General features: G+C 37.3%; 1 protein-coding gene across 1 annotated transcript; it reads left to right on the top strand.

Annotated features, from left to right (window-relative positions):
* Positions 1-14,923: 14,923 nt before the first annotated feature.
* On the top strand, positions 14,924-51,702 carry GNAT3 (G protein subunit alpha transducin 3; the record flags this gene model as incomplete). Its single annotated transcript, XM_079785395.1, has 8 exons — positions 14,924-15,041; positions 20,128-20,170; positions 25,829-25,970; positions 32,091-32,248; positions 38,312-38,440; positions 47,952-48,081; positions 48,269-48,422; positions 51,512-51,702. The coding sequence occupies 8 exons, from the start codon at positions 14,924-14,926 to the stop codon at positions 51,700-51,702; spliced, it is 1,065 nt and encodes a 354-aa protein (XP_079641521.1).
* Positions 51,703-72,089: the final 20,387 nt, after the last annotated feature.

Consider the following 72,089-nt stretch of genomic DNA (forward strand, 5'->3'; position numbering starts at 1 on the left):
AAGTGAAAGAAGCCATTCTGAAAAGGCTACCTATGTTTTTTCAAATCCATAAAATATACATCACCAAGAGGCAATCTAAGAATTTTGGGTGATGATGGCATGTCAACATAGGTTCATTAATTGTCTCGGAGGTATCATTCTGGTGTGGAGGCTATACATGTGTAGGGAAGAGAGTATATGAGAAACCTCTGTAGCTTCCTCTCTGTTTTGCAGTAACCCTAAAACTGATCTAAAAAAATAAAGTCTACTTTAAAAAAGTGAATAGACTGAGTGTTTCCACAGATGTAGTAATGAAGTGAAAGTGAGTAAGGAGGATGCCCTGGATGCCTGAGTCAAGATGGTGCTGTGTAGCACACACAAAAAATGCAGCGAGAGTTACAGGTTTGCTGGAGGTTGTGGTGGTGGCACTGGTGTTGTTGATAGTGGTGATCTGTTTTGGCTTGAGGCATGTTACTTGGTGTGGTTCCCTGGGGAGCCAACTCTGAAACAGATTATTGGAAAGGAAGCTTATCAAGGAGTGTTCCTAGAATCAACATCTGTGGGGGAAGCAAAAGCAGCCGAATTAGGCAGATGAATTTGGACTTCGGTACAGTAATAATGCCTCAGCCAACCCCACAGGGAGCTCTGAAGCTGGGATGGCCCTCAGATTTGTCCTGCCTTGAGACACCAGCCATCGAATGCAGACAGATGTGTAACCTTGGGTGAGGTAGACATGTGCGGCTGAGGGAAATTCCTAGGGAGAACTGACAGCTCACAGCTATCAGGCAGGACATTCTAGTAAGTAGGGAGGGTGTGGGTGACCCGGCACAGCGTCTACAATAGGATATCTTTGGAAATCCTAGTAAACATAGCCATTATTCCACCCACAGGATGAAGAGCTGTGCTGGAGATGTAATTATCACTGGCTACCTAGGGAGTGCTGTCAGAACACCTCTTTTTTGGAACAGGATCAGGAAGAATATCTTTTTTTTTTTTTTAACTGCCATATGCAAGGCACTGTTCTAGCATTCTATTGTGTGTTAGTTCATTAATTTGTGACAATAGGTACATTTTAATATCTTAATTTTTAGGGAAGACTTAAGCTCCATGAGATCTGCCTGACTTTCCATTCTCCTATATTTTTCACTAAAAAGCTTTGATAGATTGATCTTTAGAGGTTAGAATAGGTCTGAATTATGAGGCTCTGTCTAGTGGGAGGGTTTGGGGAAAGTGTGCCATTTGAAAAATGGGAAGTTCTGGGAGGCCGCTGAGTTTTTAAGAAAGAATGTGTCAAGAGATAACAGAATAGATAAACTCTCAAAAGAGGGTTTGGTGGTGAAAATAACTATTTCACTCACTTTTTAGTGTAAAAAAATTATCAGGCCAAATAAAATTAAGCCAGTGATTATTCAGTAATGTCAGCTGTACTTTCTAGGCAAATTCCATGGTAAATAATAAAACCTTTTTTTGTGTGTGTGTGTTTTTTTTTTTACGAGAATCGAACCTGGGACCCTTCAGTGCGCAGGCCAACACTCTATCCACTTAGCCAAACTGGCTAAGGCAAGCCTTTTCTATATTCTACCAATGGTCTGTTACTACTCATAATGAGAAATGTTTGGGTGTGCATTATTGTTTTAAAGCTAATAAAAAGGAGAAACAACCTGAATCTTATTTTGCATCTGACCCACATTGAGTCAACACATAACACAATATAAATCCAATACCCTGACTGCACTTACTTAAAAGAAGTTTTCCAATTTACATATAGCACATTCTTTCAAGTTTAAAATGAATACAACCCTGATTTCCTGGGAATATATAAGATTCATGAAAATGATTCACATAGAAATAACTTCAGGGCACAGAGAGATAAAGCAAAGAGTTTGTTTTGAGGAGCATTGAAAAACCATGGGAGATTTTGCCTTCAAAAGCATAGAACTGATGGAAATGTGATGAGGTATGTTGGAGCCATATGGCAAAGAGATAAGGATTTCAAGAGTCCAAATTTAATGGAGATTTTTGAATGGAGCTTGGGAAAATATATTTAGCCATGTTTTGGAGAGTGAATGAGAGAAGTGAGAGCACTCTGTCAGGTGAGGAAACCTATTACCATGGTTAAAATTTCATCATGATTTGAACTCAGGGATGGAGTGTTTTATATTCATAAACCTCACAAATTTGTGCCATCCCAGCCTAGATTTCTTCCTCAAAATTCTAAAATATCTTCCATTTTCAAAATAAAATAATGGTCTCTCTCTTGAGTACTAATCATGTATTTTCAAATGCCTACTATATGTTAGCTCAAGAAAATCTTGCTGTTATATCAACTTACAAAGTGTTAGTCTTATTATTTCTATTTCAAGTGTGTTTTCTTCTTCCCAACTCCTGTCCATTTATATCATTATCTCAATTCAAAATAAAAAAATTATTTACTATTTCATTATATTATCATCACAGTAAATTCTCTGGTAACACTTTTATTTTACAAATGAGCTTAGTGAGGTTCAGAAAGATTGAATATATGATTAAATTTACAAAACAGCATGCAGGCAGGATTTGAGCCCAAGGCTCTCTGTCTCCACAAATGTGCTTTCACTGCACCAAATATTTATTCCATGTTCCTCTTTTCATCAAGAAACTATTACCTGCCCTGGCTGCTGTGGCTCAGCTATTTGGGCGTCATCCAGTGCACTGAAGGGTTACAGGTTTGATTCCCAGTCAGGGCATACGCAAGAATTTCAGGCTCAATACCCAGGAGGGGGCCATACAGGAGGCAGCAAATCAATGTTGCACTCTCACATCCCCTCCCTCAATGTTTCTCTCTCTCCCCCTCCCTTCTTCTCCCTCTCTCTCTCAAAAAAAAAATTATTACCTTTTCCTAGGTATTGTTTCTTGTATTTGTACATTATTTTGAAATTACTTTCCCACATTTTGTATCCTAATACTCATCCTTATTTGCTAATGTTTCAATTACTATGCTGGAATCCTGATTTAGTTTTCTACTTCTATTCCCCTTTCTTCCAAGCCAGCTCACAAATCACTGTTAGTTTTTCTATTCTCAAAACACTGCTTCTACTTGGCTACTTCCTTACTCAAAAAAAAAAAATATTTCTTGGCTTCTTCCAACCTTTACAATAAACTCCTTACCTTGGAAAACAATGCCCTTCACAATCTGTTTCAATCTGTTTTTCTAAATGTGTCTCACTGCTCCCAAATACACACAGTCCTCAAGTCAAACTGATCTATTCATGGTAAGTCACACACTGAACTCACCGGTATCTGTGGAAATTCCTGCCTCTGGTTCTCACACATGCGGTTTCCTTCATCTGGAAAAATCATAAATGCTACCCTGTAGTGAATGCCTGTGATCCTCCAGCCACCATGCATTTTTTTACAGACATGATTTCTAATCTTCAAAAGAACTTTCTAAGTCTCTATTGCACAAGGAAAATAATAAGTCTTTCAATGTTAAGAAATTTGTACAAGATGACACAATTACTGAAAGAATGGTATGGCTGCCTGATGTGGCTGCCTACAAATTCCGTGGCCTTTTAATATTCTGTACTGAGCTCTGGATGCCTTTTCTTTTATCTACTTGAAATTTTAACTATAACTCAAAGTCTAGCTGAAAGCCTAACTTTCTCTTTTGAATTCATTAAATCTTGTTTGTGTTTGTATGTGTGTGAAACAATTAATTCGACATTGACCATAATCCTTTTCAGACACAATTTTTTTTTCATGTGCACTTGTATTATTGACTTAACTATATTTTGTATTCATCAGGTGTGTCATCCTTTAGTATAACCATAGTTCAGAATTTTACTAGAGATGTAAATAGGGTTGAATAGACAAAAATATTATTTAAGGATTTTTCTAGGGGAAAATAATTCAATGGAGACATGAAATTATTATTTAGCAAGCATCAAAAAAGAAGAAAAATGCACAGTTATGAAAACAGATTAATTTCTCTTCCTGCTATCATCGACCAAGCAGTAATGCCTCTCTGACCCCCAAATGAATAAAAAATAGAAACTATGACAAAAATATGAAAATACTGGAACAAGAGTTAGTGTCAGGAGGGTAATGGCTTTGTGATTACTTGCAGACTTTCATGAGTTTCAGGTAGTGTGTGAAAAGAGAAAAATAGTCAGGTAGAATGGATGATAGAAAGAAGACCAATATTGGTACATACAGTAATGTTGGGAAGTAGAAAATATGACTATAGTATTGATGTTTGTTGCTGAGAGTCATAAATTCACTGAAGACAATGTAAGTCCAAAGGTGATTAATTACCAACTTAGTGCAAAACCCAGAGGATCATCTGAGCTGCATAAAAGGTACTCTCATCTCCTACAGTGAAGATGGAGGTAGAACAAGTGATAATCAGACACAGGAGTTAATTATAAGGTTAGGAAAGTTCCATAGAAAATTGAATTTTCAACTTTGGCAAGACTGCTATACCAAACTCAAGGTCCTTATTAAAAAAAAAAAAAAAAAAAAAAAAAAAAAAAAAGGTGGGAGGAGGCAGCGGGAGAGGACCCAGGCCCAGAGTCAGAATAGTGATGCCTGGATTGCTGCATCAAAAAAATCTTGAATCCTTAGATTTCACTTGGACCCGCTGGGCTGGCAAAAGTGGTACTGTTTTCCCATTTAAAGGCTAGCACTCCCCCTTGCCTGAAGACAATGCAAAGGGCTTTGTTAGATGACATTCAACCTAGTGAGAATCTATGACCATTGCTCCTAGAGATCTGGTCAGTAACTATGATCTATTTATGACATAACCTGGCCAGGAAGTTCCGGACCTGTTATCTGAAGGAAGAGCCTGCAGACCAGAAAAGCAGTAGAAACTAACTAACATGTAGAAGCTGGAAGAGTGTGTACGTGTTTATGATTATACTAGTGGCCCGGTGCACGAAATTCGTGCACTGGAGAGGGTGTCCCTCAGCCCAGCTTGCACCCTCTCTAATATGGGACCCCTCGGGGGATGTCCAACTGCAGGTTTAGGCCCGATACCTGTGGAATTGGGCCTAAACCTGCAGTTGGACATCCCTCTCACAATCCGGGACCACTGGCTCCTAACCGCTCACCTACCTGCCTGATTGCTCCCTAACTGCTCCCTTGCTGGCCTGATTGCCCCCTAACTGCTCCTCTGTGGGCCTGATTGCCCCCAAATACCCTCCCCTGCTGGCCTGATCACCCCCAAGGCTTTTATTAGTATAGATATGACCCTGCACAGAAAATTTTACTAACCCTGCTTTACAATAAGGGCTTGACGATTGAATCATTAGGACCAGACACAAAGATTTCCTTTCTTTGAATAGTGGAGGGAATACTTATCTTGTCTTTAAGTTGCCCGAAAATTAAAATGAGATAATGACTTAGAAAAGTATAAAAGCACCATATAAAGACAACTGTCTTTTTAATGAAGTGGTAAAATGAAAAACACTTTTTATTCTCCCCTTCCTTCCTTTACAGCTTTTATTTAAACTTTGAAATTTATAAAAATTTCACTCCAATTTTCATTTCTTTACATTCAACATTATTTTGTATTGGTTTCAGGTTTTATATTAGTTACAGAATAGTGGTTAGACAATCATATACTTTACAAAGTGTTCCCCGATATTTCTAGTACCCACCTGGCATCATACCATCATTACAACACTATTGACTATATTCCCTATTTAAGTGACAATGGGTTTACAGGTTCCTTTCAGTCTTTCTTTTGTGTTGCTCGTCCTTCCTTTTCTTTCTCACTTCTTCCCTCATTTTCTTTATATAGTATCTCAATTGGCCATCAAAGCTCAGTGAAGGCACTGGGACACGCTTCATCCATTTTACAGACCAGGAAACTGAGGCCAATTCCAGTTGGCTGTGGAACTTGACTCAGCACACAGGAAGCCCTCAGAGCCATGCTCTTTGCGCTTCCTAAGGGGCAGCCACCCAGCAAACAGAACAAACCTTCCAGTCAGGCTTCCGAGCCTCTTTCTCGAGCACCTCTTCATTGCGGATGCTCCATATTCTTTCCTCTCCCCCCATTCTTTACTGCCCCCCTTTCTCCGAAGCAGGTGGAAGGCTTCCCACTCACTGCCTAGGCATGCTCTGCCATGGGGCAGGGTGTCGCGAGCTTGCTTTTGGGTCAAGGCAGGAGCAGGAGTCACCACCTCTGAAGTGTGAAGGCCGCCTGAGCGTGGCCGGTTAGCACTGGGAGCTTCTCTGAATCACATCAGTCAGTCCAGTACCCTGCAGTGCAGCACCCCTCCACTGAGGTGGCACTACCCTTCAACCCCCGCCTCAGGGGTGAGGGTCCTTGCCCCTCTGCCAGGAGTCCTTCCATGCCCCTTGATCCCTGGCTGGGCCCACCCACGTCTTGGGGGCACTGCAGAACCTCTGTCTCTCTGCAGATGAGGCAGATCCCTGCCCTAGGTCTCCGCAAAGCTATGAATCTGTGGCCAGAGGCCTGGTCTGGGTCTCAGCAACCACATGCCTGCAATGTTCCCAGGGACCCCCGGGAGCAGCTGGGCAGGCCCGGCCACGCCCCCCCAGGTTGCCGATCTCCCCAGGGACCCCCGGGAGGGGCTGGGCGGGCCCGGCCATGCCTCCCCAGGTTGACGATCTCCCCAGGGACCCCCGGGAGCGGCTGAGCGGCCCGGCCACGCCCCCCCCAGGTTGCTGATTTCCCCAGGGACCCCGGGAGAGGCTGGGCAACCAGGTCTCGCCTCCCTGGGGCAGCAATCTCCCCAGGGACCCCCGGGAGCGGCTGGGCAGCCCGGCCTCGCCTCCCTGGGGCGGCGATCTTCCCAGCAACCCCCGGAACTAAGAGGACTGGGCGCTGCCATCTTGATCTTTTCAACGGCCGGATAGGCCACCCGGAGTCCCGCCCGCCAGCCTCCCACCGGCCCAATCGTGGGCATAGCGGAGTTGCGGTCAATTTGCATGTTTCTCTATTATAAGGTAGGATTCTAACTAGAGGCCTGGTGCACAAAATTTGTGCATGGGGGGGTGTGTCCCTCAGCCCAGCCTGCACCCTCTCCAATCTGGGACATTCCTCTCACAATCCAGGACTGCTGGCTCCCAACTGTTTGCCTGCCTGCCTGCCTGATTGCCCCTAACTGCTTCTGCCTGCCAGCCTGATCACCCCCTAACCACTCCCCTGCCAGCCTGATTGATGCCTAACTGTTTCCCTGCTGCCTGATTGCCCCTAGCTGCCCTCTCCTGCAGGCCTAGTCATCCCCAAGTGCCCTCCCCTGCAGCCTGGTCACTCCTATCTGTCCTCCCCTGCTGGCCTGGTCACCCCCAACTGCCTTCCCCTGCCGGCCCTATCACCCCTAACTGCCCTCCTCTGCTGGCCTGGTCCCTCCCAACTGCCCCCCCTTGCTGGCCTGATTGCCCACAACTTCCCTCCTCTGCCAGCCATCTTGTGTCCACATGGGGGCAGCCATCTTTGACCACATGGGGGCAGCCATCTTGTGTGTTGGAGCAATGGTCAATTTGCATATTACTCTTTTATTAGATAGGATGGTGCTCGATCAAAGGAAGGTGGAACATAAAGATGAATAAAGGAGAGGTATTATAGGAAAGCTCCTTCCTGTATTACAGGGTGCCAATACCCTGGGAGATTGTGTTAACATGTTTTCTAGGATAGCTCTTAGAAACCTGGCTATAGAATTATTCCCTGACAAATGGTAGACAAAGGCAACAAAAGGCTGAGAGAAGTTGGCATCCTAGATTGAAAAACCAATCAGACTTTAAAAAATGACCACATAGCTTTCCATGTATCAAAATAATAAGAAATGTACTAGTGAGGGGGGATTTCAGTATTATTAAGACAGTTTTTATAGGCAGGGGTTAATGATAGAAAGTGCAGTTAGAGACTGATGCTTCCTCAAAGCAATGGAAATAAGAACGCAAAATAATAGAAACCAAGTGCCAGCATTTAATTATGAGAACCAAAGTAGGTGTAACATTGTAATGATGGTCACTGTAAGAGTGATAGCTAGGAGAGCCTGATGTGCAGAGACATATGGAAATAGTTAATAAAACAAAGTGTTCCTAAAGCCAAAATAAATGAGCGGGCAATATGAGTATTGCTCAACTTAACCAGAAAAGTCAAGTGTAATCATTAGGAGTGTAATGTCAAAAAATATCATGATCCCTTGTCCTATTTTCAGACCTAAGCTATTTCTCAAGCCATAACCCAATTACTGAAAGTTCCTCACAAAGGATAAATTTGTAACTAAGACAAATACATACAGTGAAGGTTTACTAAAGGTATTTTATGAGAGCTGAGTGGACCTTGATACTTGGGAACCAGCAGTAACATCATGGCCCTCATGTTATGGTAGAGACATATGGTTGCCAGGTAATAAATGGTGTCCTGGACCATATCAAGGTCACAGAGGGTTCAGTGGATTCACAGACCCAGACAGTAGTCATTTCTCAAGTCCCCGAGTGTACAATTGGAATGAAAATACATGGCATTTGGCAGAATCCCCACAATCACTCTTTTTATTTGTACAGTGAGTTATCATAGTGAATCACATCAAGTGGAATCTTCTGATATTCCCCAGCTGTTATGATCCTTAAAGGGGATATATGGGTCCAGTTCTTCATTTCAGCCTATACATATGAACAACTCAGCTTGAGATCTCTCATAGGATTGGCTAATTCTCTGTTGCAACTACATTACAATCCAATTTCTCAATTTTTCCTTCTGCCAGTATTTCTTCCTTTAGTCATTTATATGGATTGTTCCAAAGGACTCTTTCCAATAAACTTTCTACATGCATTTTTTTATCTTAACCCTTTGCACTCGCTTGCTTTTTTCTCGAGCTGCTACCGATGCTAACCGTGTCAAGTCACACTCGACATCCGAGTGCAAAAGGTTAAACTCAGTTTCATGGAACTTAATTTAAAACAATAACCTTCTTATTTCTTTCTTCCCTAAACATCCTATCTAATAAAAGGGTAATATGCAAATTAACCATCACTTCGTCACAAATATGGCGGTGCCCATAGCCACAAGATGGCGGCACCCAGTCCTCTCAGCCCCTTGGAGGGTGGCAAATGACAGCAGGCAGCATGAGCAGCCTGGTGGAATGCTTGCTTCATTGCTGCGCCCGGCTTGAGCCGGCCCCCTGGAGCCGGTGTGGACACGGACACGGACAGGGACAGGGGGGCTGGCCCGCAGCCTCTGCAGCAGAGCGCAAGCCCAGAAAGGAGACAGTGGGCCCGCCTCCCGGAGAAGCAGCATGAGTCCCTCCCGGCTCCCGCGCAAGCCGTGCGGCTCCCAGCGGCATGCTGTGGTTCCTGCCAGCTCCCACGGAAACGGCGAGCGGCCTACCATGCACGATATTGTGCGATGGGCTACTAGTCCTATATAATGAAAGGCTAACATGCAAATTGTTCCCTCAGGAGTTTGACCAACCAGGATTTCAACTGCTTGCTATAGCATGCGCTGACCACCAGGGGGCGGCACGGAATGAAGGAAGGCCCTGGCCAGCATCTGGCATCTGGGGGAAGGAAGGCCCTGATTGGCCCTGATTGCCGGCCAGGCCTAGGGACCCTACCCGTGAAAGAATTTCATGCACCAGTCCTCTAGTATTATATAAAATTGTAATCTCTTCTGCTCTCCACCACCCCATACTCTTTATGCCCATTCTGTTTTTGTTTTTTCTTAACATCACCATCTAAATTCTATGAACTTTAAATATTTATCATGTTGCTTGTCTGTGTGAACCCTGTACATACTCATACACTATAGAATTTAAGTATTTGAGAGATGATATCTGACTATTTTATTTACTGTTGAATCTTCAATGCCTGGTACGTAACAATTGTTGAATGTATCAATTGCTGAATAAGTGAATTCATGCAATTCTAGAGGTAATATTTCATACTTGCAATCATTTGGGAAGCAGAATTATGTATTTCCAAGGTGGAGCAAAACGCTGTCAAACATATATTTATTGATCACTCACTATTCACTAATTATTTCAGTAAACACTACTTTCTTCTGTGCAGTCTCAGGGAAGAGCCAGCACACAGTAGAGAAGAACCAGGGAGCACAATTCCTGACCATTTAATGAGGAAGCACAAATTCACTGGCAGAACATTCCTCTTAGGAATTGGGAAAGTAAAGAATCACCCAAAGGGTGGCAGTAGATGTGAAGCACAATGGAGAACATATATATTAGGTTCTTTCTTTTTAAAAAAATATATTTTATTGATTTTTCACAGAGAGGAAGAGAGAGGGATAGAGAGTTAGAAACATCGATGAGAGAGAAACATCGATCAGCTGCCTCTTGCAGAGCCCCTACTGGGGATGTGCCCGCAACTAAGGTACATGCCCTTGACCGGAATCGAACCTGGGACCCTTGAGTCCGCAGGCCGACGCTCCATCCACTGAGCCAAACCGGTTTCAGCTATATTAGGTTCTTTCTTAAAGAATGGGTACTATGGGAAAAGTCAGCTATGGAGGAAGAAGATATTCTTAGTGAAGAAAATAAAAGCACGAGTGAAAGGTAAATTGGGACACCTACTTAGGAAAGAAATAATAGTGGAGCTAAATTAGAGAATGTGTTAGGTGGTCGGCAAACTCATTAGTCAACAGAACCAAATATCAACAGTACAACGATTGAAATTTCTTTTGAGAGCCAAATTTTTTAAACTTAAACTTCTTCTAACGCCACTTCTTCAAAATAGACTCGCCCAGGCCGTGGTATTTTGTGGAAGAGCCACACTCAAAGGGCCAAAGAGCCGCATGTGGCTTGCAAGCTGCAGTTTGCCGACCACGGTGTTAGGAGAAGTAACGGGAAATATATTTGCATTGTTGGGTTCTGCTAACTAGATTAATGAGAGTATGGCAGCAGGACTAAGGCAGGTGTCAGTGAAAAATAAGGAGTTCTGTGTGTGTGTGTGTGTGTGTGTGTGTGTGTGTGTATTTTCATTAAGAAAAGTATAATAATAAAACTTGGGTTTTAGAGAATTTAACCTGGCACATACAGATTAGACTGGGATAGGGCAGAGACCAGAATCATGAAACCAAAGTAGGAGGTGGTTGCAATAATCAGGACTGAAATTACTGAGAAATAAGATTAAGGGAACATGTAGTGGAAATGCTGTATTAAAGGCACATATAAAAAATCTTGAAAGAGACAGAGTTTGGGACAAGAAGAGGCCCCTTGGGAAATAATTCTGACTCTAATCTTCTTTGTCAGTTAGGCTTATAACATTTTTTATTTCCAAAAATCATTATATATAATTATACGCTTATCCATAAAGAAGAGTATATGGCATAAGTAAGGTGGAAATACTCAACTCCAGTAAATAAATATACACATTTGTGTCACCTCTTAAGACATAAGAGCTGCTTAATATTGGCATTGTAAACTTATTGCACTATCTGAATGTGCTCATTTGAAACGGCAAGTTTTGTTGGTCCTATTCCCTCAAGATCAAAAGACTTCTCTCAGAAGTCCCCAAAGACATGAACTATCTGGAGGAAATACCATGCACAGAGCTCCCAGAAGTGCACATGAGAGTACCATTAGCAAAGGAGAGAGCGTTTGCCGCAAATTCCATGGGAATATGCAAGGATAAAAGTCATTGCTAAGGCAGCTAGGACTCAAACTACCCAGGGACCCAATACTTGTAGTAAACAATTCCTATAAGATATGAAAACAAAATAAAAACGAATGCAGATAGCAGCCTGTATTGATCATTTCCAGAAGGAAATTGAGCCTTTGGAGACACTCATTGTAGTCAGCCACATGTCACTTGCTCAGGGGAAATCCAGTTTGATAACTGCAGAAGCCCAGGTAATACCGACAAAAGAGACATCTGCAAAAGCATAGGTTGAAATCTCCATATTAAAAGCAGATGGGAAATAATTGCATGTGACTGCAAGCTAGGTATTGAGTAATACATTTAAAATAGTGATTACTCAACGTTTTCAAAAGCTAATGTCTTCTTCTGAAGGTTCCACAGAGACCTTGACCCAAAATAGCAAGAGGAAAAATTACTCAAGCCACCAGGCTTGTGGGTTTTCAGTGACCTTTAGAGCTGAGGGCTCATTCTCTGTATTTTACTTTAAGTCCATTTTTCTTTCTTGCACAGCCTGGTCTCAAAAGAAGATATTTCAAATCAGGCGATGCTGTGATTTTAAAAAGAAAATCCAACGAGGTTCTTAGAAGTCATTTTCAATAATTATTCTAAAAAAATCACAATGTTCCAACATAATGTCTCCTGCTTTCCGTGGGTGCGTGCGTGGGTTGTGCTTCCAAGTGTGTGTGCGCGCGCATGTGTGCACACCGGGCAATCTATCTCTTTTAGCTGGTTAATATGTGGAACTCTAACATGACAGTGTCTGTGATAGTTGCTTATCTTCTAAAATAAAATTTATGGTCATATGTTTCCCTGAATAAAAAAACATCTCATTTCCTATTGTCATCTTTTATCCATTTTTCCTCACTATGGAACAAGATTTAAAGATAGAAAGGGAATGTGCTGGTGTCATTTTTAAGGCTGATAAAAAAAAGTATAAATGTCAGGCTGACAGTTGTAATTGTATTTATTGACATTATTTCAGACTAACATTGGACTTCTTCATTGAATTTTTTAAATCACTCTAATATTTCTAGGGTATTGCAAGAGACCAATTATGACATTTAACCTTGGGAAGAACCCCTAACCATGCTGTCACCTCAGCATAGCACAACAAGAAGAAGAGACCCTAAGTCTCTATCAATCCATTAGCAAGAAATCATTTATTAACATTTCCTATGGCTAGCACGGTGCAAAATAATCTGGAGGACATTCAAGTTAATAAGATATTGTCACCACTCTAGTGGAATTTATTATTATACTTTCATCATTTTCTTAAGTCCAAAAAGCTGTAATCCTAAGTGAAGCAACATGGACTAAAAACTCCAGCTTATTAGTGAAGCTGTGTCCCAGGCACCCAGGTGAAAGGGCTGATAAAAGAACCTTCCTTTCCTCCCTGGTTCACCCAAACTCCCTCCCCTAAATATAGATGCATCTTGATATTTTTGCAAAGAATTTTTAGTCATTGATGAAAAAAATCACATCATAATTTCATAATGTTAATGATGAAAGATTCTGGGATACACCAAAAAGTGGAAATTCATAATTTTATATGATGAAAAAAATGTACACTTGTACTCCTAAAAATCTTGGTCAGTTTTAGCCAGTAACTCTCTTAGGAGACTTAGTAAAACCTATACCCTTTCAAAACCAGGGTATGTCCCCACCAAAAAGCTATGGGGTATATTTATTTGAGATAAAATTATAGAAAGTATCTAGACAGTTCATAATTGCTATGGAACATCCAAGAATCTGTGTACTCAGGATACTATGGGTATTCAATCTTGATATAAGAACAATAGGCAAAAAGAGATTTATTCCAATGTTTATGTTCTTTTGTGTTGCTATCAGAGTAAACTCTGTTCATGGGTGAGTATAAATAAACTAGACAGTGCAAATCTTGTTCCTCAGGAGCAGGCCCTTTGCATTGTAAAAGCAATGCTGCATGATTTGCACAAATCCTTGCATACCCACCTTTCCACAGCATTGTATTATCATAACATGGCTTTGTAGGGATAAAATTCAGAAAGTTTTGATTATGCTTATGTATCTGCAACTTAATATTTTTTGTGAAAAGTAAACAAAGCAGGAATATGTATTTAATTTGGCAGCCTATTTCCTTCTTGTATGAATATGCAAAAACCCACCTGTTCAAACTTTGTATGTGATCCACAAGAAGAACAGCACTGACATGGTAATGGACTAACTATATTCTAGCATTTTCTGGTTAGGCACACTCACAGATCCCAAAATGTACATTGAATAATTTTCTGCCACAGGTAGCCATGTCTGTTTCTAAGGAAAATATTGATTCACTACCTAACAAGAACTTTATGCTTCAAATAAACAAAAAAATTATACAACATAATCTCTGTCCCCAAGCTTGCAGATCTTCAAGAAGTACATGGTACCTATGGTGGTAGTTGAAAGGCATGGAACATATTTAGATGTATTTACTCTTCTTATTTTTCAGGAAGAACCAAATTACCTACTGTTTCAAAGAACGTTGCTTTTTATTCCCTTGATACCAAATCAATAAAAGTCCTTCCAGAACAACAGCTGTTGCTTAATGGCCCCAAAGAGTCAATGCACTACTGAAATTGAACACAGTTCACTGTCTACACCAAGTGGGTCCTCAATTAAAGTTGATGGATTGACTTTCTCATGAGCAGTAAAAGCTCAATTTATGGAGATGCATCCTGTGAGACTAAAATCAATAATTTAAGAGCACTGTGTGTTGAATTCTATGTGACAATACAATAATATGTATAACTATAAGAACTACATCTTTTCCATCTTTTAAAGTTGTTTTCTTGTTAATCGACTGATGCTGAGATTCTCAATAATGTTGTGTCATCATCTAATCACAATGAGACTATAAATTTGGATGAATGAATATAAATAATCTGATAGTAATATTAAATTATGAAGAATTTGGAGACTCAAATATCTGAAGATAAGATGCAAGCTTGTTGTTTAGTTATCAGAACTTAAAATCATAGTAATAAAGATTGCCTATTAGGGTGAAACATTTTGTTTGAGATGCTCATTGCATATTATCTTTAGTATATAGATTTTGACAACTTTCTACATTATCATATGCCATTGTTTAAGGAAGATGAACTGATTTTTAAAGATGAACCAGAAATAGCCATTTAATTTGATCAGGTGACACCCTTAGATCAGGTGACAGCTCAGAAAGCATCTCCTTAGTCAAAGTAGAATCTTTGAGCATGAGAGAATGGTCTGTTGGGTACTTTAGCAGAGAACTGCTTTTGCATCCTACACTCAAACCAGAGCTGTGCTCTACATCTGGAAAAGTTTGAGCAAATAATCCGACGTGATGGGAAGCGGAATTAGTTCAGAGAGTAAGGAGTCAGCCAAAAGGTCAAAAGAACTGGAGAAAAAGCTTCAGGAAGATGCTGAGCGAGATGCAAGAACTGTAAAGTTGTTGTTATTAGGTAATATTTTACTTCCTTTTGCTTTCAGACCCCTGATGTTTTCTTCAATTGTGTTGTATTTACTTTCCTGAAGTTTAATTTTAAGTGTATTACCTTATGGGATATTTATTATGAAAATGTGGAAACAAATAGACTTTATGTGCACTTTGTATATATTTACTCATTTTTATTTATTATTTTATTAAATTTTTATTAAGTAGTGAGAAAATAGTAGATGACTCAATTTCTCTGTCAATAATATAATTTATTATAATTAAGAGAAAACTCATATACATTTATTATTTTATTGCTTCCCATCATAGCTCAATGTCTGCTTTTTAATACTGAAAACAATCCTTTAATTACAAGTTATAAAGGTTTATGTTATTTTGTTTGAACAGAAATACATTGTTTGATATTCAAGTTAATGTTATTTAATTACTTGTGCTGCTAAAACCAATTAGTCTGAAGTTATTTAAAGAGTAATAATAAGGTACTTAAAATTATATTAATAACATTATTCAGGCTTCTGAACACAAACTGTGATATTGTCTGAAATATACTCCATTTAAATCCTTTTAGGATACTTATATATTTATTCAGGTAAGGAATTAGGTCTCTTCTGTCTTTTCATTCCCTCAACACTCAGCACAATATTTTACCACAGCTATAAATTCAATAAATTTTTGATGAATTGAAAGATAGAAAATAACCTATATGCCACACATTTTTCTAAACATTAAAAGATTCACCTGGTCACTGGAAGAGAAATACATTTTTGAAATAAAAATAAAGACCTATAAAAGGATACAAAACAAGAGCTTTAATTTAATCGTAGTTGTATGTTCCTCCTGATTCTAGTTATACACAAAAGGACTTCCTTTCAGAATTGTGAAATTCCACACCAAATGTCCTCATACTTTATTGAATTTATTGGAGTGACATTGGTTAATAGGTTTCAAGTATACATTTCGATGGTACTTGAATTGCATATTGCATTGTGTGCCCACCACCCAAAGTCAAATCAGCTGCCATCACCATATATGTGGCCACCTTTATCCTTTACTGCCCTTCCAGCCCCTTCCCTCTGGTAACCACCACACTGTTGCCTGTCTATGAGTTCCAGTTTTATATTCCACACATGAGTGAAATGACATGGTTTTTAGCTTTTACTGAATGACCCACTTTGCTTAGCATAATAGTCTCACTTTTTTAAAGTGACCTTTTGCTCCCAGTGGCAAGTGTCTCAGAAGCCAGCTGTGGGATTCCCAGCACTTGTTCCTCAAAGGAAAGGACATATTCTCTCCCTTCACGCACAGGTGCTGTGGCTGCACACTAGTCCACAGCATTGGCAAGTAACCACCTAGAGGTTGGTAACTTAAAGGATGTTGGGGCCAGCTCTTATGAAACCAGCAAACATACTTTCCCTAAAACTCCAAAGTATTCTTAGAGGCTTTGATCAAGAGTGAAAGTAATATGGACATAGAAAAAGCAAAGAAAAGGTGAGAGGGAAAGCCAAACATTCCTACAAACATCTTTAGTGTGTGTTTTTTTTCCTTCAGGTCTAAAACCTTTACTTCTTTATTTTTCTATGTGTTTATATTGTCAATACCATACTATATTTTTTCAATGCTGGCATCTGAGTTTTATTATCCTACCTAATAAAATGGTAATATGTAAATTACCATCACTCCACTATGCCCACGATTGGGCCAGCAGGAGGCGGAGGGAGTGAGACTCAGGGTGGCAGGGGTAGCCAATTGGGCCAGCAGGACGCTGAGCTCACGTCGCCAGCGGCAGCGCGAGCTCAGCGTCTGCGCCATGGCTGTGCTGCGGCACAGAAGGGGCCTCTGGGGCAGCGAGCTCACGTCCCGCCGCGGACCATCAAAAGCGGGGGAGCTGGGTGCCTGTCCGCTCCGGCACCAGGCCTTTCGGAAGCCTCCACCGAGCTGGAGGCTTCCGAAAGGCCTGGTGCACCAGCGGACAGGCACCCAGCTCCCCCGCAATGGAAAGTGAAAGCGTGTAGGGGACCCTACACATGCATGATTCAATCATGCACTGGGCCTCTAGTTTTAAAATATTATTCCAACTTTCTGGCTCTTAGAAACATAAACCTATATGGAGTCTAAAGATTTTTAAGAATCTACTTTAAATGAGCTTACATTTGCTAAGTTAATCAATATTTTCAAAATTTCCAGAGGTTTGCACTTATTAAAAAATGTGTATTTTGGCCCAGTCAGTGTGGCTCAGTGGTTGAGCATGGAACTATGAACCAGGAGATCACGGTTCGATTCCTGGTCAGGGCACATGCCCAGGTTGAGGACTCAATCCCCAGGGTGGGGGAGGTTGTGTGGGAGGCAGCCAGTCAATGCTTCTCTATCATCATTGATGTTTCTCCCCCACTCCCTCCCTTCCTCTCTGAAATCAATAAAAATATTAAAAAAAAAAAAAAAAAAAAAAAAGAATGGCAGATGGCAGCATCTAATAGCTTACTATAATGTCCCTTTTCCCCAACAGGCAAAAAGCACTTAGGCAAATGTTTTGCATATATTTGGTTGTTTGTTTTAGATTAATTTATCTCTAATAATCAGGACAGCTTAAACATTGACTCACAAGTTTCTCACATAAAAGATATAAACTATTTATTAAGGTATTCCATATTTTAGCCAAATGATGATATTTGCTAATGAGATTAAATATTCTGTCTCGATAGGAATGACTCTTGTTAACTATAATTTAATAGAACCTCTTTATATAGTAATACCACAGAACATTTTAATATTTACTTTTTCATTCAAACCCTGAACTATTGATTGAAGAACAATATGTACCTTTTAAATCATTTAACAACATGAGCAGTTAACAAAAAGTTTTATACCCCTCCAAACTGTTAGGAGGAAAGGAGGGCAGTGAAACCTTTACTTGTGTAGAGACCCCATGTTCTACATAAAATAAAATATGCTTCCATTTAAGATTTTAGACTTAAAATTAGAACCCATCTCCTAGTTAAGCTTCCTCCAAATACTGACTCATAAATACATCAAATGGATTTTGAACCCAGAGAAATAGGATTCAAGATAAAACTGAGGGTGAGACTCATCAAAGTACAATGATATTCATTTTATTTATTAGATCCCAATGCTAACAAAGTAGAAGTCATGGGTTTAATTCCAGACTCAATGTTTTATATTCAAATAGAATAAATTTGCTATTTAGAATTGTTCCCCCTTTAATATATCTTGACATGTCACTCTCTGACCATTATTTTATATTCTACTAGAGGTCCGGTGCACAAATTCGTGCATGGGGGGGTCCGGCCAGCCCGCCCCGATGGGGCCGATCAGGTTGGGCCGGTGGAGGGAGGGGATGAGGGAGGTTGGCCAGCCCCGCCCCCAATAGGGGGGGCTGATTGGGGATGGGGACAGCCAGGTGGGGGGGCACAGGTGGTTGGCCAGCTGGCCCTGCCCCAGATTGGGGGGGGGGGTTGGGCAGGCCAGGGGTAGGGGCCACCACAGTGCGCGTAATAGCGACCGGTCATTCTGATCATTCCAGTTGGTCCATCATTCTGGTCACTTGGCTTTTATATATATATATAGATTCTCTCTCATTCTTTTCCACATTTTGTGAATTAGTTCTTTGATTTCATTATATTTCCCTACAATCAAAGTCACCTATATTAGCTATATTCCTCCTAAAATTCTGAAATAATCTGTCCCCTTAATCTTCTACCTTAATTGATATCATAACTTCAACCCTGCATGATCCCTCTAAGGTTCTCCATTTACCATTGTTCTATGACACTATTTCCAATAACTTTCTGCACAGTGATGCTATTAAATAACTTTTCAGCCCTTCCTGCTGATCTAACACCCCTCCCAGGTAAACTCCTAATTCCCTTCATTTCCAAGGGTTATAGAATAAAATGGTAGATCATTTTCAGTTTCCTGGTTGACAAGTCGCTCTCAAGTAATATTCAGTTTTGGTCTCTTTTCATGAGTCAGCCATCCTTATATTGTTAACTAGAGGCTCAGCACATGAAATCGCGGGTGGGGTTCCTAGGCCTAGCCTGCAATCAGGGCCATCTTCCTCCTGCTTGCCAGTCCCCAGTCCTGCCCTGCCCCACTGCCACCCACCCTGGTTCCCTGTGGTTCCCTGTTCGCCATCCAGCGATTGCAGCCTGTGGCCGGGGGTTGGGACCAAGAGGTCTGCCTTCTGCCTGCTTGCCAGTCTCCAGTCCCGCCCTGCTGCCACTCACCCCGGTTCCCCATGGTTCCCGTTGGCCATCCAGCAATCGGAGCCTGCGGACTGGGGGGAGGGACCTAGAGGTGGTCAATGCACCTCATAGTGACTGGTTGATCAGTCGTTCTGGTCCATATGCCATTATGGTTGCTGGCTTTTTATTACATAGGATAATTTTAAACATCCTTATATGAGTCCTCTTGAGTCCCCTTGCATTTATTCTACTGTTTAGTTTAAAATACAACCTCTCTGTAGGCCTTTTAATTCATTTACTGTTTCTCTTCTGTTTCCTTTGTTTAAACAGAAGAGAAAGTGCCTGTGTAGCAACATAAATATGATGATGAAGACAAGAGCCCTTTCTTCAATCACAATAGACTTTGAATAATTCTGGAAATAAAAAGTTATTTCTTAGTTTTCTGTGTGTAGTTTTTGTTGTTATTATTCAATCCAATAGGATATATGCAGAGACATTCTGGGAGAATGAGAGTGATCTAGAAACTATAAAGTTTGGGCCATTTCTTTAAGATACAAAGCCAAGAGATATAATCTTTCTAAAGTATGTTCAAATATAATAATAGGATTTTTTTCCTAATGACATGTAATTCTTGCTTTAGAATATACATTCTACCATGAAACCAAACTATATCTGGATCTATCATCAATGTAAGTGGGTTTCATTTCCTTCTGCTATCCTGGAAAGTAGACACCTAATACCTTTCAAGACTTAAAAGAAAAATTATCCTGCTTCTTACATAGGAGAGCTGTCTGTTAAGGATTTACCCATAAGATAGTGATGTCGCAGGTTTTAATCTGTATATGAATTTGATGTACATATATCAGTTGATAACACTCCCATCTTTCTTTTCAGGAGCAGGAGAATCTGGGAAAAGTACTATTGTTAAACAAATGAAGTGAGTATATACTATTTTAAATGTTTACTATTTAATATCTGTCCATCTATTTGACCATTTTAAAAATAAATACCTCTGGGAAATGTGATTGATAACCTAAGTCTGCGATTTTCAACAGGTGGGCCATGGCACACTGGTGTGCCACAAGCATTTTTAAAACATGCAACACCTGACTATTTAGTCAGGGGCACTGACCTCTTTTCCCTTAGATTGTCAAATAAAAAAGAAAAATAACAACAGCCAACATAATAGTTATCCAGTGTGAATGCTCTGTATGAACCATAAATATAGAGTTGCATCATATTGGTTACATCACATAATAACATAGCGTCTGGTTGGTTAATTCTTGGTACCAGAAATCCTTACATACAAGAATAGGCACCTGATTTTTTTATTTTATTTTATTTTTTATTCTTGTTAATCCTCACCCAAGGATATTTAGACATCGATGTGAGAGAAACATCAATTGGTTGCCTCCCGCAGGCGCTCCAAGGGGGAATGAACCTGCAACCCAGGTATGCACCCTTGACCAGGAATCAAACCTTTAGCCCTTGGGTGTGCAGGCCGATGTTCTACCACGGAGCCACAGTGGCCAGGGCAGCACCTAATTTTTTAAAAAGTCACTTTGGACCAAAAAGGGTAGGTAATTACTACTATCATTATTTCTTTGTAAATATATCAAAATTATATCTATTTTTGTAAGATTGGCAAAAAATATAAATATAACTTTTTTTGGTGTGCTGCAGAATTTTAGTAATTAGTTAACGTGAGCCATGAAATAAAAAAGCCTGAAGATTGCTGATCCAAATCACCCATAGTAGCAGGGCTATCACAATTTCTGTGCAAATATTCCTCCTTCCTTTCGCAGAAAACATAGGCGATCAGTAATATTGTAATTTTCACTTTTAAAAAAAATTTTCCCTCTTCACAAGATGAATACCAAAAGCAGTTATACTACAAATATATTAATCCGAGTATAAATAGAACTTTAATATTGTGCTCATAAGCCAGAAAGATTTTGAAATATGTCAGTCAATGATCCATTTGAATTTAGGAGAAAACTATTTTTAGCCTAATTAGTATTTTGCCTACCTGAGAATAAAATGGATATTTAAAGTTATGACTACCATGGGCTTAAATTTATTTTCTTTAATTTTTTCTCTTTATAATGAAATAAGTACACCTGCATTTAATAGTGAGATGATGAATACAAACACTCTATGATTGCAGAATGCGATGCCTAAATAAATAAAATGGCAATTGATAAGTAGAGATAAATATGTGGAATTTCATGGCTCTGTCAATGCTGGAGAATTTTGAAGGACAATTGTTGCTATAGGAGAAGATGATAATCATTTTTAGCTTATTTCTGATGAAATGTTCAAGGATTCTGTTCTTCAGCACGTATCATGAGGAAATGATTCCAGTTAATGATGAAATTGTCTATAATCTAAACCACTGTTGTTGTTTTTCTTATTTCTAAGTAATGTGATGTGAGTTCCATATCAACCAATATTTAAATCCCACTTTTGAATGCTGTCACCTATATCTGTGACTACATTTTTGACCTTTTCTCCTGTCTTTGAAGTTCAGAGCTCCTTTATCCAGATCACTGCTCATATTGCTTTCGGGTTCTCAGATCCATCCCTGCACCCAAGTCATCTTGTACTTCTTTATAGTATTACCACTATGTTCACCTATTTTTTTCTTGCATGTTATAATCATGCTTGAATCCCTCTCATCCTTCTTACTTTTGCATTCTCTATAAAGTTAAATGTAGTAAGAAAAGATATGACCATTGGGCTATATAAAAAACCAAAACTTTTAAATATATTTAACCATAAATAAAATTAAACAGAAAATAGAAAATTTGAAAAAAATTATAATAAATAATTGAATACCATAATATGTAAAGAGCTATTGATGGTTAAGAAAAACAATTAACTACCCAATATATATAAACTAGAAGCCCTGCGCACGAATCCGTGCGCCAGTAGCTTGCCAGTAGCTCGCTGCTGCCCTCCAGTAGCTCTCCGCCTGCTGTCCCACCCTCCTGTAGCTCCCCCCATCCCCTCCCTTGCAAGTGTCCCCCCACGTCCTGCGTGGTTCAGGGTTCAGGTTTAGGATTCGGGCTCTGGAGGAGGCCATACACAAATGAAAGAGACTAGAACATATTAATTTGGAAATATTGGGGGCCAGGCATGAGCCCAGCTCAAGAGGAAGGACTCCACCCCGCTCTGGCCTTGCTATCCCCTTTATTCAGATTGTGGGATATACCCATAGCCCTTAGGCAGGCAATTCCAATAATAGCCAATCAGCAAGGATTTACATAAAACTAAAAAGTGGAAGTTGCTTTAGCTACCATTGTCTCAACTGAACAGTGGGCGCTTGGGCTCTGACCTTTCAGAGCTTCAAGGTTGACCAGCCTTCTGGGTTCCTTGTCCACACCTCTCTGCTAGTGAGGACAATGGGCTGCTTCCAACACTCTCTCATAGCTTGCTGCCCTGCCCCCTCCTGTAGCTCTATGCTGCCCCCTTGTAGCTTGCTGCCCCACCCTCCTGCTGATCCATGATCCGGTCATTACACGGTCGGTCATTACGCTTCACGGCGTAATGACCATTTGCATATTACATCTTTATTATATAGGATGTGAAGAGACTATGAATAGTTTATAAAAGACAAAATTTGAATAGCTATTAAATATATATATATTTAGTTTAACCTCACTAATATAAAAAATTAAATAATAATAATCTGTTTCTCACGTTAGTAAATTAGCAAACAATAATTTCAAAGTAATATTACCTAATAAGAGTGATGTTTTGAGAAATATTTCTTATTACTACTTGTAAACTTGTTATGGAAAATTTATAGAAATAATTTTGGCAATTATGCACAGTAAGTTGATAAAATAATTATTAACCTTTTAAACATATTTTGAGAATTTTTAATAATACAATAAATTAAATATGAAAATAAAATAAATATTAAAATGTATGCACAAAGAGACATATCCATCTTATGTCAAATATTGAAATATAAGATAGGATAAAATACCTTAAATTAAAATTAAACTTAATCAAATAGTTTGTGACATCATGGGATTATTCACCTTTAAGATTTTGTGTCCATTACAAGTTATATGTATATGAAAAAGGTTTTAATAAAAGATAATACTGCCAAAACCGGTTTGGCTCAGTGGATAGAGCGTTGGCCTGCAGACTGAAGGGTCCCAGGTTCAATTCTGGTCAAGGGCATGTACATTGGTTGTGGGCACATCCCCGGTAGGGGGTGTGCAGGAGGCAGCTGATGGATGTTTCTCTCTCATCGATGTTTCTAGCTCTCTATCCCTCTTCCTTCCTCTCTGTAAAAAATTAATAAAATATTTTTTTTTTAAAAAAGAAAATACTAATGTTAACTGAAAAATCAAGATACAAAATTGCATAAACAGCTGTAGTTCAACAATGACAAAATAGATACTGTTTCTCCTGGTTCTGCCCCATCTCTCCCACCTCTTCTCAGAGTCTTTTAGGAATAGTCAGCATGTTCACTGGCTAAGATCATAGGCTCTAAAATCAGATTGCATTTGCTGCCCAGTTGTACCATAAACGAAACTAAGGCTAGTTAGTCAATGTATCTGACTTCTTTTCTTACCTGCAAAATTTAGATAATAATTTTACCTACTTTAAAGAGCTTATTGCAAAAAATGAGAAGAGAAGGCAAATAGAGTACTTAAAACTATTGGCACATATTGAAAGCTTGATGACTGTGAGCATTATATCTGGTCATACTGATTCTTCTGCCCAGGTTGTTCTCTTCCTCTTGATGATCTGGAAATAACTATTTATTCTAGAAAATTCAACTGTTTATCACTGCTCCTAGGCAGTCTACCCTGATCCCTTACTCCCAATAAAATGTATCACTTTTTCTTTTCTAGTTCACTGTACCATGCAGAGGTTGTTGCTATACATTACCACACTGTACAAAAATCAGCTATGCTCTCCTTCCTATAATCCAGTGGTCTCTAATAGAACGTTCCAGGGTGATGGAGAGGTTATATAGCTGTACTCTTCACCACGGTAGCTCCTAGCCACATGGAGGTATTATTCATTGGAGCTGCTGTGATTGAGGAATTAATTTTTAATATATTTTAATTTGAATTAATGTGTCTAGTCACTAGTCTATTTTTTGGGGGGTGGGGGAGAAGAGGGACTTGTTTAATTTATGCATTTTCTTCAGTGCATAATGTAATATGTTACAGAAAATGCCCAGCAAAAGCTTATTACATTGAACAGAGCTGGGAATTAACTTGCAGGTAGAGAGCTCTACTTCACAGAAATACATTTGTGCAGCTCCTAAAGTTACCTACTTCAAGTCCCACTGCAGCTGGGTTTTTTAAAGTCTGTTTTTGTCATTTGCTTTGTGAGAGATGTTTCCTTTTTCAATGGTGAAAGGAAAGGGATCAGTACTTATGCCAGGAAGAAAATCTAAATGACCCCTATTTGTAATTGGCATTCTGATTTAATAAGTAAAATAATTTTCCAGTTTTAATTTTTGACTAAGAACTGGAATTTCTTTAATAAACTTATTCCTAATATATCCATAAAAATATTTTACTGCATTTTCTGTAGCCTTTGACTACTTAATTTGCTTTAATTGTTTAATATGTCAAGATAAACATGGCCATATTTACATTACAAATACAGCAATTATTGGCAATAAGATATTAAAAGTAGAATAGATGTAGGTACTATCTCTATTTCTTTTACTGCAGAATCCATTTGAAGATTTTAATATCTTGGGAGATATTGTGTTCTTTCCCCCCCCATGCTAAAATCTCTAGATAAATGGATACAACACAAATCTTTAATAACATGACATCCAAAATAATGCCTAATGAGCACAAAGCATTTCCAAAACAATAAGAAAAGAAAAAACAGCTAAAAGAAATAAGAACACATTATGTAATAAAGATGCAATAAAGTAATTAGCATATGCAAAGATGTTAGCTTTTAATAGGTAAATCTATTTTAATCTATTTCTAAAACTATTATAATATTTTTGAGTTCTGATTGAATGAGTGGAAGGAAAAGAAGAGTTCAGCCAAATTAAATGTCTGGGCATTTCAGCTTTGAGTACTCAGTGGCACGCATACACATGTAATTACCTACATTAAAAAAAGATGCCTTTGTTACTGCTATAAATAGAAAGTACACACTCCTATTTTTTAGAGTGTCTTAAGTGAGAGGAATTTCATACTAAATTACTTCTTTTCCTCTTGATATCATGTGTAAACACTACTTATGCAACTTTGTCCTGGGGATCTGGGAGTTTTTTCTCTTGAAAAGAAATAAGCTTTCTAAATAAAATGTTCATGATTTTCCCATTTTTAATAGCGCTTTATCAGAGCAAATCCTAAGTTGTCTTTATGTTTAGCATTAGCAATTCAGAAAGAAAATATTGTATTAAACCCAAATTATAATAAAAATCCAAAAAAACAAAAAAATTTGTTCAGATTTAGCATATATGTATGGACAAAATTCTTCCTTTTCCAACAAATATATACTTTAATTTTATTCAAGCAAATTATTATTGTGTTTTAGTATTTAAAAAAATCAATTGTTTGACTCACAAAAGCTTTTCATGTTTAAATTATAGGATCATCCATAAGAACGGTTACAGTGAGCAAGAATGCATGGAGTTCAAAGCAGTAATTTACAGTAACACATTGCAATCTATCCTAGCTATTGTGAAAGCCATGACCACTCTCAGGATTGATTATGAAAATGCCAGAAGTGCAGTAAGTATGCTAATAATCACAGTTTTATGTCCTACAATGGAGCATGAGCATTAAAACAGTAGGACTTAATAAACTTATAGTACTAATTATGCCAAAAATTTAAGGATATGAAATGTGAATTTTGGAAACATTAATTCGGTTTAGTGTAAGATTTCCTATTTGCCTTTAAATGAAATTTTTCTTTTATAATCTTATTCAACATTAGCTCTTCCTAGAAGTAAAACCTAATATCCAATAATATACTATATTAGAGAAAAATACTGCTTATATTTGCTAAATACAAAAGAGTTTATTCCATAAAATCAAACTGCAAGATATTTGTATTTGTTTTCTTAGTTTCATTGAGAGTCATTTCATGGAGACTTTATTTGTAATAAAAACACTGCAATTATTATTGTTCAGTGATCATTAAAAGACTCCGTGGCATGGAACCGATTATTTAATAATGTTATTTTTAAAAAGAATTCAAAATTATGTGATTAAAATGTTTCCATAATAAATATACTCAAGTAGTCAGTTTTGTTATTAAGATAGCAACTGAGTAGTTGCATTCTTCTATTTTCTATTTTGTAATGTAATTACTTTATGTTAAAATACATTTAAAATCAACTTGTTTTAAAACAGTTTATGTGTAAGCATATAAAACCATTTTAGTTGATAAACTAAGCATGTAGCATTATTTAAAGAACAATAGTTAGCCACACCCAAAAAAGGGAGTAACTGTGTACAATTCTTAGGAAGAACTCACCCATTTCCCTATCCCCTCCGGGAGCAGCTGGTTGCATCCGATGTCAATTGAATTGTTCCCAAAGTAATTCTTAGATACCTTGATATGTGAAAAGAAAAACAGAGAAGAACAGTATAGTAAGTACAAAGGAAAAAAGTGACATTTATACTTTTCTCTTCCCCATTTTACCAGTAGTTTAGACCATGTAAATGACCATTGGAAGCCATTAGGATGAAAAGAAAAAAATATCTCATGCTATTATTTTTTTTCTATTTTTCTTAAAGCATAGTTGACATACAATATTACATGGGTTTCAGGTATACAGCATAATTATTCAATGTTTATGTATCTTATGAAGTGATCACCGCAATTTATCTAGTAACTATCTGTCACTGTACAAAGTTAATTTGATACTATAGATGATATCCCCTATGCTGTACATTACATCCCGGTGATTATAACTAGAAGTTTGTACCTCTTATTCCCCTTCACCTTAGTACTCCTCCCCACATATAGTGAAATCATAACCAATTTGTCTTTCTCTGACTTATTTTACTCTAAGTCCATCCATATTGTTGCAAATGGTAAGGTTTTATTTTTATGACTGAGTAATATTCCATTGTACATATGTGTGTAGATGTATATGTTTTTATATATGTGTGTGTGTGCATAAAAAAAACAACTGTTTTATTCATTTTTCTATTTCTGAACACTCATGTTGCTTCCATATCTTGGCTATTGTGAATAATGCTGCAATGAACATAAGGATGCATATATCTTTCCGAATTAGTGTTTTTGTTTTCTTCTTGATAGCTACCCAGTAGTGAACTTGCTGAATCACATAGTAGTTCTATATTTTGGTTTTCTGAGGAACCTCATGCTACTAATTTTAAAGAATATAATAAATTCCACTTAGTTCTTTCTCTTCCTGACAAAGAGCATGGAAATGTCCTTGGGGCAAATACTTTGTAAAGCAGAGTCAGGAGTTCTGCCAGTCGCTCCTTCATTTTCAGCTTACCCCACAACTTGGCTCCAGTAAGTCACCTACTTCTCTAGGTTACAGTTTTTCTCCTTCATGTAAAAGGGAAACTTGCAAGAACTGAACTCCAAATATCCTTCCTCTTTTTAACATCCTGGATGTAGTGACCACGTTGTTATTCAAGAGTAGTTTAGTTTTCACTCTGACTGTCTTTTCCTACCAACCTAGGATGTTGAACTGGCCCTTAAAAGACAACCGGAACCAACCCTTTTACTTAACGATGTAAAAAAGTAAGTGTCACAAAGGGTTGCCCTCCCTTCAATTGCTGGAGCTTAGAGCAAAACCCACTTCTCCTGGCTTCTATTAGGGTATTTCTTCCTATGCAAGGTATTTTGTAAAATTATTTGTAATGATTACTTTCTTTCTTCTAAGCAGTAATAATTCCTGAAATAGGTGTTATTTCTGCATTCATTTGAGAATAATTTACTGTTTTAATTTGCATGTGTAATATTTCATATGTTAGCATCACTGAAGTTGGAAATCACAGCCTTGCCTATTGCTACTTATTTAAATACTAGGGGCCCAGTGCATGAATTCGTGCACCTTGAAAGGAACTGTGGGCCAGGAGGCTGTGGTGGGCGCAGGGGTGGGTCTTGGCCCATCCTCCGCACCCCCGCCCAGCCCCTCCTGCCACGGCCCCCAGTCCCCTGTCTGCCGGCAGCCCCGTTCCCACTGCCACTGCTCCCATGTGCTGACGGTGGTGATGGCACCGCTCGCATCTGCTGACTGCGTGAAGTGAATGGGGCCGGTGCCAGCAGCAGGTGCAAGCGGCGGCTGCAGCCCCAATCACCCTTCAGGAGCAGGACGAGGTGGAGCCCTCAGGGACAATCGGGGCCGGCAGCCGCCACTCACACCTGCTGACGGCGCTGAGCTATTGGGGCCAGCACCCGGCATTGGCAGCAGGTGCGAGTGCCGGGCGGGACCACAGCATGCAGGAACAAAGAATTTTCAGTAACCACCAGAGGCTTTCCCCGATGACAGCGACCAGCTCTCCACCTTGGTCTGGTACCCCCATTCACCTGCTCCACCATCCTGCTGCGGCCAACGCCCGCCATGTTCCGTGCGCGTCCCCTGGTGGTCAGAGCAAAACATAGCGACCAGTGGTTCAGTTGTTCCACCATTCGGTCTATTTGCATATTAGGGTTTTATATAGAGCAGTGATGGCGAACCTATGACACGTGTGTCAGCACTGACACGCGTAGCCATTCTGATGACACGCGGCTGCTGAGGATGAAACATTTGCTGCTCCTGAGGATGAAACATTTGTGAAATAATGTTTTTTCCTCAAAGTGACACACTACCCGAGTTATGCTCAGTTTTTTGGTGAAGTTTGACACACCAAGCTCAAAAGGTTGCCCATCACTGATATAGAGAGATATTGTGTGCTTCATATAGCCCAGTGTTTGCAAACAGGTGATGCCAGCAACCACTAAAGACCTGAAATCTGTTGGTTAAAAGTCTTAATGATCTGACATTCAGGTGGAATGAAGATAATAGATTCTGTACATTGCTGCCATTATGCTTACTAAAAATGAAAAGAAATGTAATTTATTCAAAATGTGCATTGAATGGGAAAAAAACAACAGATTAATTTAAGCAGCACTAAGCAACTGGCACAACTTCTCAGGAGTACCTATGTTCTCAAGTATCAAGCATCACCATTGTCAGGCACTACACAGCTCATATTTTTATTTAAACTAACATAAATGATAGCCTTTTCAATCACAATCTTTAGTATTTGATTTTAGGATTAATGCATTTTCTGCATCTGACTTAAACTGTGTATTCAACAGATTAATTGCTAAGCACTTTATGTATACAATTCAGAGTTCTGATTTCCTACAGCTTTATCTTTTTTTATTTATGCCAGGTTATATATTCTGACATAGCCATTGTACATTATCACACAGATTGCCATTCAAAGAGGGAAAGAGTCTTAACCAAAAATTTACATGAGTTTTTTGGTTACTGGTTTCTTAAGTTTAGACCAGTTACTTAATGTCTCTAATTTCAGCTCCTTTACCCACAAAATAGTAGTGCTTTCCTTACTGAATTATAATGACTATTATAGAATGAAGCAGAAACATAAGATATCCATCTAAACACCAAGTATTGCAGAATGTAAACTCCCAGTAAATATTAGATATAATTACTTTTCAGTAATCACTTTGAATACAGGCTAATTAAAATGTATTATTTTAGTCTGCACATCTAACATGTACCTGGGTTGCAGGCCCCCATGCATGTGGGAACCAACCAGTCGATGTGTCCCTTCCACTCTAAAAAATCAATGGAAAAAACATCCTCGGGTGAGAATTGACAAAAAAAAAAAAAAAAAAAGAAAGAAAGAAAGAAAGAAAAGAAAAGAAAAGAAAAGAAAAGAAAGGGGACTTGTTCTTACTTGTTTTGGTTTAATATCTAATAGACTGATTTCAGGAATATAGCGCTTGTAAAGAGAATAAAGCTGAAGAAACAAGACAGGGTAGAATAAAGGCTGGGGACACGGGAGGATGGACAGCCAGGGTGGGGCAGTGGGAGGGCTCCAGAGTATGGCCGGCCCATCGCACTCAGTCCTGATCGGCCAGACCCCAGCAGCAAGCTGACCTAGCAGTCAGCGCGTCAGCCCCCTGGTGGTCAGTGCACATCATAGCGAGCGGTGGAGTGGCCTTACCATATCATTAGCATATTATGCTTTGATTGGTTGACTGGACAACCAGACGACCGGACACTTAGCATATTAGGCTTTTATTATATAGGATGCTAACAAGGCATGTAGTTTTTCCCCTGTAGGGACAAAACTGTTTGAGCAACGGTCTCATTGCATCATTTCTTCTAAATGGCATTTTAATAGTGGAAAGAGGCAAATGAGATGATGCCAGCAAAAGTGGCTGGATCATATTTCATTGGCTTTGCATTTCTCTCTCATAGCCAACAAATCAGGAAGAAGTATTTAAAACTTACCCTGTGCTGATGCAAGAAAATGAGGTTTAAGCCTCTGATTTAGGCCATTTAAAAATGTTGGCCTAATGGTCATTTGATCAGTTTGGTTTGGCAACAAAATCTCAATGTGAAGAAAGTAAAAAATAAGGTTTTTAATCTTAAGAGATCCTCTCTCTAACATTGAGAAACATACCTTTATGTTTCTCAGCAGATTTTTAATAAAACAGTGAAATAAATGTGGCATCAATTTACAATAAGAAAAATAAATTGTATCAGAAAACCAGCAAGTTCTTATTGGATATACTCCTAACATTTCACAAAATTTATTTGGGTTTGACTCTTATTCTGATGCTTATTTTTCTTTATTGGTTCATCAAATTAAGCACTGACTCTTAGATTCCTCATTTGTAAAATGGGAAAAAATATAGTGTCTATGCGATTGTTCTGAGGATTGTGTGAGATATTACATGTGCTGTCTTAGAAGTATAAGAATATGTACAGGAAAAACTATGAGCTTTGGAATAAGACCAGGAGAATGTGAGCCTAGACTTCATTTGCCTGGTCTATATTGGTCAACAATTATTCTGAAAATCAAATTCTTATTCTGAAAATATTTTTGTCACAAAACAGATTTGATAAATAGTTTAGGTAAACTGTGGACTATATTATTTACTCAGTGTACTTTTATATCTGCTCTTGTCAACTCCAAATATTCTATCAGGACTAACACAATTTTTGCTTTCTTCTTTATTTTCCTTTCTCTTTTCCTCTTTTTTTTTCATTGTCTTAACATTGCCCTATTAATTTGCTCCCAAAGGCATGCAATTAACAACACTACATTGGATGTTCAAAATTTTGAGTATATTAATATGTTTACTATTAGTAATATGATTACAAAGAGGTACATGGTGGCAAATAATATTGTATATCAATTTTTAAGTATGATTTTAGAATACTGAGTTTTATTTTCTATTTCTCTAATTCTTATTTGATATTTTTATTTCCTAGAAAAAAAAATGTGGCCATTATCAAATGAACACTATGTGCCAATTTAGATCAGATCCATTACCCTTTTATGAGCATTTGACCATCTGAGAGCTCAATGGACTTATACCAAGCAATTGTTAGCCCTTTTTACATCATAATCAAAACAATGATTTATAGCAAAATATATATCAAAATATCCTATCTTTTTTATTATAATATTTAAATCTATTAATTTTTGCAATAGAGAACTCTTTTGGGTATTATCCAGTGATCATAAGGTACTTTAGATATATTGTTTACATGTTCAATGGAATTATTACCTAAAGAAATCATATAAAATCATCCAGTTTAAATGTTCTATTTTAAAAAAATATGTGATTTCAAATAATGACACATTTTTATTCTTTTCATAAAAACATTGCCATAGGAAGACCAAAGACAACTTTATGTGATGGCAAATACCCTAGAAGATGGGGGAATGACGCAGGACCTGGCGGAGGTAATAAAACGGCTGTGGAGAGATCCAGGGATTCAGGCCTGCTTTGAAAGGTCAGCTGAGTATCAGCTCAACGATTCAGCAGCTTAGTAAGTGAATACAGTTCGACAGGAATTGTAGTGCAAATATTTACAATAAAGAATTATAACTGTATACTCTGCACTCATGCTCACAAATAAGAAAAATAAATGGCTTTTCATTTTATTATACCAAAATAAAAAGTAATTCAAGAGAAATAAAAAAGATCAATATAATATAAATGAGATGTAAAAAATATAACCAGGAGAGCATCCTATATAATAAAACCCTAATATGCAAATCAACCGAACAGCAGAATGACGGGTCGCTATGATGCGCACTGACCACCAGGGGGCAGATGCTCAATGCAGGAGCTGCCCCCTGGTGGTCAGTGCATTCCCACAGGGGGATTACCACTCAGCCAGAAGCTGGGCTCACGGCTGATGAGCGCAGAGCTAGGGAGCAGCAAGCCGAGCGGTAAGGAACAGTGAGCAGGTGGGCAGTTAGGAGTGAGGGGTCCTGGACTGCAAGAGGGATCCCGGACTGCGAGAGGGATGTCCGACTGCCAGCTTAGGCCTGACCCTGGGGGGATCAGGCCTAAGCCGGCAGTGGGACATCTCCTGAGGGGTCCCGGACTGCGAGAGGGTGCAAGCCAGGCTGAGGGCGCCCCCCGCACCCCCCCGTCAGTGCACAAATGTCGTGAACCAGGCCTCTAGTTTTAAATAACTAATTTTGAAATTATTTTCCTGAGAAGATCTATATGTTTTAAATATGTTCTCCAGACCAGCCGGTGTGGCTCAGTGGTTGAGTGTCAACCTATGAACCAGGAGATCACTGTTGGATTCCAGGTCAAGGCACATGCCTTATTATACTTGTAGCAGTTGCAGCTACCAAGATTATTAGCTGATAATGGCAAGCAGAAATTTAGGGGAAAAAAGCTCAATTCCTTAAGAAAGCATTTAATCTCTGACCTACCCTAGAACTACTCTATAACTGGGCTACTGCTGTTATGTAAGACTAAAAATAAAAATAAAATCCTTGTGCCCTAGCTGGTTTGGCTCAGTGGATAGAGCATTGACCTGTGAACTGAAAAGTCCCGGGTTCAATTCCGGTAAGGGGCACGTGCCCAGTGGGGGTGTGCAGGAGACAGCCCATCGATGGTTCTCTCTAACCATTTATGTTTCTATCTTTCTATCCTTCTCCTTTTCTCTCTAAAATCAATAAATATATATATATATATATATATATATATATATATATATATATATATATTTAAAAAAAGACAAGTGGCTACTAATTCATTAATAAATAAATAAATAGACAGGTAGATAGATAGATAAACATGTTTTCTCCAAATTAAAAAGAATTAATCATTTTGCATCATATTTAACATAAACACAGCATGGTGACATGCACACTAAGGTTGGGCTATTCATTTCGTCTCTATTCATGTTATTGAAGTCATGGTCTGTGATAATCTGATTAATGACATATGCTTTGATTCGAAGAGTTCTAGAAAAAGTAGTGTATTGATATTCACAACACTTGTACATTGTGGAATTCTATTTTGAGTCTCAAGAAAGACTATATAATTTTCACAGCTATCATCCAGTTTGCAGTTATCAGCTACAAGGAAGTTAGGAAGTTGTGACACTATAATTTCACTAGAGGCCCGGTGCACGAATTCGTGCACCAGTGGGGTCCCTTGGTCTGGCCTGCGCGATTGGACTGAAACCAGCTCTCTGACATTCGCCAAGGGGCCACGGATTGCAAGAGGGTGCAGGCCAGGCTGACAGACCCCACCAGTGCACAATCAGGGCCAAGGAGGGACCCAGGAGGATGGCCAATGGGGAGGGCTCCAGGGCATGTCCGGCCCATCTCGCTCAGTCCTGATCAGCTGGACCCCAGCAGCAAGCTAACCTACCCGTGAGAGCGTCTGCCCCCTGGTGGTCAGTGCACATCATAACGAGAGGTTGAGAGGTCTTAGCATATCATTAGCATATTATGCTTTGATTGGTTGAACAGCCAACTGGTTGACCAGACACTTAGCATATTAGGCTTTTATTATATAGGATTATCAAAATGACTTTAGGTTTCTATTTTAGTAACTGGTTCTTATCTTATCCCAAGGTCACATGCCTACAAGTACGTGTGTGCATGTATGTAAATATAGTTTCATTACATATTCTATATTTCTGTCCATGCATATTAATGTGTAAAAGATATAAATAGAATCCTTTTGATGACCCCCGAAACACAACATGCCAAGAGTAAGGAAAAAAACAACAACAGTAATGTGAAAGTGAAACAAATGAAAGATTAGTTGAGGACAGAACAATAAAACTTGCATGATCTTCAGATTTTTAATTATGATGGGCAGAAGGATTATGGAGAGAGAAAGAAACATAAATTCTAGGAAAAGATAACAGTCTTCTGTGATTATTCATTTATATTCATTTTAAATCCCAAACCCAATGGATACATTGTCCTTTACCAACTCTTGTCTCACTGATGAAGTAGAGAATGAACATCATCCTATGATTATATAAGCTTAAATAACTGCTTTTATAAGTGTCCCAGTACATAGTCACATTTTAATACTAAGAGGGTTGTCAGTAGTATAGAAAAATATTTGGCTTTTCTATATGAATCATTGATAAAAAGCAGTCAAAATTAATAAGAAACTGATATATGGAATATTTTCATTAAAAATTGGTTAGCAAAGTTCAAAAAAGGGAGGAAGAAAAAGTTAGATGAATAAATGATAGAAATCTGTTATTAGTTTTAGATACAGATTATTGTTTAATATACTTTCCCTTAAAATGTATTTACAATTATATTATCATATGTTTATCAAGTTCTTTGCTCTTGAATAGCAAAAAGTATGTACATATTGTAGACAAAATGGGCAGACAAAATGACATTTTATTGTATTTTCTAGTTGTTTTCTTTATTTTGACACATAAAATGTGGTTTATACTGGGACTATCACAATATGGATTCATATTAAGAGCAATGTATCTGTTCTTCAAGTTAAACACATGTACACAATATCTACTTGCAGTAGAATAACAACAGGAAAGTTGATTCCACCCACACAATATACCCCATGTCTAAAAATAATTTCAGATAAAATCAAGACAAATTAAATATTAACATTTTTCTTCTTAGGGATCCTTTAAAGAATGATTAAGTAAAAACTTGCTAAGAAAAATAGCTGAATGGCTATTATTTTCTTCCCAAAATTAACATTTTTCTAAAATACTGAATGACATTCAATTTTTAAAACTCGTTAATATAATATCAAATCAGGACCATATTTATGTCTATTTCAGATGCATTATATAAAGCAATGGTCTCTTTCTCTTCTTCTCTCTCCCTCCTCTTTCTTCTCTTTTATTTCCTTTCCTCCTCTCTTTTCTTCCTCCCTCCCTCCCTCCCTCTCTCCCCCTCTCTCCCTCTCTTCTTTCCTTCCTTCTTTTCTCTGTCTTTTTTTTTTGTGTGTGTGTGTGAAAGAGACATATTTGTTATCCTCTCAAACATAGACACCCTTCAAGATGAAGCTAACAGAGATGAGTCCCAGCAGTGTAAGGAAAAAGAATACTGTTTGTTGGCAACATAGCACCACCCCACTATCACTACTAGCACATTGAAGGAAAAGCATCACGACAGTGGCAAACAAGGGAAATATTTTAATTAATATTTGATTATTTACTCACTCGGACTGTCTATTGTGCTATTGAAATTGCATATGTTTTAAGATTTAACATAGACTTGACCAGAAAACAATGGTATTTTTACATGATAAAAAAAAATTAGGTATTTTTAAGTGATTTGTGTTATATATATTTAGGGCCTGTGGTTTGGTTTAAGTTTTAGTCTACAGGCTTGAGCACCCAAATCCTATATTTGTTTATAAAAACAAACATTTTAAATGCAAATCTGCCACCCTGCTAATGCTTCTGTTTTGCTTGAAATGATTTATATATACAAATAGAAGTACATTAAAATGTGACTTTACCAAAACATTCATTTGCCTATTATTAAAATAAATTAAATATCTATCATGGCAGGTATGTTTCCGTTTTGTTTCATTTTGTTTTTGCTTCTGCATGAACCAATTGACCAATAATATACCCACCACCGATGCAGACTTTGTCCATAAATAATGCACAAAGAAACTTGATTCACAAAATAAAAAAGTAGGTAAGCTAGGAAAATATTCCAATACTTTCTTCTGACATATTTATATCTTTATTTTTTCTCATTTTTTAAAGATAAGTTAAACTCTGTTAGAATAAAACGGAGTGATATATTTTCACATTATTACATATATGTGTTTCTGGATTGTGATTGTCTATTTGTCCTTGGCCAAAATTTTTGCCTATTCTAAGTTTATTTCAGCTTAAAAGGAGAAAGACCCTTCAAGAATATATGATCTATATTGCTGTTGGATTTATTTTTTTTTAATAATTACTCTTTTATTGTTTAAAGTATTCCACATAGTAGTATATATATATATCTCCTTTTTTCCCCCCCATTGACCTTCCCCCAGCCTCCCCTACCCGCTGGCACATGCCCTCATCCCACCCCGCCAGTGTCTTGTGTCCATTGGTTGTGCTTATATGCATGCATGCAAGTCCTTTGGTTGATCTCTTTCTCCCCCTCCCCAACACTCCCCAGCCTTCCCACTGTAATTTGACAGTCTGTTCAGTGCTTTACTGCCTCTGTATCTATCCTTTTGTTCATCAGGTTATAATGTTCTTTATTTTCCATAAATGAGTGAGATCATGTGGTATTTTTCTTTCATTGCCTGGCTTATTTCACTTAACATAATGCTCTCCAGGTCCATCCATGCTGCTGCAAATGGTACCACGCTGCTATAAAAAAGAAGGAATTCTTACCATTTGGATTTATTTTTTTAACCAATGACAAATAACTTTGCTTTTTTAAGGCATTGTGCTAGGTGCTAAGACATAAACAGTTCTTCAACTTTTAAATGACTAATATTCAAGTGCATCCTACCTCTCAAATTTTATCTGAATGAATGAAAACCCATCATGATCTTTCTATTTAAGCTATACGTGTATACTTGGTTCATTATACTGAACAATTTTGTCATAAAAACCTTACTGGTCTATTGCTACCTCTAACATTTTTCCAGAAATAGCCATATTGCTAAGTTACTAAAACCTTTGTATCAAAAATCTAGAACAGTGATTTTTCAACTGTTTTTAAAGCAATAAAACACTTGGTTTTAGGATCTGGTTTCAAGGATGAAGCTAAGAGTAGTTTCTTTCCTCTAATCCAACAGACTCATCTTATAGAGCACTGAGCTTAATCAGACTTCTTGCCTTTCATCACTCCTAGACACTGTGAGCAGAAAGAGAACAGAATCACCCTGGCAATAGTAGGGTTTTTAAATGTGGCCTCCGGAGAGGGTGACACACTGATGCCGTAATGGAAGAGTAGAGGAAGTGGAAGTGGGTACAGTGTGTAGGTTCAGCTTCCTGTCCCCTAGAGTGCTACTGGCTCAGGGGTGGGTCGGCAATTTTGTGAATTAGTTCCACTGTGAATAAGCAAGAAAGTCAAACATTTCTTCTGTTATTGGAATAAGTGGATATAGTCATGGAACTTAATGAAATTTGTTCAGAATCCTAAGCTAGAAAAATCCATGGAAAACAACACAACAACTTTCAAATCATGATATTAAAATCAATCACTCTTAAAATTCAGTGCCTAAATACAAACTACAACATTTTGAGACTAGTCCAGTGATCATAATTACAAGGTAACATTTTTGGAGGATGGAAGTCTAATAAAGAGAACTTTCCTCTTAAATGTCTATCTACACACCGGCAAGCATATCACATACACCTTATAAAATACAAGCAAAGGCAACATTTATCTATCTGCTTTTAAAAGTGTCCCTACCCCCACAGGTCAGCTGTATACCACACTCAGTGTAATGCAACATCCCTGCCACCAAGTTCTTATAATTCTGATGAGCAGAGTTTGAAAATCACCAATCTGGATTTTTATAATTTTAACGGACTTTAAACAACAACAAAAAATCATTTACAAAATTAAAGACATATATGCTATTTTGTTTTGTTTTGTTTTGTTTTTATTAGCTACCTTAATGATTTGGACAGAATAACAGCTCCTGGATACATTCCAAATGAGCAAGATGTTCTACATTCTCGAGTGAAAACAACGGGAATCATTGAAACTCAATTCTCCTTTAAAGACCTGCATTTCAGGTATAAGCAAATATATATTTTAACTATTAATAAAAAACATGTCATGCTCACTATTTCTGCGCAGAGAAAAGCTCTAGTTCATGTTTAAGTGCAGTGACTCCTTGGGAATGCTCACTAGGCCTAGTTTTCTTTCTTTACCGCTGTCCTTGCCTGCCCGCCTATAGCCTCACACGTGGACCCTCATCCTGAGCTCCATCCTCTCTTCCAAGAACAGGTGGGAGCTAGACTTTATTTTCCTCATCCTTGAAACTGATATCCCACTTAAAAAAGAAAATATATTTAAATAACATTTTTAAGCAACAGGTGCTAGAGGTCCTGTTTCCTTTGCCTTCCAAGCCTCCCATTTGCTTGAAATACTCTTATGAATTTACTTCCTTAATTTAAAAAATGCAAATAATTGAGAAGAGAATTATTTGAATATGATGCTGTTTACTGGAATAGCAAGGCCTACTTTATAAGTACGGTTTGGTTATAAAATGATCCCATTAGTTTCATTGTCATTGCATTATCAAGACCATCTTAGAAATTCTATTGCCATTGGACTTGAGCTCCCAAAGGAAAACCCTTCTATTATAGAAAGAGATAAAAATCCATACTGTAGTGGTAGAAAGTGTCCCTTGACACTTAATCACCTCTCCCTACCAATTGTGGATAAGGTGGAATATTAAACACCAAAATCAGGTTCTATATGTATCCTTTAGTAATGAAAAAATTCAGTAAAGTATAATTAATAAAGTCATTCATGCACGCAGTAATGAAAATATTTTTGAAAAGTAGAAAGAAAAAAGGTGGCATTAATTATTTGTATCAATTTGTGGGGGGAAATCCATTTTAGTGGGGAAATGTTTTAAGGCATTTTAAGTATTAAAATTGGTAATACCCAATATCTAATTACAATAGTTATTACAGGATAATTTACAAGTCAGTGTGGGAGAAAACTCTTTAAAATGTATCCCTAAATCTCAGGCCCACAAATAGTTAATTTTCGGAAAGGTGAGCGACAGAGCAAACCTGGGTAAAAGGACTGCAAAGACTGGGACACATCCCCCGTTGGTTAGGAGGTAAGCAAAGCTTATCTGCAGTCCTGTCATCACTGAGGAGCATTTCCTCTTTGGCAACTACTTTCTCCAGGCTCCTGATCTTTGGTCTAGTTTCTGGGGTTTTCCTTTGGGAGCTCAAGTCCAATGGCTCTGTCCTCTGCCTGCCCTAAGTCTCTCAAAGCATTTCTGGCACACTTGCCTTTTCTTTCTTACTCTCCTTCCTCCTCTCCAAATTTCTCACTGAAACACAGAGGGAGGTATATAAGCCTTGGGTCTAGTCCTTCCAAGTTTTCATCCCCAGGTCCTCCATTAAAGAACAGCAGTTGTTGAGGAACAAAGGCACCTTTTCTTTACTTGTCTAATGAGTTTACTGTACAGTCCCAGCAGAAAGTTATCACTTGATGTTAGCATGTCTTACACAAGCTAATGGCCTTTCCCAGATCCTGGATTGTCTGGTTCATTAGGTTAGTTTTGAAAACTAATGTCACATATCAAACACCTAGAAGTTCACAATCCTGGTCATTCTCAGAAACCCTGGTCTGTTAGTATCTTCTCAGAAATAGGTAGGCACCATCATAAATTATCTTTTTTTTATAAATAGCTGTTCCTCAAACATTTAAGGCACAGCGCCTCCGTACTTGCTGTTCTCTTCGCCTAAAATGTTCTGGCCTTGGATGTCTGCAAGGACTGGCTCCTTCTTAAGTCCTCAAATCAAATGCTATCTCCTCAGGGGGCCTTGACCATCCTATTAATCATCCTTGCATATCCCTGTCACTACTACACTCAGCAGTGTGCTGGTAAACATATAAGAACAAGTTCTCGGGGGCAGGGAGAGGGAGAAGGCTTATCTGTGGCCCTTGATTATTTCCTTGGTGTAAATAACTTGACAATGTCCAGTTTCAACTGACCAACATGTTGTCGCTCAGGTAGAGTTGGGAAGAACTGCAAAGAAACAGCACTTACGAGCTACACCAATGTGAGCCGGTGTCATATCATTGATATATTAAACTACATTTTTCTCTTTTGAAAAACCAATATATGAAATTGTTTCTTTATCAGTTTGCTCTTTTTGTTTCTGTTTCTGCCTCACACGCTCTGAGCTCTAGGAGGCCCAGGGCCGTGTCTGTTTACAGCTCTATCTTCTGTGATTATCAGCATGACTAGCACAGAGTGGGCACACAGTCAATTCCTGCTAGATGAATACATGTACTAGTTCAAACATTCTATGTGCATTATCTTTACACCCTCACTGTCATATAACCAGCTGGGCATTGCAATCCTTATGTAGAATCAAGAACCAAGGAATGGAAGCTAAGCCCAGCCAGCGTGGCTCAGGGTTTGAGCGTCGACCTATGAACCAGGAGGTCACAGTTTGATTCCTGGTTGCAGGCTTGATACCCCAGTAAGGGGCAAGCAGGGGGCAAGCAGGAGGCAGCTGATCAATGATTCTCTCTCATCATTGATGTTTATATATATCTCTCTCCCTCTCCCATCCTCTCTACAATCAATATATATATATATATATATATATATATATATAGTGGAAGCTAGAACTAGGTGAAATATTTCCCCAAGATCATATATAGAAGTACTAGAAATGTGATTAGCATGCACAAATTTCTAATTTCAAAGACTGCACTTTTTACACTGCATATCACTAATGGGCTATGGATAAATTGGTATGAAAACTATTCTTTTTCTATAATGTATGTGCTTCTTCTAGTATTGTTGGTCATTCACGAGTCCCTTCAGAGAGAAGAGGGAAAGGGGAATAAAATCAAATGACAGCCTGTTGGGGAGATATCTTTGAGCTGGCAGGCCCCTATGGGACTTCACAAGCCTGTGCTTCTCAAACCGGGGCACATGATGATTGCCAATGAACTCACTAAACCTCAGAAGTCATGTTCATTTCCTGGAACATCTATTTCACTCAGAACTAAATATAAATATTCACAAATGTGTAAAGCAAATATTCTGAGTAGAATACATTTGCATTTTAAAAATAACAGTGTTTTAAATATATTTTTTCTCACAATAGGCCTCTTCATTAGTACATGATTGGTTTTTTGCCCTTTTGTAGTTGAGTAGTTAATTTTGTACACATCATATTAACTCCTATAGGTATGGGTTCTCCTATTCTACTTTCATACGCTGCTGGCCCTTGTTGAGGAATGAGAAACGTTTTGCTAATTCTTTATTACAATATCAATGCCAAAATGTAAGCTGTTGTGAATTGAATTATGAAGCCCTGTTAGCACTTATTTTGACACTAGAGTCTGGGTGCATGAATTTGTGCACGGGTAGGGTCCCTCAGGGTGGCCTGCAGAGATCGGGCCCCAGCTTGTGCCCCCAGCCTTGCAGCCCTGCAGCCCTGCCTGGCACCCCGTCTCGGCCTGGCACTGCCCCCTCACCTGCCCCCTTGCCCGACTTCCTCACTGCCGCTGCCACAGGTCACCAACTGTGGGGTGATCGGCAGGGCAATAGGATCCCTACTCACACCGCCTTGGCCTTGCACCATCCGCTCACCTGCTTACCACCCCATTGTAGTCCTGCTCTCGTCGGGGCCCATCAGGGCTGGCAGTGCCTCCACTGCCACCCGCTGCCAGCACCATGTCGCCGACGCCCACCATGTTCCGTGCCACCCCCTGGTGGTCAGCGCACGTCATAGTGAGCAGTTGAACTCCCGGTCGAACTCCTAATTGAACGACCGCCCAAGGGGAAAATTTGCATATTAGGCTTTTATTATATAGGATAGCAATTTCTACACCATCCAACTACTACCTCTTTGCCATCCACTAAAACCACCTTTCAGCTCTTTTCTTTTCTTAATAGGTTTTTCTTTCTCATTGACTTAAGAGGGTAAGTTATTAAAGGCATCTTCTATGAGGAAGGAAATGCAGAAAATTTCTCTACAAAATATTTTTTAAATATTTAAATTTTACTATAAAAATATTAAAGAACAGTTATGCTTTTTATAGAACTTTTTAAAAAAATATATTTTTATTGATTTCAGTGAGGAAGGGAGAGGGAGAGAAAGGTAGAAACATCAATGATGAGAGAGAATTGGCTGTCTCCTGCACAACCCCCACTGGGGATCAAGCCCACAACCTGGGCATGTGTCTTGACCAGGAATCAAACTGTGACCTCCTGGTTCTTAGGTTGATACTCAACCACTGAGCCACACCAGCTGGAATTTAAGGAATTCTTTAAAATCAATTAAATATGTTTTTAAGTTGAGTCACAGCAATATTAATCCCTTAATAAATTCTCACAATTAAGTCATCTTTTTTTCTTTTTCTGTAGTGCTGAATAAAATTATCTAAAAGCACACAGGCATTTGTAGTGTGAAATTTTGTAGTATTTCAAAATAGAAAATATAAAAACAATGTACATTCCAATTTATTTCAGAAAGCACCCAGGTATTAAAATATAGTGCATTAGCATTGATTTGTATTCACATAGCATAAATCATCATATTATTATTTAAAAACCAAATACTTAATTTACATATTGAATTATTCAGGAATTTTAAACAGGAACTTCAAAATGAAAAATTATCTCTGCCAATGTACTGTATCATTTTCATGTATTACATAATTTAGTGGAAATTACCTAGAGTTCTTATCAAATCACAATGCCAACTGTCAACCCGATAAAATTAATTACTTATACAGATGTTAAAGTACTACGTAAATGAAAAATGCAATGCAAATGCAAGATCTTTTATTTTTGAAAAATAATTCCTCAGGACAAAGAATTTACAGATTTATCAGAATTTATTAACAATTATAGAGAAGTCACTTTTCATGATTAAAAAACAATTGAAAGAACATAAAACTATGCAGAAGTCAATGAAAAGAGGTCAAAAAATATTACAACATAAAGCTTGAGATATTTTAAATTCAATATAATTATTTTCAATGTTTGAATGTATCTCATATAAAATAAATTATAGTTTTCCTGAATTTGGAGTCATGTGCACTGTGTTAATTTCTGGGAGGTAGACTCATCTCAGGAGTGAATCTGGTGTTTACCTAGCAGCTATATTTCAACTTAGCTTTGTTATTCTCTACTATGTCTCATAGAGCAATAACTCATGTATACTATCTATTTGATTAAGTTATGTTTATGGTTAATATTACCAAAATAGTAAGTTATAGAACATAATGTGTGATTTATTCTAGTGATAGAATTTATTTTAATGAATTTATAAATTATATCATTCAATAATTAGAGAATTATATAGTGGGCATTTTAAGTTCCAAACATGCACATAGACTTAGCAAAAAGTACGTATATAATGGTCCTAACAATTATGGGAGTTTAGAGACCCTGGCTCCCTCATGGTTGTAAGTCCTTTTGATTCTGTTTTTTTAACCCCAAACAATTAAGGATTTTAGAATGACCTCTCTGTGCATATACTTTATGTCTGCAAGTATCTACCCTGATTTTTAGAACAGGGCACAAGACAAAGACTTGATTAGGCCATTTTGCTATGGCTCTGTAGTGATGACACAGACCCACCTGTTAACCCTGTCATGTAGCCATCTTAAGAGGTTATGTAAATTGTGTTAAAACCAAGTATCTTGAATAAATCTCATAATTTAATAATTTAAAATAATAATTTACATAATTTAAATAAAGTCCTACTCAGATTAGATCTTATTTTTCTGAGGTCAAATATGTAGATGTCAATAATTATAATTTTTCTAAGAGAATCACATGCTTATAGGATGAGCAAAAACATTTAACAAATAAATTAGCTGCGGTAGCATTATTTATTTTTAGCTATCCTATGTTGTATAATGGTTTTGCAAGCACTGTAAAGGGCAGATTAATAATAATCTATTCTGATATGAAGTATGAATAATCTTGTGTAGTAAATATTTAGCCAATTGTTTACCATAAACCCATAAAACTCAAAAATTTATAATAGACTATAAACTCAACAGTTTAGTCAACTGCTTAATGTTAAGCTATAAAACTCGGATGACTTGGCCTATATTAATGCTATGGGCAATTTAACAAATTATTGATGTTCAGCTATGAGTTAAAAGCCTGACCAGTCAATTTACATACATTTCAGGCATTTAAAAAGTTAAAAAAAATAATTCTAGCTTAAGTACCTTACTTAATAAGAAAATATGTATTACCAAAAATAAGAGCAAAATCCTTTACCCAAAATGAGAACTGCAAGTTCCAATCACTATTATTATGGCACTCTGGTTACCTTAACTGTTTAGGAAATTGAGGGTATTCAAGCTGTATCACATGTCCATTTATCAGATTAATTGCCCATATAGATTAGCCCAAACCAAATGTTCATCAGCAAGTATATGTGTTCTTTGTGTTTATTTTTGTTTTTCACAGCATGGTCATGATGGAATATAAACACACACACATGTATAAAATCACTTCCTCAGTGAAATGTATAATAAATAAATGCTCTACTTTGGGAATCTCCAAATTGTATCAATAGGATGTTATGCTTTATAGCTCTAAAATAAGCCTCAAATTAAAATTTAGAGAAACCCCTAAAGTGAAAAGTGATGTATGAAAAATAAATTATGACAATAGCAGAAAAGCATAATGTAAGTTTTCTTAGAGCTAACATTATATCCTGAAGAATCTATATAAAAGCAAAACTCCAGCTATTGGTCTGATTTTCTAATGAACATTTTAGTTCTATAATGTTTTCATTACTAGGGACTCTCTGTAAATTATTTTTAAATTAAAAATCTATCAACATGAGAGAAACAAGATTATCCTCTCAGAGATAAAATATTTGGTTACCATGCAAAGAATCTGAGCAGTTATCTAAAGTCACATTAAGAATATTCTCAGATTTGCAAAATTTGAATATATCTGATCAAAAGTATAAATGTGATTAAATAAAGAAAGTACCAATCAAAATAGATGGAGATAGGTTTATTGTCCATAAAAGAAGATAAAAGAGGCCCAAAACAAATGCTATTAGGTCTAACCCAAGCCCTGTATAATAGGGAAAACTTAATCAATATATCTTGGAAATTGGCTCCTATGGCACCATCATTCTTACTGTGAAATTTGAATATTTGGCACTCAGTACAAATATCCCATTCATCCAGTGACTTTTGTCCTGGCTCTGTGATTAGTTAGTTCTCCTTTATAGGCTACCCACCATGGAAGCAAACCCTGAAGAGAGGATTAGAGCAAAAAAAGAAACAAGAATTATGGAGGTTCTTACATGTTAAAATTGAGTGGGTGAGAATACAAGGGGTGGTTTTGGTTTGACAAAGCCCACCATAAGTTTAAACCTAGTGATGTACACTCCATCCTCATCTCCCCAAGTTAATCCACAAGTTAATGCATTTTTGTCCAATGACAGTATCACATTTCTTTGCCAACAAATGATCCACCATATATTTATATATGGTTAAATGGAGAATATGTGAAACACCTAGAATCCAGACTGTCTACAGTATCTCCATTAGTAAAATGAAATAAAACACCTGAAAGGTGGAGAATATGCCCAGTGAACTGTTTGGCATCACATAGAACCGTCTGACCAGAGGAGGAAGGACAGACTCCACAGCAAAGGTAATTGCAGTTCACTTGATGAGGGTTTGAGACTTAACCAGATAATATGTCCTACTTGGGGACCTCTGGTCAAAGAAAGTAGATCTAAACTTAATGATATTCACAACACACCATGTTCTCTCATTCCTTACATATGCACTTTACATTAAAATAATCCCTCCATGCCAGTAACATGGAATATACTAATTTATTTAGCAAATTTTTATTGCATGTCTATTGCGTATCAGGGATAGTGCCTGGCACTGGGGATATAGCCATCACTACTATAGATAAGGTCCCTGCCCTCATGAGGCCACTATTCTATTAGGGAGATAACAGATACTAAATATGTAAAACACATAAATAACCAAACCAGTTAACGACTGATTGTGACAATTACTATAAAGGAAATTAAGAGAGTGGTGTGATAGAAAGTGAGGGATGGAGAGAGCCTTCTTGTGGAGGAGACATTAACACTGAGACCTGTTGAGAAAGAAGGGTTACATAAGGAAAAGGGGAATCATGTCACATGGAAAGGAGAGAGACAACAAAAGTCCTGAAATAGCAAAATTTAGGTTTATATTAAAGGAACTGAAAGAATAACCTTGTGATTGGGCTGCATTAAAAAGAGGAACATGGAATGAACTAAGCTTGGATAGGTAAGCAAGAACCAAAATAGCTGTGGCCTTAGTGCTCATTAAGCCAGTTTGTGTTTGATTCTAAGGGGGAAAGACGCCACTGAAAAGTAGACCTCTGGCAATGGCCCTGGTCAGAAATGTTGGTGGTTTATCCAAGAGGAAAAGAGTTGGAAAGAAGTGGTTGAATTAGAAACTGCATTTTTTATGTGTCCTAAATGGATGGTAAGGGGATGTGGGACATTGAAAATTTAGTTTCTGTATTGAATTGCCATGTCCACATTGGTGCCTCGTACCAAAATGCAAAAACAGAAGGAGAACCAAATATTCAAATATACCTCCTCTGAGTAAGTTTCATGATCCCTCAGGCTGAAATAAATCTCCCTCTAGGCTCACACTCTACCTTGTAGATTAGAATGTTATTAAATAACATTATAATAATGTTTTTGTTTTTCTATCACACAGAGAGCGCTTTGAAGATAGTGAGGATATTTTTTCATCTTTGTGGCAGTAGGTCTTAGCACAATGTCTAGGGCATGGATTTATTTCTGGGCTCTCTATTCTGTTTCATTGTGTCTATGTGCCTTTCTATGCCAATATCACACTGTTTTAATTAATATAGCTTTGCAATATAGTTTGAAATCAAGGAGTTTGATGCCTCCAGCTTTGTTCTTCTTCCTCTAGATTGCTTTGGCTATTCGGGTCTTTTGTGGTTCTATACAGATTTTAGGATTGTTTGTTCTATTTCTTTGAAAAATACTATTGGGATTTTAATATGGATTGCATTGAATCTGTAGCATGGGCATTTTAACAATATTAATTCTTCCAATCATGATCAAGTTCAATAATCATTTGAATGAATGAATGTAGGAAGAGCTAAGGAAACAGTCCAGGAATTATATTATCAGAACTATGTTAGTTTTCAATCTTCTTGTGGATTATATTAATTTAAGAGTATATATAAACTTTGATCAAAATCTCCTAAGGCTAATCAATTTCTTACTAAAACTCTAAGCTACCTTAAATTTCCCACATGCTCAAAGTCAGTGTGTGATTTATTTTACTATAGTTTGCCTGAAGTAAAAAAAGAAAATGATGAAATTTCTTCTTTGGTCCTTGAGCTGAAAATTGGCCAAATAAGACGTATTTTATAATGAATAAAAACCAAAAGACTACCTTCTAGAGATATGCAAGTATCCATTTAAAATTATAAAAGATAATGAGAATTTTGGAGGCTATTTGCAAGTTTTGTTATTCTATTATTATTATTTTTTTAAGAATGTTCGATGTTGGTGGACAGAGATCTGAGAGAAAGAAGTGGATTCACTGCTTCGAAGGAGTTACATGCATTATATTTTGTGCAGCACTCAGTGCCTATGACATGGTCCTAGTGGAAGATGAAGAAGTGGTAAGTCTAAAAGGAATATAAGGCCAGGGTGAAAAACAAGCATTTTCAGTTTGCAATATTACTACCACATTTTCCAACGCAATTAAGGCCTTCCAAAGGTGTTATTCCTAGATCCTTGTTTATCATGTCCAAGATTAACATTTTGCAAATAATAATTATACACATTTTCATCTTTTAAACCAAACAGAACAGAATGCATGAAAGCCTTCACCTGTTCAACAGCATCTGTAATCACAAGTACTTTGCCACCACCTCCATTGTCCTGTTTCTCAATAAAAAAGATCTCTTTCAAGAAAAAGTCACCAAAGTGCATCTTAGTATCTGCTTTCCAGAGTACACTGGTAAGATAATTTTCATATAATTACAGAGTAGTAAAAATTTATATAGATACATATTTCCTTATCTGGACCTTGACATGCAATATTTATGAGGTTGAGGCTTGTAGTACATTTTGAGTCATGTGTGTGATCCAAACAGGAAAGAATTTTATAAGAGAAAACGTCCCTACTTTGCATTAAAGCAAAGCTCTAATGAATAAATAGGAGATGGTTCAATAGACTGGTGTTGGTACTCCATAATAATGTATCAAATGATGTTGCAAACATTAAACATTATAATAGGAATGCAAGTCCTATAATATGTCAAATTGGAGTTTTTCATATATTTCCTAATGAAGCCTTGGGATGCTGTATTAGATCTCAGTACCTCCTCAAAGTCTGAATTAAATTTCCTGGAGGATAGCGTGAATGAATTTGAGAATAGTGGCATCCTTTCTTTTGCTAATTGTCCTAGATCCTAGAGTTTTAGTGCTGGTCCTATTAATCAGTAATTATAAATGTCAGGTTCTCTAGAAGGGTTATTTTCCCTTTGGAAATGTGTTTTTTTCCCCAGTTATATGTTCTGTTGTCAGTGAAATTGGGTAAGATGGAAATATTTATGATTTATACACAAATACAAGCAATTTCACCACTTGATTCATGAGTAACCCAAATGTTATTAGGACTATGGCATTCTGTCAAAATAACTATATGTGCTTGTCTATAATTAGTGCTTGTATCTTTCTTCTGTATTTATAAATATTAATTATATGTTCACACATTTATCATATGATTAAATATCATGATTCTAAATTTTTATTTTATTTTAATTGATTTCAGAGAGGAAAGGAGAGGGAGAGAGAGCTAGAAACATCAATGATGAGAGAGAATCATTGATTGGCTGCCTTCTGCATGCCCCACACTGGGGATCAAGCTCGCAACCCAGGTATGTGCCCTTGACCAGAATCTAACCCGGGACCCTTCAGTCTGCAGGTCGACGCTCTATCCACTGAGCAAAACCGGCTAGGGCTTAAATATTACAAATTAAATATAGATTTACAATAATGCTTTCTTTTAACTACTGGAGTGTACTTCTTAGAGCAGTTTTTAGTTTAGAAGAGAAAATACAGAGTTCCCATATACTCCTTCTCTCTGGTCAGCTCCCACAGTTTCCCCTATGATTAACATCTTGCATTGCTGCAATCTTGTTACAGTTGATGAACAGATATTGGTACATTATTAACTAAAGTCAGCAGTTTCGGTCTAACCGGTTTGGCTCAGTGGATAGAGGGTCAGCCTGTGGACTGAAGGATCCTATGTTCGATTCCGATCAAGGGCATGTACCTTGGTTGCGGGCACATCCCCAGAAGCGGGTGTGCAGGAAGCAGCTGATTGATGTTTCTCTCTCATTGATGTTTCTAACTCTCTATCCTTCTCCTTTCCTCTCTGTAAAAAATCAATAAAATATAAAAACAAACAAACAAACAAACAAATAAAGTCAGCAGTTTGCATTAGTGTTAAGTCTTTGTGTTGTACAGGTCTATGGGTTTTACCAAATGCCTGTCATGTGTCCACAATTACTGTGTTTTACAGAATACTTCCACTGCCTTACAAATCCCTGTGCTCCACATTCATATTTCCCCCCACCCTCCAACCCTTGGAAACCACTGTTATTTTCACTGTTTCTATAGTTTTGCCCTTTCCAGAATGTCATATAGCTGGAATTATACAGTATGTGGCATTTTCTAATGCCTTTCGCTTTTCAATATTAAATGCAATATGCACTTAAATGTCCTCCATATCTTTTCATGGATTGATAGCCCATTTGCTTTTATTGTGGAATAATATTTCATTCTATAAACAAACCACTCTCTGTATCCTTTCACCTATTGAAGGATATCTTGGTTGCTTCCAGTTTGGGGCAATTATGGATAAAGCTGCTATAAACACCCATGTGCAGGTTTTTGTGTGTACATAACTTATTGTGTAAATGCCTAGGAGTACAATTTCTGGACTGTATGCTGAGACTACCTTTAACTTTGTGAGAAATTGACAAGTTGCCTTCACAAGTGGCTGTATCATTTTTGCATCCCCATCAGCAATAAATAAGAGCTCCTGTGGCTCCACGTTGCCAGCATTTGGTGTTGTCAGTGTTTTGGAATCTTAGCTGTTACGTTGTTTTAAAGATCGTCCCTTGTGGAATTTTTCTCCTGGTAATAATGAACAAAATCTTACCTTCTTGGAGAATCTTTATGCTACCATTCTATCCCCACTCAGCACATTCTGCTAAAGCCACCAGTAGGTCACTTTTAGGTGTCCTGTATTTGTTAGCCTTCTTATTTTATTTCTGCCTTTCCCAATTGATCTATTGTGTGTCCTGCTACTAGTCTAACTTCCTTAAGCACAGCCTTCATTGGCTCTTTATTTAACTTTACTAAAACATTAGTCAAGAATAATTCTCTATCTTACATTTCTCTCTTTAGCTACTTTGTTTAGTTAGCAACATAGTTCGTAATCTGGCCCATACCACCTACTGTATTTGACCTCCTACAATCCCTCTACAAATAGCTTTCATTTTTATCAAACCAGATTCTCCAAAGTGCACATTAACTTCTCAACCCGACCCTGAAGTCTAGTGGTACAGGCCATTCTCACTCTCACTTTTGGTTTTTGCTCATATAATTTTTCTGATCTCTTCTAGCTATTCCCTAAGGTCCAGCCCAAATACCACCTCACTCTGCAGGTTACTTTATAACTTTTATTCTTTTCTTCATTTTGTTCATATGAAACCAAATGCACATATACACACACAGACTTTGGTATATATATATAGGCTTCATTACTCACTTACTTGGTTGTGTAAATATATTCGTATTTCTCCTCTATTGAGGTAGAGGTTAAATATTAGCCACTTGAAGCCCTCAGTGGTTAAGTATAGTTCCCAGCACAAAGTAGGCATTACATAAATCCCAGATAACTAACCATTGCCAATATTGACTTTTTAGTACAGAGTGCATCAAATAGAAGCACACAAAGTAAAATCTTAAAACTTACTGATATTATTTATAATTTTATTTCTTATGCAATTAATGTTTAATTTCTTTTTTAACAAGGGCCAAATACATTTGAAGATGCAGGGAACTACATCAAGAACCAGTTTCTAGACCTGAATTTAAGAAAAGAAGATAAGGAAATTTATTCCCACATGACCTGTGCTACAGATACCCAAAATGTCAAGTTCGTGTTCGATGCAGTTACAGATATAATAATCAAAGAGAATCTGAAAGATTGTGGACTTTTCTAATCAACCGTTTTTTCCCCTTTCCACTCTTGCTTGTGTATGTTTTTTAAGATATAAAAGGAAAGGTGCTGTGTGATGTGTTGTTTTAATAGATATTAATGTATCTAGAAATATAAGTAGCATTATAAAGCAAAAAGTTTTCATGCAAAGTTTGAATTTATTGTCACCTGTATCTGGATCAGTTTTTATTTCTGTGGGACATTGAGGATGAGGCGTCTTTGATGTCCTCAGGTCTGAAAACTGGTACATAACAGAAATTCTATATCAGTACAAATCACTGACATTAAATTTGCTTGGAAATTAAGTAGCTTATTTTTGACTATAGAACAAATAAATAAAAATGCAAGATAATCCATATCATTTCCATTGGCCAGATTTTGAGAGGCATTCATTTTGATTGATAATGTAACTGTGCCTGTACTTAGAGACTATTCAAAGGTGACACATGTGGTATTTTACTGGTCCATTATTCCTATTCAGCCAGCTGCAAATGAAATGTTCACTTGTTGATGCAAAATTATATATGTAAAAAAATGCATGCAATTTTATCTGTTTCCTTTTTTCCTTAGAAAATAGTATTAATGCTTAATTTACCTGTAGAATTGAAGATTTCGATAATCTATCTCTGCTGGTTGAAAACAGGGAACAATGTATGGTCAAGTACCAGTGTAAAGCTGTTAACAAGAGTTCTCAATGGAACACTCATTTCCCCCATTTTATTCTAGAACAGTAAGGGACATTATTACAATTTATGGTTTGGGGTCAATTCTTAGACTGCAAGAGAGAAAACTAATTCAGTGTCTTATAATTACTATATTTTATTTTTTAAATAAGATGTAGAAAGAGCGAGTAATTAGGAGATTTTTTTTTAGAAGAGAAACACTAAGCTTCTCTCTTAGTACCATTTGATTCATGCTAAATGTCACATGGTATGCTAATGGTCAAAGCCTCCTTTTTAAAAGTTAATTTGATGCCCTGTAATCTAAATCATATTATTTATGAACAAAAAAATGCCTTTTCTTTTTCAATGTGTGTACCATTTACAACATACTAGTATACTTTTCCAAGCATATCTCAATATTGTTTACTCTCAGCACTTGTAGAAGAAGCTGATATAGATCAGAATAGTAGATCAATGCATGAGATTTAGTACTCTGAAAAAATAGCTAAGTAGGTGTTTACAATGTAGATGAGATGAAGAAAACATAAATCAAGCAATATGCCAATCTGTAGCTCCGTTTGCTGTAGCTGCTACTTCATTGTTCTGTAACATATTTCCTTTCCAAAAACATAAGGATGATCACTATTCAGTAAGTAACCTTTACTAAAGTGTCCCTGGGTTTATCTTCAAAACCACAAAAGCAGGTATAAATAAATTTGTTTAAGAAAAACTATTTTTAAATTTCTTTGCTGAATATACATTTTTAAGGAGCCTAAGATACCAAGAACAACAACAGCAACAACAACAAAAGCATGAAAATATATTTAGTTCAGGCACTCAATAAAATTTTCTGGCTAAAAAACAACATCTATATGACAACAGCCCAACACTTTGCTAGGAGATATTCAATGCTATGAGATTATAAATTAAGATTACAAATGCTATCATTTCTTCCATGGTGCTTTGTCTTTTTTTCCTTCTACTCTACTTTAAACTGTTTGTTTTCCTCAGGGTGAGAAGAATTTTCCAGAAAAGATTAAGATACTTTTTGAAATGTTACTATTATTGTTATTTAGATTTTGACTCTGGCTTACCATTAGGATTCCTCTGTTAGGTAACACACGTAGAAAGGGTTAGGTACAAAATGGTTCAATTTGTCTTCTAAAAATGCAAAACTAATTTCAATCTGTGCAAAAAACTGGCAGGCATCAATATTTACTTATAAAATATTATAATCTGAGAACTTTAAAAAATATGCTAAATTGCCGAAACCGGTTTGGCTCAGTGGATGGAGCGTCAGTCTGCAGACTGAAGGGTCCCAGGTTCGATTCCGGTCTAGGGGCGTGTGCATTGGTTGCGGGCGCATCCCCAGTGAGGGGTGTGCAGGAGGCAGCTGGTCAATGTTTCTCTCTCATTGATGTTTCTAGCTCTCTATCCCTCTCCCTTCCTCTCTGTGAAAAAAATCAATAAAATATATTTTTTAAAAATATGCTAAATGGATTATTAAAACAAATAAAAACAACTTAAATTTATTCCAATCCTGATTGAAATAAGAAAATTCTTCCAAATCAAAAACATTTACTATGCTAAGAAATAATTTTAATTAAACAGAGAAATATTTAATAGAGAAAATATAGAATAGATGTTTGCATTATTTCTTTAATGATTGAAACCTTAAATTTGAGTCTATTTTTTATTTTACATTAACATTTTAATTAAAAATGGTTGGTGTAGATGCACAGCATTTGGGGCCAAATTTTAAAAAATAACAAAATGGAAAATATAGGAAGCTATGCTTTAGCTGGAAGTAACGCATATTGAGACTAGAAATGTTCAAGTTGCTTAAAACTGAAACACCTATTTCAATTGAAAAATTCAATGTTTAACTGTACAGTTAGGTGTGTGTGTTGTTGTGTGTGTTTTTTTGCATTTATAGTGTCTCAAAGAAGCATTCTTAGTTGTTTTCATTTAAACTTCAAACCTGATTATACTGACATTTTCCTTTTGTGTTATTTGAGGTTTCTCTTCCTGACTCAGACTGTTCCTAAATCTTGCTTACCTTAGATTTCTAACACTCCCAGCTCATGCATGTCTAAGATTTGTCCAGTTGTAGTCACATGCACTACCTCAGGGATCTGGTGCAGGCCTGTATCTAACGGGGTCATTCACAACTAGCCCTTGCAGAGGCTTTCCAGGAGCATGAACAGGTTAATAGACAAGTCTTTGCATCATGGGACTAGTGACTAGAGAGAGACATGGAAAAAAAAAGAGGATTGACTAGGTAATATTTTGGTGTCAAAATAAAATTATTGGCAACTCTACAGCATGCTTTATGGAAAAGGGCTTTAAAAATCTGTGGAATCTATAATATACATTATAGATATACAATATTTTGTTGATTGACAAAATTTATGAAATATATCAATTTTTACATACATGACACAAATGGGTAAACTACTTTTTCAGGTCATAGACGTGCCTACTACAATGATTTTACTTGACCCGTTATCCTATTTAATCACAAAATGTATTTTAAGGTACTCTCAGAGAATCACTCAGGCTTGACTTCTGATCTAACAATATGTATATGAGGAAAAGTGTTTTGTGTTGATTTATGTGTTTTTACTATGTCACACCACCTCAGGACCAGAGCTGGATATGTTCATTAACATATATGGCTACTAAAAATAAAATATTGGTAAGAACTATAAGAGAAATTATGAATCTTCTACCTTTGATTAACTTTAAAAATAGGAGACAGCCCTCTGCCTGGGATGGAGTAAGTGCTCACTAGAGAAAAGACCCAGTTAAGGCTCTCTTTCCATCCATGCAGGTCTTTCCTGACAGTCTTACAACCTAGTCTGTAGCCACCGGGGGGCACACTTACATCATGTGTTTTTCTACTCAAATGTTGCAAACGTAATAAACTTGGAGTACCAATAACTTTAATGAAACTTATAATTAAAATCCTATTAAGAACCACAGTTTATGTTGTGCTTCTAGTTCAGTAGTAAATGATAATCTCCTGATAATCATAATATGCACTATTTTAGTCAAATTTGTGAATAACAAAGCTATTGAAACATCTTCAAGTTTGTTTAATGTTATGACGATATCTAGTCTCTTCTCAAACTCTTTTTATTTGACATTTTCAAACTGTTGCTTAAATCTAATTTACCATTAATTTTGTAAAATGTGGGTGTGTTTTTCCCCAGTAACCTGTATTGTGCCTGAAATCTTGATTAGCTTCCAAAGGTAGAAGAAAAATTATTTGATGCCTAACTGCTATGTTTTGTGAAGAGTAATGAATTGGCAGCTTATTGTTGTGTACCTTTTCAGTAAATCAAAGTAAAATTTTACTCTGCTGTCTCATTATTTTCTTTATTAAAACTTTTTCACAATCATCAAATCAAGAGGAAAATGAGTGCTCTGTGACATTTGACTATTACCAGCACATAGCTGCCAACACACTTTTCATTAGTAATGGCATGATTTTTATTTTAAATCACATTGGTCACACTAGTTAAGAAATAGAGTCACATGACCGAAAAGGGAAATTAAAAAATCTCAATTTACTTCACAGGGACAGTGATGGCCCTCTTATTACTACACCTTTCAGATAAAAACTAATATACGAGACACAAGCTAAACAAAGAGATTATTTTATTTAAAAGACATTCATATTTTCTAAATTGGTCAAATTGAAACGAAACTTAGCACATTCTGAATGTGATTGAAAATTGTTTTTTCAAAGTACATTGCTGTGAGTCTTCTTTTCTGAAAATGAAAAATGGTCAAATATTAAATGCCATTATAATATTGGAATCAATGGAGATTGTTTCCATTTTAACATAGTAAAAGCCTTACACTGGAGAAAATGTACTTAAAGTTAGCATAAGGAAGTTTAGAATAAAAAGGACCCCATGCAAAATGCCAAAGAAAAAACTGATATATGCTGCAATTATCCAATGATAATTTGACTATTTTAACACAAAAAATATTGATATACAAGTGTACACTTATAATAGCACAGTTATATAATTTATCAGCAAAAGAAGCATTTTTATTTCCCTTGGAATTAGATTATTCATTATAGTGAGTCCACAAATGTTTAACCGGTTTCTACTATATTCAAGAAACAATCACTTCACATTTTTATTCACATATATAGTGTGCTCCCCAACAATACCCATAGCAGGGCAGCATAATCATCTCTGGTTTTTGAAAAAAGAGTAGAGAATTTTATTATAAAAACATATAAACCACAAAGACATGCTTATTCCTTTCTTTTAATTCTGTTCTTTTGTAAATATCAAAAGTATTGCTAAGCAATAGCCACATTGTTTTGCTATAAGACATTAGTGTAAGTATCTGGACACTTGTATTTCAACCCACCATGCTGAGAACACTTCATTAAACTCACAGATTCCAATAGCATATTACTCATCAGGTAATTCATTGTAAATCTGTGGCAAAATGTTTTTCTGAACTACGTTCCCAGAACAGGGGATCTGGTCACTGTAGAGAATCTTGGGCTGTGCAACTTAAGTTTGTCTCATCAACAGGTCCACGTGGGACACTGAACAATTCATTTTTTTCCCCCAGTGACTATTTTTCTTACACGTGGATTAAACAATCACCACAGACCCAGACCCATACAGACTGAGCTTCTGAGTGAGCAGTTTCTTTTGAAAACTGATACCAGAGTAAGTGTGCCCTAATGGAGTTACTAAAAGAAAAACAACACAGGAAGAGAAATTACATGGAAATGATTTTTCATTAATATGTGGCTTGTTTAAAAATTGTGATTTCCTTTTCTTTTCAGTTTCAGATTGAAGGTTACCAAGTGTAATTTGTTCCTAAGAATAAGCATCTAGAATCTAACACTGCCTCTCCTACAGGCTTTGCAAGGACAACAATTCATTATTCACCCTGGAGCATAGATCATCCCTTGCCATCCATGGGAGGGATAATTCATTGGTTAATGTATAAAAATTTTATCAAAGAATAATAAAATTGGTGACAACTTGGTAAACTTACCAAACATGTAATTATATAGTTAAAATAAGTGAACGTATAAATTACCTTTTATATCATCATTATAATAATGCTAAAGATAATTTTTAAAACAATAATTTGGCACTCATTCTTCCTTGTATCTCACATATGTAAAAGAATTGATAAATATTTAATAAATTAATAAACAATGCATAGTCCTCATAATTATTATCAGCCTGAAACAAATGTTCCAGATTCAAATACCCCCCTCTCTCTCTCGGACCACCGTCTCTGCACGGTTGGCAGCTTAAAAGTAATTATTTAGTTTTACTTTTTAAAAAACTTCTGGAAGCTGAGATCATTCTCCTGCTAAAATAAAGTTTTAGGATAATTCCTAGTGCTCAGGGCACGTGGCCCAGTCCCTCAGATAGCAGGTCCTTAGTGGTGGTGTTTCATTGCCAGAACTGCCCTCTGCAACGCATGCCTTAAGAGTTCCTTATTCTTCAAACCTTAAGTCTGAGTCACCTCTTGAGACAGAGGTTCCAGAATTCACAGAACAGAAGTTCACCTGCGTCCTACTGTTATAGCTCATTATAACAATTCTATTCTTTCCCACTTAAAATTTACAATAAAATATTTATGCGTTATTGTTTGATTTATTTTTTTCACTTTACTGTAAGCTCCCTTAGTGCAGAGTTCATATATGGGCTTTCCACAGTTGCGCTTAAATGCCAAGTAGGAAATTAATGAACATTTCTGAATTAATGAACAAATGAACCAATGATTGTTTACCGATTCCTTCTAGAAAGTTTCTTTTCTCTTGGCTTCCATAATGCCATATTTCCCTGATTTTTCTTCTTTCTCTTTGGCTCCTTCTCACCAAACTCCTCTGATCATTTCGTAAATATTAGTTTTACTAAAAATACTCCTATAGATCATCTTCTTTTATTACTCTACCTGTTCTCTATCAGAAATCTTAAGTATTTTCATGGTTTCCTTTTTTTCCTAGGCAAGATCATTCTTCTAATGTCTAATTATATATATAATTTTAACTGCCTCTTGAAACATAGAAAAATAAACTCAACATTTTCAAAAATAAACTCACGATTTAATGAGTTTAATTAAAATTAAACACACCACATCTATGCCATCTCCCATGATTTCTCTCAGTTGTTCAATCCAGACCATAGGTTTTACTGTTCTTTTGTTATGTTGCCCATCTCAAATTGCTCAACAAGTTCTAGTGATTCTACATGCTAAGTTTTGTCTTCTTGCTGTAAAGCATAGAGTCAAGGTGCTAAATACAATCTTCTACACCATCTTATGCTTCAGGAAGACCTAAAACACCTTTGTTAAATGTAGTTTGAAAAGTGCTTCATAAACTAATGAAACCTTCCAGTTACTTAGCCTTTCTTGAACTCACAAATTTAAGCCCAATCATTTGAGAGTTGTAAATAATTTTTATATAATTCATGGGACCTCGTCCATAAAAAGTTGAATAAAAACTTTTAAGAAAGATTCAATAAATTTCTACTGTTTGTGTGCTATCTCTCAGTGTGTTTGTTTCAATTCTAAAAATATAACTAGCATCAGTTTCAATTTTTAAAGAGATTTCAAGAGACAAATTTTTCCTCACGAATAATAATGACTAGACCAAATTACAACCAGTTTGCAATCTATTGAACTCACACTGTGAAAGGTGAATGTGCACAATTTGACTGTCTGATGATCATATAACAGTCTACAAAATCTGTTGTGATATTTACCTGCTGGTAAAAATATTTTCAATTAGAAATTCTATTAGCATTTTTAATCTAAATTAAGTCTTACTCCATGAAAAGCCAGTTTCCAAACCTCATCCCAGCAGAGGCCTCACAGATGTCTGTTATGTTATCTTTATGAGCTATGACAACAAAAAGCCATGTGAGCCCATAGCAATTTACAAGTGCTCCAAACCCAGGAGGCTGGCATATCAAACACCCACATACTAATTTTGACATTAATCTCCAACCATCAGCTGACTAAGGATGCTAGAGCTGTATTGGAAACATGTTGCAGTTTTAAATCACTTCATCAAGTAACTCATGTTAATGCTGTATTTTATTACTATTCCAACAGGAGTGGCAAGAAGCATCAATGATAGATATATAGCTTATACCTAAGTTATATAAGCTGAATATAATAAAACTGTCATCCAGAATTCAAAGGGCATTAGTTATTTTTTATCGTCTACCTATCTGGGGGATTTTTTATTAAATAGGGTGTTTTCAAGATAGTAGAGGATTTGCTCCTTTTAAATCCTGGTATCTTAAATCATAAAGAATATTTCAACTGTATTATAGATGGTCCTATCTATCAGAGCTAGGATATAGTCAACATATGTTATCCTTTCCTTGATGTCCCATAATCATTATGATGAACAATACTTATTCTATTGTAATGCAATGATAACCTGGGCTTTAATTTAGGAGTGTGGGTTTTATTTTACTCATTGCCATAGAGACTCACATGTGTGAGGAGCTAATATAAGTTATCGGGAGAAAAAGCTCTTGCTTTTCAGAAAAACAAGCAAGATAAACCTCTCTAGTGTGGAAAAAATATAGGTAGGAGAGAACAGTGTCAAGTAAGGATTGTTCAACTGGACATCTGAGCTTTCTCAGCTCTCATTGATTAGCTGCCTAGCATTGAGCAAGGTCCTTAACTCAGTTTCCACATACATAAAATAAGGACAATAATACCAGCTACAGGTCAGAGCCGAGGGATAAATTAGATAATATGTATGGAGTGCTTAGAAGAGTGCCTGATACATATTAGAGATTATTGCTTATTAATGGAGGGGGCAGAAAATTAATTAATTTGCAATTGTAATGTTGTATATAGAAATACAAAAAAAGGGTTCATATTATAACAGAAGACATGACTGGGTAGGAGAAGGGATTTAAGAAAGGTGCAGGTAAAAAAGGAAGAGATTTAAAAGACGTGTCTTCTAAAAGGTAAATACATGGATTAAAAAAGGTGATTTTAGAGGATTATATATATTGGTAGTATTTGACTTTAGCAACCCTTATTTCACCTTTGCTATACATATGCTTAATAATTATATTCATTGTGTGAGGGCTAAGGATCATTTTTATTCATTTATTTGTTAATCCTTTCATCTACCTGTTTATCCAGCCACTAACCCATTCATTTATTCACTCAATTGCTCAACAAAGATCTAGTACTAGAAATAGGCACTTTGAAAGTTACTGTGGAATCATTAAAATTTAATATGAGGGCTCTGTCACCAAGATACTTTCAGATTAATAGAACAATTTCCCACCTTAGACTAATTGAGCAAAAATAAGAATTAAGAGACTAGTTTTGTTAAAATTTTTTACATAGAAGGTTATATAAAGCTACATGTTTCTTTAATGCTATATATCTTGAGAAGGTGAGACAGTATACGAATTTCTTTTTGAAACCCTTATTTTTGCAGCTAGTGATTTGGGAAATATGGCTTGGGAGATCTTAGATAATAAGTTAACAACAATATCATTATTGCATGGACTTTGTGATTTTTTTTTGGGGGGGAGGGGGGGTGGGCAAATGCCTTTTCTACTTACTTCCTGGTTTTCAGTTCAGTATTAGGTGATGTGGCCAAAAACAAAGTTCAATGAAATAGGGACTATTTGTCCTTTAGACCATACACATGGGTTACACACTTTAGCACAATAAAGGACTGCTTTGGTGATTGACAGAGTCCAGGTCTCTGGAGAGGAAGCAATGTCCTGGGCCTGAGGAGGCTATCTTGTGGCTAATGATTTTGTGCCAGGAGTTAGTACTGCTTTTTTTTTTAATGGAATTTAGATACTGATTTGTGCAGCAATTTTCTTTAATAATTTTTTTTTTAAATCCCTGGATAAGGAGGGGCCCTGGAGTTCTCCAGGGACTTGACTTTTATCCTGACTCTCTGAAGTGAATTGAACAGCTGTGTTTAAGTTATTAAATTATAATACTTAAACCCAAATTCTACTCTAGCAGAAATCTTAATTGTTCCAAAATAGGAACCATTAGAATGTCACTAATCTGATTTATTCTCACTTTAAAATGCTGAACCAAAGACAAGATCCTCTCTCTCTTTCCCTATAAACCACTTGCTCCTTTGTATAAAATCCTTATGAGGTCATTCACCTGAGTACAACTCTTCCTTGACACCCTAATTTTTCACTAAAGTACTATTGTAATAATCTCAACAGGCTTTCTCAGCCTAGCTATTCTCCAGGCAATTTAACCCACACATTGAACCTAAAAAAATGTTAGCATTTAGGTTGAGATTTCCCAAAAGAGTACTCAGTTAAATGTATGAGACATAATTGCACCATTGTGGATTATGATGCCAACACATTACTAGGTGCAACCACACTATCAGCATACAATCTTTAAGCAGTGTACTTCTGACTTTGAGACATAAACAACAATTTCTGTGTTTTTAAGTTTTTATTTATTGATTTTAGATAGAGAAAGGGAGAGAGGGAGAGAGGGAGAGAGGGAGAGAGAGAGAGAGAGAGAGAGAGAGAGAGAGAGAGAGAGAGAGAGAGAGACTTTGTTGTTCCACCTATCCATGCACTCATTGGTTGATTCTTGTTTGTGAAAGACCAGGGAGCCAACCCACAACCCTGGTGCATCAGGACTATGCTCCAGCCATGGTGGTCAGGGTCAGTAACAATTTCTTTATCACTTAGGAAGACAAACATATTTCTACCCTTAGCAAAAAATTAGTTAGATAAAATTCAAAGCCTATTTTGTAAAAAAAAAAAAGGCAAGATTTGTAAGTCTATTGAAAATAAACTTGATTTTTATTTTGAACTAGATCAATATAAACATACTAGAGGCCCTGTGCATGGATTCATGCACCTGTGGGGTCCTTCAGCCTGGCCTGCACCCTCTTGCAATCCAGGACCCGATGGGGGATGTCAGGTAGCCAGTTTCAGCCCGATTCCCACAGGCCCAATCCAGACAGGAAGGAGCTCCATCTGTCCCCTGGTGGTCAGTGCATGTCATAGTGACCTGTCTTTTGGTCGCTTAGACTTTTATATAGAGACTAGAAGCCCGGTGCACGAAATTCGTGCACGGCGGGGGGTTGTCCCTCAGCCCATCCTGTACCCTCTCCAATCTGGGACTCCTGGAGGGATGTCCGCCTGCCCGTTTAGGCCCGATCCCACCAGGATCGGGCCTAAACGGGCAGGCGGACATCCCTCTCACAATCCAGGACTGCTGGCTCCCAACTGCTTGCCTGCCTGCCTTCCTGATTGCCCCTAACCGCTTCTGCCTGCCAGCCTGATCACCCCCTAACCACTCCGCTGCCAGCCTGGTTGATGCTTAACTGCTCCCCTGCCAGCCTGTTTGCCCCCAACTTCCCTCCTCTGCCAGCTTGGTCACCCCTAACTGCCCTCTCCTGCAGGGTTGATCACCTCCAACTGCCCTCCTCTGCCGGCCTGGTCACCCCTAACTGCCCTCTCCTGCAGGGTTGATCACCTCCAACTGCCCTCCCTTGCAAGCCTGGTCCCTCTCAACTGCCCTCCCTTGCAGGCCAGGTGCCTCCCAACTGCCCTCCCCTGCTGGCCATCTTGTAGTGGCCATCTTGTGTCCACATGGGGGCAGGATCTTTGACCACATGGGGGCAGCTATATTGTGTGTTGCAGAGATGGTCAATCTGCATATTACACTTTTATTAGATAAGATAGAGGCCTGGTGCACGGGTGGGGGCCAGCTGGTTTGCCCTGAAAGGCGTCCCGGATCAGGTGGGGGTTCCCTTGGGGCGTGGGGTGGCCTGAGTGAGGGGCCTGTGGTGGTTTGCAGGCCGGCCAAGCCCCCTGGCAACCCAAGCAGAGGCCCTGGTATCTGGGATTTATTTTCCTTCTACAATTGAAACTTTGTAGCCTGGAACGGAGCCAAGCTTGCTGCTCCCTCCAGGGCGGGGCGGCAGCCATTTCTGTGGCAGTTAATTCACCTTCTACAATTGAAACTTTGTAGCCTTAAGCGGGTGTGTGGAAAGCTTTGCTTCCCCTGTTGCCGCCGGCAACCCTGGCCTGCTCTCTCAAGCTCCATTCTGCCGCCATTTGTTTGAATTTGTTTACCTTCTATAATTGAAACTTTGTAGCTTGAGTGGAGGCTTAGGCCTGCAACAGCTATGGAAAGCTTGGCTTCCTCTGTTACCTGGGAAACCTTGCTGTGGCTGTAGCCATCTTGGTTTGGGTTAATTTGCATACTAGCCCTGATTGGCTGGTGGGTGTGGCTTGGCTGGTGGGCGTGGCTTATGTAGCGGAGTGATGGTTAATTTGCATACTACCATTTTATTAGAGAGGATAGATGGAAGAAAGGAAGGTAGGAAGAGTAGAAAGATGAGTATATTTTTTAAGACATGTGTGAATTATGTCATTAGTTTTTCCTTATCACCATGTCTATTATAAATATAAATATATGAATTATATTACATTGATGTTTCTCAAACTTGCCTTGCTAACAACCAAGGGTGATTATTTAAACATGTTAATTAATAAGTTCCTTTTCTGATTCTATTACTTCAAAGATCACCCAAGAATTTGCTATTCTTATGATAGGCAGTAGGGGAAACATTTCTTAAGCCATCAAAAACAAAACACAGATTTAAATTGCTTAATTTTCACATATTTTTTTCAGTTTAAATGTTAACAAAGGACTTACTATATGCCAACTTACACATTTGAGGGAAATGTGAATTTATAAGTCAGTACCTACTTTCCAAATAGACTATTTTAGTTAAGGAGATAAGCTAAGTATCTCAAGAATAATTATATAAGAAAGATAATATTTTCAATCTTGCAATTATTAAATCATTCACTTAGTGAATATATATTCACCGATTACAGAATAGACATTGTGTAAAATTAGGGGGCTACAATGGTGAGCAAAAATAAGCACAAATTCTACCTTTTTGGAACTTCTAGTCTAGAAAGGGGAAAGCCATTACACAAATTTATCACATAATATGTGGTACACGTTATGAAAGCAATGAATGATTCCATTAGTATGTACCACACAAACAGTGATTTAGTCAAAGGTGCTGAGAAATTTTTTCTGAGTAAATAAACTTGAGCTGAGGACAAGGAAACAGTAATAATATGAAGGAAGGAAGGGAACTATTCCAGGTCACAGGAAGTGCATGTGCAAAGTTCCTGGGAAATCATGGTGCACATTAAAGACTATGGTGCTTTAAGAGGAAGGAGATGAATAGAGTGAGGTGAGGTTGAAAAGATCAGATTACTCTCTTAAGGTACATTAGACCCTCTTGGAAGGGTCTCTTAAGATATGTCATTCATTTTTATCTTTATTTTTTTTAAAGTGTTCAGAAATGGGATGGCTTGTTAAGATTTGCATTTTGAAAAGATTATGTTGCTATGGTGTGGAAAAATGACTAAAGCAAGGAAGTCTAGATTTGTACAGTTGAGTGGGAAGCTTCAAGATGTTCCAAAAGGAGAGCAAAATAACCTGAACTAGGACAATCGAGATGGAGAATAAAACAGACAGACAATGTGTTCGGAAGCCAAATCAACACACCTGGATGATTAATTAGTCACCATCAGCTGTGGTAGGGGTTAGTGGGTAGGAGGAGGACATTTCAGGGATGATGGTGACTGACTGAGATAGGGAGTGGTAACAGAGGACCAGGTTTGAAAAATAAAGAGGAAGTACAGGAGAACAGTTTTGAACATGATAAATTTGAGGTGCCTTGGAGATATCCCAGTAGAGCTGAGTAGGTGAGTAGAAATTCTGATCCAGAGGTCAGAGAAATCTGGAATGGAAATAGATAATTGTGAATCATCAAGAAATAGATAGTAATAGAAACTCTGGTGCAAATGAGATTGTCTTCTAAGGATATAAAGAAGTAAAAAAAAAAAAAAAGACCTTGTGATACAGTTGGTAAAGAGGAGATTGCAGAGACTGAAAAAGGAAAGAGAAGTGTGATTCAGAGCAGCGAGTGCACAGGACAACACAACATGGAAGAATTATTAAAAACTGGAAAACAGCAATCAATAGTTTTACATATGAAAAAGGTCAATGAAGATGAGATCTGAAAAATATCCATTGGATTTAGTGACAGTGACGTCACTGATGACATTTTGTCAAAGTGATATGGCTGGAAGTCAGTTAGTCATGGATTAAGGGATGAGAGGTTAATGGTGACAGATTTCTAAAATAACAAAAAACTTTTTTTTTTTCTTTTAGAAGACTGATTATAAAGATGAGAGATTAGGCATGGCAGTGCTGATTTCAAATGCAAATCAACATATCAAATACAAGATTTCCCAATAAAAACCATGATCTTTACTTTGTTACTCATCCTTCTAACTTCCTTTCACATTTCTTTCCTATTAAATATACCACGTGCCTCTCTTATTACCAAAGCTAGTAATCTTGCTCTAACATAATCCCTCTACCAAGCTTTCAGTGGTCCCATCCCTCCTTGCAACAGGTTGAATGGTCTCTAATACTCTGAACTCACCTTCCCCTCTCCCCAAATGAACACATTCTCCAGAAGATCCACCATAGTTCTACCATTTAGTTAACAACTTCAGTAAATAATCGTTTCTTAAACATAGTTTGCTCATCTAAAAGGAGTTATGAATTTCCATGAAAGTTAAAAGAAATAGTGAATATGAAGTGATCATCACATTTCCTGATCACTATAGATGTCAATAACTATCAGTTAAATTTATGCATGATGTCTTTTATGGCATATTAACATGACAAGCACTGGCCAGGTGACTCAGTTTAAATTCCCGGTCAGAGAGCATACCTAGGTTGCATGTTTGATCCTGTCGGGGCACATACAGGAGGCAACCGATTGGTGTTTCTATGTTTCTCTCTCACATCAATGTTTTCTCTCTCTCTCTCTCTCTCTCTCTCTCTCTCAAATTAATAAAAGCATATCCTCAGGTGAGGATTATAAATAAATAAATAAATAAATAAATAAATAAATAAATAAATAATAGGCTCCAAATAGAGTGACTTATGTTAAGCCCTATGTTATTAAACTGAGACAATTAAGGCTTCAGCTTCTTAAACTAGTCCCTCAGGAGTCTCCTGGAAGACTTCCACCATCCCCTAAAAGAAAGTAACCTTGCAATAATCAACCTGCTTTTTTGCTTAGTATAATTTCCTTGTTTCTGCTCCCATCTACCTATCAAAGTCTTTCATTTTGTATTACTCCTTGGAGGTACATTCTGTCTGCTAGGTTGGATGCTGCTAAACTCATGAATCAATGAATAAACCCAATAATATCTTTAAAATTTACTTAGTTGATTTTTTAAACACAGTTTCTATTCAGTAACTATGTGTAAAAATGAGTAAGAATGAATCAAGATTCTGGTGAGAAAATTAACATATATATAGGAATTCAGATTAGCTTGAATCAGTAAGATATATTCCTCTAAACTTTAGAATCATCATTTCATCATCACGTTGCACTAAAATAGATACATAGTATGTTATTTCTTTAAAAAATAAATGATAAAAAAACCCTCTATTCCTTTCCAAATAAATCACCTATAAGGAATCCTTTCTCTAAGAGTCTGCTCTCTGGGAAACTCGGGTAGAGATAAAATGTATGTGAAACATTTAAATTCCTTAATTTTCAGTACACTTAATTTGATTATAGATATTTAAAAACTTAAAAATTATATTTTTGAACAGTAAATTACAATCTGTGATAGTAAGTTTGAGCAGAAGTAAATAGCCTAAAGCAGATTGAAATGTTTACCATATTGAAAAGAAAGCAAAATGTAATTCTCTTCCTACTAGTTGTAAAGGGCTTGGAGCTGTCTGTTTATTTTCTCTCTACTCTTAGTAAAATGTTCACAATTACTAACATGCTTTTTCATTTGTAACAAATGCATTCTGATTGAGCCTTTCCAAATCATCTGCCTTCTCTAAGTTTGGATGAAGGTTCTGGTCCTATGATTTGTCTAGGAGGCTTTGCCTATTATAAGTTGGTCTAGCTGATCCAAGTAGAAGATTGCTTTTAATTAATACTAGTGGCCTGGTGCACAAAATTTGTGCACATTAAAAGGGAATTAATTAGAAGACATATTTTAATATTGCTATTTGCCCTTTCTCTAAAATAGAAGTGTCAGAGATGAAAGAAAATTAGTAAAATGTATATGAAAATCTCCCTCCTGTCAGAGTCTGGGGTGCGCCGTGGGACCTAGAGTCAAGGCCCTGCCCACCACCCGTATGCACTTCAAAAACGCAGGAGACCCAGACCCGGCCGGCCCCACCCCCGTCAGGCCCCTCTGCGGGGAGGGGCGCAGCCTCAGATCCCCCAGCCAGGCACTGGGAAGGGGGCGCAGCCTCAGGTCCCCCAGCCAGGCACCGGGAAGGGGGCGCAGCCTCAGGTCCCCCAGCCAGGCACTAGGTGAAGGGCGCACTCTCAGGTCCCCTGTCAAACCCCTCCGGGGGGGTGGGGGGTGGGAGAGGGCACGGCCTGAGATCCCTTGTCAAGCCCTGCCACATGGGGGACATGGTCTGAGGTCTCCCAGCCCAGTTCTGGGGCGGGAGGCATGGCCTGAGGTCCCCGTCAAGCCCCACCAGGCGGAGGGTTCGGCCTGAGGTTCCATGGCCTGGGGCTGGGGCGAGGGGCACAGCATGAGGTCCCTTGCCCCAGCCAGGTGCCATGTAGCCTCAGGTCCCAGCTGTTCGGTTGTGATGTTAAAGTGTCCCAGCTAATTTGCATATTCCTCTATTATATAGATAGATTATGGGATCTTCTTTTGTAAGTGAGAGAATGCGAGCAATTATAAAACATCTGGAGAAAACAAGTGTAAAAACTGAACATGCAGAATGCATGCAAATGGGGTAAGTGATCATGGCCTGGGTCATGTATAGAGATGTGGGGTTCACTGAATATGTACCATACTATCAGCAAGAGAAATAAGCATACAATTTGTCTATTGGAACAAAGCAAGGTACATTATACAGGGAAAAGTGAAAGGGTAAAGAGAAGCTTAAGTTCATGTTTTATTGACAAGAGAGGAGTGGGGGATTGCTCTTAAGGAGAACAAATAAAAGTCACAGTACTCATGAGCCAATTGTAAATGTCTGGGCAAACAGACCATACCAAAATCCATAACCAAGAATTGTTCATAATAACAGGAAGAGCAATCATTTGATTTAGTATGAATAATACAAAGAGAGCTTATGGCTGAATATAGAGTAAAAAGTTATCAAATTAAAAGAGCTTTATGAAAGGCTGACAAATTATGAAAGGCTATAAGAAAGCAAAGGTATTAAAAGGGATAGAGTGATTTTTGTTTATCCCTTAAATAGTTCATATTTTGCTTTATTATATTGTGATGTACTTCTTCAAAGTGGAACAAATCTGAAGTAATTTTACCCAAATAAAATTGACCCTGGCTCTATCCACTGAGCCAAACCAGCTAGGGCCAATCTTTTCAATTTTAGCCAATCAAATAAGAATGTATCAATGTTTCATTATAGTTTTTATTTTTCTAATGACTAAAAATGTTGACCATCTTTCCATATGTTTATTGACCATTCATATAGTATCTACATATTACATAATTTTATTGATATGAATTCAAGATTTTATTAACAAATCTATAATTACCAAAAGCATATCAGGTCGAGTGCCTGCCTGAGAACAGGAATGGAATAACCAATGGATTGCAAGAGCGTAGAGAAAAACTCCTCTGTTTTCTGTCTACTCACTATTCTATCACTATTCTCAGTATTGCACTTCTGACACGAGATGTGTCGAGTATTTGTTTGTTGGTTTGTTTGTTTGCCAAACCAAGCAATTATCTGATTCTGTGAACACCACAGAGTGTCCTATCATTTAACTCAATTCTGAGTATATCTATTTGAAGATAGCGTGGGATTGTGTATGTTAAAAGCTCAGTCCCACAAGACTCCCCCTACTTTAAAGGCCAATCAAAAGTCCAGCTTGTCTCCTGTGCTTCTGACCAGCCTTCTATAAATCAGAAGTTCCTAATACCCTCTCCTCCATTTCTGTCACTTGCTAGAATAGCTGACAGAACTCAGTGAAACAGTTTGCTCAGTAATTACCAGCTTACTTTAAAAGAATACTAATCATCAACAGCAATATGGAAGAGAAGCATAGGGCACGGTATGTGGGGAAGGGGTACAGAGTTCATGCTCCCCTCCCCAAGTATGTCACTCTTCCAGCGCTACACATGTGCACCATCCTTTGGGATCTCAGGCATTCATTACATAGGCATGATTGATTAAATTATTGACTGTTGGTGATTAATTCAACCTCCAGTTCCTCTGGAAGGTCAGGGATAGAGCTGAAAATTTCACCCCTCTAATTCCATTTTAGTTTCCTTGGTAATCAAACCTCAAACTGTGGTTTTCTAGGGGCTTTACAAAAGTCACCTCATTGACATAAACTCGAGTGGTTGAAAGAACTAAAGACACCTCTATTGCTCTTCTATTTGAGGAAACTCCAAGGGTTTCAGGAGCTTTGTGTCAGAAATAAGGACAAAGATCAAATGTATATTTCTTATAATAAATCACAATATCACAAAGGGGCAAAAGGAAACTTTTTTTTTTATTCAGGAAGTATTTGTTATCTGCATTAGCATAATGGTGTTGCAGGTATATACAAATGCCAAAACTAACCAAGTTGCATACTTTAAATATGTGAAGTTGATTGCATTTCAACTATTCTCTCTAAGGTCACTGATGTCTGATCTCTTTTTGCTGTATTTAGTACCCATGTCTCTATTACTGCTCTTCGTGAACTATTTGTAGCAGAGACACGGTTTTCCTCTTTAGTTTCAGAACACAGCTCTGTCTCCTTTCCTTCTTTAATTTCACCTTCCCATCAAATGATTAAATTTGGGCATACCTTTGAATCAGCATTTTGCCTCTTTCCTATTTTCTCTGTACTGCTAATGATCTTATCTTTATTTTCATATCATCTTATCACTCACCATCCTTCTGTGAATAAGTCTCAGAGTCACCAGTTCCAGCAATAGTTCATCACACAGACCATATAGCATAGCGATTCCACTATTTATATATATCCAAGATAGGAGAATACACACATCCACACAAAACTGGGACATAAATATTTGTAGTAGTATTACTAATGGTAGTTAAAAAGTGGAATCAACCAAAATGCCCATCAACTGAGGAATGTATAAATAAAATGTGGTATACTCATACCATGAAATCCTATTTCATTAAAAAAGAAATGAAGTACTGATATATGCAACAAATTAGATAAACCTTAAAAACATTATGGTAATTAAAAGAAGCCAATCAAAATTGGCCACATGTTATATTATTCCTTACATATGAGATACTTAGACTAGGCAAATATATAGAGATAGAATGTTTGATTAAGAGTTGACCAGAGTTGGAGGGCGGGAGAGGTGCAAATGCTTATTGACTGCTAATAAGCACATAGTTTCTTTTAAGAGAGGGAAATATGTCCTAGCCAGTTTGGCTCAGTGGATAGAGTGTCAGCTTGAGGACCAAAGAGTCCTGGGTTTTGGTCAAAGTTTGATTCCGGTCAAGGGCGCGTGCAGGAGGCAACCAATTCTCACATCGATGTTTCTCTCTCCCTTTCCCTCTCTCTCTCTCTCTTTAATCTTTTTAAATTTTATTTTATTTTTTATTTTTTATTGTTTAAAGTATTACAAATAGTAGTACATACGTCTCCTTTTTTAAAAAAAAAGATCAATGGAAAAATATCTCTGGGTGAGGATTAACAAAAAAAAAAAGAGTGTGAGAGAGAGAGAGAGAGAGAGAGAGAAATGTGCTCAAATTAGATTGTGGTAATGGTTGCACAATCATGTGAGTACACTAAAAATATGGAATTGTACACTTTATTTATTTAGTTTTTTAATTTTTAAAAAAATCTTTTAAGAAAAGGTCCTTAGAGCTTGGGAGTAAGGAAGCTAATGGAGAGCATTACTTATACTCCATCCTTCCAAGACGTTTGAATTGACTTCATTTGTATTTTGTGGCTTTATAGCAGTGAAATGATTAAGTGAAACATAGCTGCATATGGACATCTTCCTCTTGTTTGTTTTTTAATATATTTTTTATTGATTTCAGAGAGGAAGGGAGAGGAAGAGAGAGATAGAAACATGAATGATGGGAGAGAATCATTGATCAGCTGTCTTCTGCACGCCTCCAACTGAGGATCAAGCAACCCAGACATGTGCCCTGTATTTTATATAATTATAAAATATATAATTACCTATATATTTCTTAGCTAGTTAATCAGGCAGTCTTTGGACCTGGAAAACTTAGATAATTCTACCCTAATTTACTTTTTTCTAAAAAAAAGCACAGACTAAAGAAACTAACAGAATACCAGATTTTTTTAATACTTAATGTGAAAACAGTACATACATCTTTTTAAAATCTGCAGTGACAATCAAAGCCTATAACCTAGAGTTTTCTTATCTACAAGTTTTCCATTTTGGATGACTGTGGCTATGTGCATATAACAGAGTGTTCATACATCTTCTAACAAGGTTATGTATCTATTCGTTTAAGAAAAGATGATACCAAGGACAGACTTATTTTTAGCTGTTGATGTCAGTTATTCCATAGGAAACTTGTCCTCAAAGGAAGCAATGTCAGTTTTATTTTTTATTTTTTTACTAATGCCACATATGACCTTTGTTTCACCAGCTTTTTACTCCTACAATAA

Source organism: Cnephaeus nilssonii, assembly GCF_951640355.1.
Source record: "Cnephaeus nilssonii genome assembly, chromosome: 12".
In the NCBI taxonomy this organism is placed as follows: Eukaryota; Metazoa; Chordata; class Mammalia; order Chiroptera; family Vespertilionidae; genus Cnephaeus; species Cnephaeus nilssonii.